This window comes from Caretta caretta, chromosome 3 (assembly GCF_965140235.1).
Source record: "Caretta caretta isolate rCarCar2 chromosome 3, rCarCar1.hap1, whole genome shotgun sequence".
Taxonomy (NCBI): Eukaryota; Metazoa; Chordata; order Testudines; family Cheloniidae; genus Caretta; species Caretta caretta.
Window position 1 is genome coordinate 163,401,446 of NC_134208.1, and position 60,948 is coordinate 163,462,393.

Below are 60,948 nucleotides of genomic sequence, written 5' to 3' on the forward strand. Positions count from 1 at the left end.
ACACAGAACATAAATCCACCACGCAAAATGTAAACGTAGAAACTAAAGAATCATAATAAATTGTCCTGTTGTATTACTGTAGCCCAGGGTAATATCACACCTATAGGACTAATTTTCAGGCTTGCTGAATACCCTGTTGATGTCAAAGAGAGGTGCAGGTATACAACACCTTTGAAAAATGTGTTTAAATGATAGATTTATCATTCTTCAGGGTGGTCTCTATTGGTGGAAATAGCTGAAACCATCTATACTTTGAAGTAGCCAGCTGGATCCTGTTATCTGATCAGTAGTATTGCACTTTTTTCTGTTTTTCCCATTTCCAGCAGTGTGTTGGCGGAAGGGTTACTGCCAACAGCTTATAAAGCCAAAGGATCTGATAAAAAATGAGAGTCTGTGAATATTTTTATGAAGAAAATCCAAATTACAAGTTAATACTTACATATAACACAACTCATTGTTTTTTACTCAAATATTAATAAGCTAAGATTGATGGAGAGCAAGAAAAGAGAAGTCAGAATACGTATTATGTAAAAAGGTCAGACTGGGTGAATTAAAAGGCAATGTATATTAAAGATTCAGAGGCATTAACTTCCCACATATTCATCCCAGGACAGAATTTTTCCTTCCATATTCTTCTAGAGGAATATTATGCATTGCTTTTTAAGATCAGTCTCTGAAGTTCAAGAACATTTCTGGAACTAAACAAAAGTCTAAATGTCTAAATGTCGTCTTGGGCTCTTTAGTCAAAGAGTGAGAGAGAGAGAGAGAGAGAGAGAGAGAGAGAGAGAGAAATATTCCTGTGCTGTTTCCCATCTTGGGGTACTCTTGATTTCGTCCAAAACCAATATCAGGGTGTTCTCAGTACAGGGCCCTTGCCTTTGGAATGTACTTGCTCTGATAATTCACTAAAACCCATAACAGGTGCTGGAAGGTGTGGTTCTGCTCTGAAAAGTGACTGTAAATATGGCATTGTGGGGTACCACTTTATTGTTATTGGTTCCGTATAAAGTTTTCAACATTTACATTAAAATGATATTTTCTTTATATGCCAGCTCCGCAAACACAGCCTAGGCTTAAAAATCAAGCTGGATTCTTTTCTTCTCTTGCATCAACATCAATAGAGATTTTTATAGGCCAGACTATTCCCTCATTTACAAATAGTGCAACTTCATTGTCTTCAAATAAAAGCTTCAGCTAAACCTTTGAAACATCTATGGAAGACTACTGAATGTAAATCACATATACAATTTATATATAGTCTGGTGACTATAAACATCACTATTGAAAAAAATGGAAAAGTATAAAAGGCCTTATCGCACACTTAACTAGTACTGACTGATGATTATAATGATCTGGCTAATTTGGGAAATATTGTTCCAAATGAATGATGGGGTACATATATTTAGGAATACAGGGCCTAACTTATGTCTATTTCAGTGAAGGTACAATAGGGATAAATTTATCTTATTTTGCTTGATTTCTTAGAGATAGTCGAATGTTGGACAATAAATTGTATAATTAGTAATAAGCCATATGGTAAAATATGACATATGTAGCAGATAGTTTATAGATGGCTATATTTCCAGTAAACCCTCTCCTCTTTCCTCACTTGTTTCCCTCTGTCTTCCTTTTTGAACAAAAATATAAACTAAAAAAGGAAAAAATATCTTCCTTCAATGGATCAGAATGATTTTCTGAGCCCAATCCAATTCCTACTGAAGTCAATGGAAGTCTGTCATAGCAGTCATTCTATCAAGCCCCTCCTTGCTAGTTAGTGAAAGGCAACACACTCAGTGATCATAAAAGATGTGCGGTTCTCACCTGACAGTCCACAAAGACCCAAAATGAGGCCAAGTAGTACATTGTTATCAAAACAACAGCAGCTAATATCTTGTTAATGCTGGCATAGCAACAAGAATACTTAGACTGATTTTCTTTTTTGAGGGGCAAGGCAGAAAAAAAGATTACTTTTAATGGAGATGGGCCAAAACTGGAGTCGTTTATCTAGAAATGGACCGTAAGCTGAACACTCCCAACATTTGGGGAAATTTGCATTGGGATCTGAACTTCTGTGGCTCAGGTCTCTCTCTGCTTTTGCCAAATTCTCTCTCTGTACTTTACAGAAGATCAGATCCTGATCTGAACTTTGTGGACTAGATTCCACCCCCTGCCCTGCCCCAACAAGCTCCTTTGTGCCACTCAGGTGGTGTAAAAGAGGACAGAATATAGCCATAGTTGGCCACCTTCATAAAGCTAGTTTATCTAGCTCCTGTGACCACTGCCTCCCACCTCATTTAGGGGGCATGTCAGGGACAGAGAACAGTGCACTTCTCCTATTCTTGTCTGGCTTGTAGCCCTTTGGGAACCATAGCCAGCTGGTAAACTACTGCTGTAACTTGCATTGGGCCTGGACCAGCACAGAGGAGCTGTATCTGACATGCTAACAACACCCCACTCCCCCCCCCTACATTTTGGATCTTGGTGGAGCAGCAGTTCAGGAGCATTCTGGCTTTGTTTTGTTCAGAAGAAATTGAACTGGGATCAGAACAGCCGCTGTTTTGGGGTTTGTAAATCTACAACTTGACCAAAGAGGTTTTGCACAACTAAAACCCAGTTTTCTCAGGCCATCTCCAATGCACGGCAATGGAAAGTAATAAATACTGCATAATACGTCAGACAACCAGATAGTGTCTAATGGGCATGTTGTAAGTCAATAGCATGCATCACACAATATTCCTAACTCATTTGTCTACCATTACACAGGTTTCTGACACAGATCATTTTCCTTTGAAATGATGGTTTTGTTTTCAGGAATGTTGTACACAACATATTTTGGATGTTTTTCTCTCTCTCTTTTTTAAACAGTTTATCCCTTCAGTCACACTTCCATTTCTTTTGTATGTCTGTATATGATTTTTCCACCTCGTATGAACACAGTACAAAATTTCTTCTGCTTTCTGTGTTTAGTTGAAAGAAGCAGGCCATTAACACTAAACCATGAAACCTTTAGCTAGTGACCTTCAGATGTAAAATCTGGTGAGTGTTGTTGTTTTTCTGAATACAGGAAATGTTTCTAACTGTGTCTGGCATGAGGAGCTTTTATTCATATGTAACCTTTATTTTCCCCTTTGCTTCATAAGTAACTTGTTTGTTCATAAATGAAGCTGCTATTTTGTTTTCTTTGAGGAAGTTCATAAAATGTTCAATAATGGGTAAAACATCAGGAATAATTGAGAGAGGAAAACGTATTGTCCTATGGAAATAGTGCCTCTCGTAAGACATTGATTTTAAAATCTAAAGTACTAACTCAATGCTGAGATTAGGACACTGTTATGGAATAAGTTTGCTGCTATTATTACAATGCATGACTAATAATTAGCCAAAAATGTAACTAGTAGTTCATGTCTCCTTTTGTATTAAGAGTAAATGCAATTCCAACGATTTTGTTCTGGATTTTTTGCTTGCTTAAGCATGAGGTAAGGCTTCTTCCACTGGAAAATCCCCTATTATCTGATTTATCTGAGCTATGTAATATTGCCCATGGTTTGGATTTTTTTTTCTCCTAATGACTTGGGTCTGTGGTGAATTTATTTTATAAGCATTTCATTTTGTGACTCCAGTGGTAACTCAGAAGGCGGCACCTCACCTCACTTCTAATATAGGGCTCAATCCTGTAATGTGTTGCCAGCCCCAATAAAATGTCCATGCTCATTCTTTTGTATCTGCCAGCAGGTTTTGACACACTGATCATGAGGGTCTGTTGACTCATCTGTAGACAGTAGCATGGGCAAGTCAATGTTCTTTTGAGTGGCTCCATTTTCATCATACTGGGAGAACTCAAATGGAAGCTATGGATAGGGTTGCCAATTTGGTTGGACATATTCCTGCAGTTTTTATCACATGACACAATCTTTAATTAAGGATTAATCTTTAATTCCTGGAGACTCCGTGACAGTCCTGAAGAGTTGGCAACCCTAGCAGCTGTGGACAACTATTCATCTTTCCAAGAGTCCTTTCGTGCAAGGTACCACAAAAGTGTACACACTCACTCCTTCTGTTCAGTATACATATTACAAAGGAAGCCATTGGGAGGGTTGGCCTGTGATGTATTCAGTATCCCAATGACATTAAGTTCACTAAGCTCATTAAGCTCACTCATGTCTAACATGGTTGGAGGAGTGAGACAAATATCCCAGCTGTAAGAGGTTGGAAGTATTCATCTGAAACACCCTAGTCTTTTAGTGGGTGTTGATCCTGCTGGAAAGGGTGAAGTGGGTCTTATTGACTAATTGAGGAAGGTGATTAGGTATCTCAGCTGGACATAGGAGAGGTGGGGTTGGCTTTTTAAGGACACAGGATCTAGGATGTAGGCTGAGCAGTCTTGAAGTTAGGACCCTGAGAGTAGCAAAGCTTGGGATGAACTTCATGTTATTGCTAATGTCTTTGTTAATAAAATCAAACCTCATGCAGAGGAGGAGTTTTGACTCTATACAGTGTTTTAGTGCATTGTGGGAAGAGCACCTGTTTAAACCAATGTCTATATGAACTTGGGTCTTGTAGGATGATTAGCTGGCAGTGTCTCAATCTTGGCAAGAGAGGGATAATAGTGGTGGGCTGGAGGAAGCAGCCAAAAGAGTTGGCAGAACATAAATGGATGCCACTGACTGAGGAAGTGCAACCATCACTTGTAACTTCGGCGTGTTATTACATCCTGGGTTGTCCCCTTGAGGCTAGCCTGTTGTAATGCTCCTGGATGATTAGATAGCAGCTGTGGCCAAGGTCACTTTTTTCCAGTTGCACCTGGTAAGAAGACTGTGGCTTTTCTCTCTCTCTCTTTCTGCCACATTATCCATGCCTTTGTCCCCTTGAGTCTAGACTGTTGTAATGTGATTTACCTGGAACTACACCATGAGACCACTTGGAAACTGAACCTAGTATAGAATGCCACAATCTGGTAATTAAATGGAGTTGGGAGCTTATAAAGTCAGTCCTCCAGAATCCATGCTCCCTACCAATAGGTTTCCAGGTGGCATTTGAGGTCAAAGAGTTAGCCTATTGTGGAGCTGAAAACACAGAGCCCTGGGTCCTCCAGGGCCCAGAGAGCACCGTCATATGTTATAGGAGGAGTTTGATAAAGTGGGAGACTTCTAGATAAGAGGTTGCATATGAAGACCTAAAGCATTTGGGACCTGGTTACTTGAGAGTCCACCTCTCCTTCTGCCCACGTTGCTGCTGTTGTGATCAGTGGTGGTACTTGCACTGGAGCTCCCAGTTTGCAAATGGGTGGGGGCTGCAGCCAGAGCTTTAGGAGTGGGGGAGGGCTAACAGTTGGTGGGATCCGGGTTTACTTCATTTTCCTCATATTTTCTGGTGCCCATCAGAAGGCACAGTCCCTGCCCCAAAGAGCTCACAGGCTAAGAAGACTCCATACATGCACAAGAAAACCCATACCAAAACAAACAGCAAAGCCCCCTCAACAATCCCCAAGCCCAGGTGAATGTGGGTGGAAAGGGGTATAACGCAGAAGTAAAGTGATTAGGGAGATGATGGGCACATTCTACTGGCCCCATTTCACCTTCTTCTTTATGTATGTAAATGATGGAGGGTGATTTGGGTAAGGAAATGGGAAAGAAGGAGAGGACAAAGGAGAGGGACATTGAGAGGGAGGGAGGAAGGGAAAGAAGCAGGGGTGAAATATGGAGCAGAGTAGGGAGGACAGGCTGGAGAGGAGCAGTGGGGGAAGGGAGAATGAGGCTAGCAGTGGAGAGACTATTTCAATTTTTTGTTGAAAAAACAAAAACTGAAAATGTTTTGGTTTTCATTAGTTTTCAGCTAAAAAAAATTCATTTTTAGTTTTTCCACAAAAGTGAAAATATTCTGCTGAAAAGAACCCGTTTGTTTGACCAGCTCTAGTTACAGTTAGGAATAATGGAAGGCAAGGACCCTGAATGATTCCTCTCTCTTTCCCTGGGATATGCCTTGCCGCATTTGGCAGGGCAGCCTTTTCAAAAACAGGCAGCATTTGGCATAACCAGCTAGCAAAGAAATTGATGCCAGTGTGACATTATCTAATTAAAATATAACTATATAGATCGCTGTTGCAACCACTGGTATATATTTGCAGCAAATATTGTATAAAGGTTGTTGAGTGAGGTGTCTATGAAAAGGTTATGTTTTGCTGGTTATGATTATGCTATCTGTATGCATGTATCATTTTTGTATGTGAAGTTATAAGTATTGACTCTGTACTTGGATTTCAAATGTTTGCTTCTGGGGTAATGGCCACAAGGTAGCTAGCCAGCACATCTTGGAGGAACTGTTCAAATTAAGTGGTTCATCAAGAAACACTTGGTTGAAAATGGACCATGGGAGACGCCTATCTACACTGAGTGGACTGTCATGTAAAGGTGCTGTCTGGACTGTACATAATGGCTTCTTGCAATGACTGAGGGAAATTGGGCATGAACATGTGACTTGCCCATGTGACTCCAAACTCCATCTTGTTGCTGTAATTTTCCACAGTAAGAACAATGGGTTGCCCTACACATGGCAAAAGCTATAAAAGGCCCTGAAAACACCTCCATTTTGTCTTCAGTCCTGCTTCTTACCTCTGGAGGAACTTTGCTACAAACTGAAGCTCTGAACAAAGGACTGAATGACCCATCCAAGCTGTGGATGTACTCCAGAGACTTGACATAAGCCAGTCATTTATTCCATCACTGCTACAAGCCTGAACCAAAAACTTTGCTATTACTGTATGTATTTGATTCCTTTAACCAATTTTAACTCTCTTTCTTTCTTTCTTTCTTTCTTTCTTTCTTTCTTTCTTTCTTTCTTTCTTTCTTTCTTTCTTTCTTTCTTTCTTTCACCTTTAGATTTTAGATACTAAGGGAATGGCATCAGTGTGATTTTTGGGTAAGATCTAAGTTATATATTGACCTGGGTGTGTGGCTAGTCCTTTGGGATCAGAAGAACCTATTATTTTATGAGACTGGCTGTAAAGAACCACTCAACTCTGAACCCAGTGTTTTTGGTGGTGATATAAGAACTGGAATGCCTGAGGAAACTGCCTTTATGTTTTCTTGTTAGTCAGTGTAGTGAAACCGTAGTTTACTTTTGTGGATAGTTTGGTATATCTTATAAAAGAATAGCCACCAGTTTGGGGTTATGTTTGCCCTATTTCTCAGCAGTTCATCCTGAATTTGGCATCCTTAGTTGTGACCCACTAAGACACGGTTACAGCCAGAGATTCAGAACTATGAGCAGTGGGGACACCAGAAGAAGTTTTGGAGCCCCAAGAATCAGGATCAGGATAACTTTAAATGGTTTTCATGGTGTGGGAGAGAGAGAAGATGGATTATTTTCTGTCAGAGATTTTGTTTTCCTCTCTATAATCTACCATACCCCTGTGCAGTTCTCCATTGCAGCAGTTGTCTTACTGTGTCCTAGTGATGGTCTGTTGAAAAAGAAATCAATAGAAAGTCAGAACATACAGTACCTCTAGTCAGAACAAGTGCAGACATCCTTGGCATGTTAGACAACAGGTTATTGTTGCCAGGAACATTTTTTTAAATTTAATTATTTTATTTATAAAAAGCAATTATTTTTCATGCTTCAAGGGCTCATAAAAATTCATAGCTCATTGATAGTAACTGAATAGACTTTACCCCCCAAGATAGCCCCATGTCCTTACTACAGTCACCCCAGCAAAACTTCACTGCAAATGGCCGAGTGAATAGGGGCCTGATCCAAAGCCCATTGAAGTCAAAGAGTCTTTCAATTTACTTCAGTGGGCTTTGGATTAAGCCCTAGATAAGGCTCACATAGGTGGAGATTGAAGCTTTGTCATGAGCCCTAATGGAAAGGACAGCACATTGTTGGACTGCCCCAGGAGCAGATCAGGGATCAGATTGTGACTCAGCCCTTAAACAGATGCCAGATCACTTATGCCCATCATGTTGTGGGAGTGTCTGCCACTCCCTGCCCACCTATGCAGGAGGAGTTGCCCTATGGAGATTGCTCTCCCACCCACACCATGACCTGCAAAATGGGTAGCTCACACAGGGCAGTAAGGAGGTATCATACAGACACATCCAGGTGGAGGAATAAGACAGGACACCAATATGTTCATAGTTAGGGATAACTTGTGGCTCTTCCTGCACAAGTGTGTTGGTATGTAACTGAGATAAACTGGCACAGACGCCTCTTCCCCATACCTGCCACCACCACCCTGGCCCATACCCAGCCATGCAGGACTTACACAGTGTGCTTTCTTAATGCTCTTTGAGCACAAGCAATGGGCAGCTAGTGCGGCCATCGGCACTCTATGCACTGAGCAGGGATTGTCAAATGGAGTCAGTGTCCCACGCTGCTGCATGCCTCTTAGCATCTAGCAGCAGGTGTGCAGGAAAATGCATGTGGGGGCTTTTTTGAATGAGCTGTGATGAGCACTAAGGATTAATCTGCATCTCCAGCTGTTATTCCCAGCCTCCCGCCTTCATGGCTTTCTGCTTGTGTCGCAATTGTACCGAGTTCAGGTTACCTCTGCTCAGCCATCACAGCTGCTCACCCCAGCGCTAAGGAGGCCTATGGGCCCAGTTTGCCCCTTAACTTACTCTCTGGCCTGATTGTGATATCTCACTCGATTGCAGTATTAGCTGATTGTCATTTATTAACAGTGGTAACTGTTGTATCCTATACCCTTACTCCCAAATACCGAACACTTCTCCTAAGAATCACGGGTGCCCCAGCCATGCAATAAGAGGAATTTTCTTCCTTTTCTGTGGGAAACAGGAGTGTTTGGTCCCTGTCAAAGGACATATTTACTTCATCTGCATCGCAAGAGGCAACTCATGGGCCAAGTGATTTTTTTTTTATTGGGCATCAGTGGGAAGCCCTGGATCCTGTGTGAAATACATAAGCAGGGAAAATGTGCTTTGTGTACCGAAGCTGCCTGTCGCTTTCAAAGATATGGTCCCTGGGGGTAAAGCTGAGGCCATTTAACTGACTTCATGTGAGACTGCAGGAGAGCTAAGAGGAGAGAGTGTAATGGGTTCTTTGAATCATTCTAGCCCCACCTCTTTTGTTTAGAAAAATAAATTAGGCTGTGCAAATACTTTGCTGATCACAAAATCTACTGGCAAAATTATTGTGTTCTTCATTTTGTACAAAAGGGAAAACAAGAGCTGGCAAGAGTCGCAGTTGTGGAGGTTTATGTCAAATCCAATAAAAAGAAAAACATGAGCACCAGTCAGCATCTGAACTGATATGAATATCACAAACCATTTTTGTTAAACTCAACTGACAAAATCTAGAATATTTCTCAGTCATTCCTTTCAAACATACGTGGGTAACGAGTTCAGCTTATGGAGCAGAGGACTGTTTTATGTGGTTGATAACCTTGCTCTCTGATTTCTCCTTATCTCAGGATTGTAAAAGGGAAGTGTATATAAAAATACAATAAAGAGAATGAACAAGAGTTATTTTAACAGAAAAAGAGGAGGGCATTGGGGGGAGGAGGAGTATAATGCCAAAATAGAAAGGAGACGGAGAAGAGGAGGAGAAAAATGAAAGGAGAATAAGGAAAGGGAAGAGAGAGGGGAAAAGGAAGAGCAAATGGAAAGGAAGTGAAACACAGAAAAGAGGGGAGAAAGAAACAGGAAGACACAATGGAGCGGGAACCAGGAAAAGGAGAATCGGAAGCAGTAAGGAGGTCAGAAGAAGAAGAGGTGAAGACACACAAGGGACACTCAGCTGAGGAAGGGTTTCTTGCACACGGTACAATGTTTCCTGCTATGAAAGCCATTATAAATGGGGCACTGTGGGTGTCACCAGAGGTCCATTTTTATATTAAATGATTGCCATCTTCCAGGTGGGATCCACAACCACCTTCAGTTGCTCCTGTTTCAAGAGAAGTTCCAGTTCATTCCTACATGAAATTCTAGGCTTGATGGGAAATAAGGAGAACAAAGAGTGTTTAAGTCTGGAGATAGCCCCAGGAGAAGACTGAAAGCAGAATTATATTCAATCCCACCCAGAAGCCAGAGGAGAGAAAATATTGAGGGCCTGATCCAAAGCCCACTGGAGTCAACTGAAAGACTCCCATTGTCTTCAATGAGCTTTGGATCACACACTAGTTGTGGAGGGAATCAGCTTCAACAAGATTATTTCACTGCTGACCTCCTCCAGCAATAAATAAATGGTCAATACCTCTGGGGCAGACATTATGCAGCTCTTGAATTTGCAAAAAGTGTCTCATTGATATTAGGATTTGTAATAGACACAACCACATGCATTATCACCTAAGGCAGGGGATGCTAATGGACATAAAGTAGCTTTGTTTTTAAAGAGTAAATGATGGAGTGAAAAATCCACATAGCTACCCAGAGTGCCAGCTGTTTCCAGCCCACTTTAATTTCTGCAACTTCAGCAACCCCAGCTGAAAAAAAAAAAAGGAGTGGAATATTCTTTGTTTGCTTTTTTGAGCAAGGAACAGCTTTGCTTCATATATTTTGACCCATTTTGAGGTTTGACTGTAGCCCTCAGGGAGGTAGTGGAGAGTTTGCAATATGTGTGTAGGCAAAAGGGCCTTTTGTAAATGACAAAAATGTGGGATATGCTCATGTGTGTGATACCCTTTTCTGTGAACTGCAATGGAAAAAGTTTATTCAAAAGTTTTGCCTTGAGTGCTCAAGTCTGAACTTCTCACTGGAATTACTGATTTGACTTAGAATGTTATGGGCCAAATCCTGCCCTGTGTTTAATGGATTCAGTAGATGCCATCATACTATCAAAAATGCAAGGTTCACACATGTATGATGTATAAAGTATGCAACAGTGTCTTTTAACTAGGCATGATCCTTTCATGTTTCTTACATTAAACTTAGATTAATTGTTTGTTCCATGTATTTCCTCATCCAGACATGATCCACGTACTTTAGGGGCAAAGACAGCACATGGATCCTTCCCATCCCATTGTGCAATAGGAGGGTCAGATTGATAAACCCATCTACTGGCTGTCAGAACACCATGGTCATGAGGTGATTTGGTCTGCTGGCTAAAGGGCATGGCCAGGCCATCAGCTGGCACTATCAGTTGGGAAAAGGAATTAGCCAGTGTTGCACGCAACACCTTTGCAGAGCATCAGCATGTTGTTTCAGGCACACCCGAGCAATTCTGTCCTGCATTGGCAATATGGCTTTTGGTCCCTATGCTTGGCCAAATGTTCACTCCACTTCCTCAGTCCAAGGATCACATCAGTAAGGGCAGGATTTCACTTTCTATCTTCAGGTGGGAGGTGCTAATCAATATGCTGAGGTTAGGTTCCCATCACAATTGTTTTTGGATGGTGCATTGTGGAAGATGTAACCCAGCCAGGGAGCCCAGTCTCTAAGGGAGAATAGGATCATTAGGCTCTGAACTACAACTCCCATGAGGCACCACAGCAGCTCAGGTGGACATAAATTAATGTCAGACTGACCCCAAGTGAGGCGTTTAGATTTGGTTTGACAAACTGAAATGTTTTCATTTGGCTTGACATGAAATAAAATATTTCAATTTGATTTTCCAGATTTAAAATTTCAGTTTTGTGTAACTATATTTGCCCAACAAGCTCTTGTTACCTCTCTATTTATATAAAGACAGATAGCTAGAGGTATATAATAAATTGGATACATTTGTGCTAGCTTAGCTGGTTTTGGTGGGACAGGAAGTTCTTCTATTCCTAATTCTTAGCTCAGGTTTCCCTTGTGTAGAAACATTTTTTTAAATACATTGATAAATAAATAAATTGGGGGAAATACCCAAGGGTTTAAATCACAGGGAAGAAACCTTCTGAACCTTGAGTCCAGGCTGAATTGAATTGGTTCCAGAGCCAATACAAATGTGTTTCTCAGTGCCCTGGTGAGCAGCTCCACTTTAAGAGCGGGGAAGGAGAGGCAGTTGTCTGCCATGTTACCAATCTTCATCTCAGAGACCCCTGAGGTCACTTCAGAACATGAGCGTCCTACAGTACATGGTCATAAATTGAGGGGATTCCCATTTGGGATCTGCTTCGGGACATTTTATTTGTTGATTCATGGCTATGTGACTCAATTTGCTATTTATTTAAACATTCCATTCACCAATACACAGCCACATAAAATATGGACTCACATTCTTGTGAGAGTCCTAGAGGCCTGTAGGTCATTGACACATGCCAAAATTTGCTTGGGTCAAAGCCAAGTGTTCAGTTCACATATACACTGAATGACAGAATGCAGTTTGTAAATTACTGTACAAACTCATAAACTGTAAGACGTCAATTTATACCTCATGGAATAATGCCAGATTTATTTTTCTGCTATTGGGTAATCACCGCTGCATTTAAGATGCTGTCAGGTGAGGGTTAAGTATCTGTGGTGCCAAAAGTCTGAATTCCTATCCAATACATAGGGCTTGCTTCATTTTAAAGTCATGGATGATTTTGTTTTGGATGATGTCCATCAATGTGTGGCCACACTCACGAGTCTTTGCTACATTCAGACCATGCGTGCATTTCAGGCTTCTTGGAAGAGGCAGGCAAAATGTCCTGCCTTTAGGGGACTTCATTACATTCAGCCACACCTTGAGTTTAGTCTGCTGACTGAGTCATTACAGCTTGGTTAGGGGGTTTAATGATGTAGAGACTGCCTCTGCTATTAGCCAAACCTCCCTCCCAGACACTATCTTTTGATTCCTCACCCCTGGGAGAATAACATGGGGGGAAAGGCGTCCAGGAGAGCTGGCTGTATTTTAATGCATCCTTATTGAGGTTGCAGGAACAAACCAAACCATCAATGTGTAGAAAGAATAGTAAATATGGCAGGCGACCAGCTTGGCTTAACAGTGAAATCCTTGCTGAGCTTAAACACAAAAAAGAAGCTTACAAGAAGTGGAAGTTTGGACAAGTGACCAGGGAGGAGTATAAAAGTATTGCTCAGGCATGCAGGAGTGAAATCAGGAAGACCAAATCACAATTGGAGTTGCAACTAGCAAGGGATGTTAAGAGTAACAAGAAGGGTTTCTACAGGTATCTTAGCAACAAGAAGAAGGTCAGGGAAAGTGTGGGCCCCTTACTGAATGTGGGAGGCAACCTAGTGACAGAGGATATGGAAAAGGCTAATGTACTCAATGCTTTTTTTTGCCTCTGTCTGACGAACTGCACTGGGCAGCACAGTGTGAGGAGGAGGTGACTAGCCCTCTGTGGAGAAAGAAGTGGTTCAGGACTATTTAGAAAAGCTGTACAAGCACAAGTCCATGAGGTTGGATGCACTGCATCTGAGGGTGCTAAAGGAGTAGGCGGATGTGATTGCAGAGTCATTGTCCATTATCTTTGCAAACTCATGGTGATCAGGGGAGGTCCCTGATAACTGGAAAAAGGCTAATGTAGTGCCCATCTTTAAAAAACGGAAGAAGGAGGATCCAGGGAACTACAGGCCAGTCAGCCTCACCTCAGTCCCTGGAAAAATTATGGAGCAGGTCCTCAAGGAATCAATTTTGAAGCACTTTGAGGAGAGGAAAGCGATCAGGAACAGTCAGCATGGATTCACCAAGGGCAAGTCATGCCTGACTAACCTAATTGCCTTCTGTGATGAGATAACTGGCTCTGTGGATGAGGGGAAAGCAGTGGATATGTTATTCCTTGACTTTAACAAAGCTTTTGATACGGTCTCCCACAGTATTCTTGCCAGCAAGTTAAAGAAGTATGGGCTGGATGAATGGACTATAAGCGGGATAGAAAGCTGTCTAGATCATCAGGCTCAACAGGTAGTGATCAATGGCTCCATGTCTAGTTGGCAGCCGGTATCAAGTGGAGTGCCCCAAGAGTCGGTTCTGGGGCCAGTTTTGTTCAATATCTTCATTAATGATCTGGAGGATGGCGTGGATTGAACCCTCAGCAAGTTTACAGATGACATTAAACTGGGGGGAGTGGTAGATATGCTGGAGGGTAGGGATAGGATACAGAGGGACCTAGACAAATTAGAGGATTGGTCCAAAAGAAATCTGATGAAGTTCAACAAGGACAAGTGCAGAGTCCTGCACTTAGGATGGAAGAATCCCATGCACTGCTACAGACTAGGGAACAAGTGGGTAGGCAGCAGTTCTTCAGAAAAGGACCTAGGGGTTACAGTGGATGAGAAGCTGGATATGAGACAACAGTGTGCCCTTGTTGCCAAGAAGGTTAACAGCATTTTGGGCTGTGTAAGTAGGAGCATTGCCAGCAGATCGAGGGACGTGATCATTCCTTTCTATTTGGCATTGGTGAGGCCTCATCCGGAGTACTGTATACAGATTTGGGCCCCACACTACAAGAAGGATGTGGAAAAATTGGAAAGAGTCCAGTGGAGGGCAACAAAAATGATTAGGGAACTGGTGCACATGATTTATGGCTGAGGGAACTGGTATCATTTAGTCTGCAGAAGAGAAGAATGAGGGGGGATTTGATAGCTCCTTTCAACTACCTGAAAGGGGGTTCCAAAGAGGATGGGTCTAAGCTGTTCTCGGTTGTAACAGATGACAGAACAAGGAGTAATGGTCTCAAGTGGACGTGCAGGAGGTTTAGGTTGGATATTAGGAAAAACATTTTCACTAGGAGCGTGGTGAAGCACTGGAATGTGTTACCTAGGGAGATGGAGTGGATTACCTAGGGAGGTGGTGGAATCTCCTTCCTTAGAGGTTTTTAAGGTCAGGCTTGACAAAGCCCTGGCTGGGATGATTTAGTTGGGGATTGGTCCTGCTTTGAGCAGGGGGTTGGACTAAATGACCCCCTGAGGTTCCTTCCAACCCTGACATTCTATGATTCTGAGCCGCAGCTGCACTCTGATATCAGAGAGGGGCTTCCTGAACTGTTGCCTCTCTTCTTGGGAAGATTTTCTTGACCCTGTACGATGGCACAAAGAGCAGAGGGTATACCTTCATGCAAGTACCTCCTCAACTTCACCTTTCCAGGATGTTACACCTGGGATGGTCTGCCTTCATGCACTTTCCCTTAGCCTCCTGGTAGGGTTCTTAATTAGTCAGTAGTGATAATTTCTCAAGCTTCATACTGAGTATCCTGACAGTACAGTGGCAAGCACATTGCATATTAGAAAGAAGAGACAGCACTTCTTTATACTTAGAATAAGAGATAGTTGTGGTACCTCAGATGCCACTGTATCATATCATCCCATCCACTGTTAATCAGATTTCTCTATTAACTCCACTGGGGAGTTCTACTTCGGAAAGAATGGAACAATCATGGCCACTCTAGGTATGTGAGAGAAGAGGAAATGTATATATTCATTCCAAATTTCCGTGAAACAAAATTAGACCTAATTCACTTGGAAAAGAAACTATGGCTCTCCTTTGAAGTGTATTTTATCAGAAATATAAACATGTATTTCATTTATTGTCTCTTGCAATGGAACTATTAATGTTTTAATGGATGACAGGAAAGTTCCTGTTCTAACTTTGTCACGAACATGACATGATTTTCCTATTGGTGTCCCTGATCACGTATAAAATATTTTCTGTTGGAATAATGATTTCAGATCAATAGTCTATTGGCTCTCACCCTTACTCCAGAGGTTATGTCAATAGAAAATTCCAGAAAGTAATGTCGCTGAGACATGACATTAATTTTGTGTGTCTTACTAGTTTTGCCAAAACAGCAGCCAGGACTTAAAAGAGTTTCGTGAGCATGCAACAACCTTCTGTGAATGGAAAGTTTAATTTTTCTCTCAGGACTCTCACTTTTTATTATTCAGTCTGCTCAAACTAGTGAAGGCTCTCAAACCAGTATGGTTCTGTGGTATTTGATGCCCAGGTCAGTTACTCTGTTCCCATGCACAATTCTGCCACTTGTCTGCCTCCCTTTACTGTGTGAATAACAATTTACTGCATTTTATGAGGGGAAGAGAGGAGAGATTGAAATATGCAGTAACAAAGCAGGGAGTTGGGACTGAGATTAAGGGAATGCTTTTGGAGAAAGCTTTAATGTACCTGAATGTAATTGGCCAGCTTCTCTAGTCAGGATTGGTTGATTGGTTTGTTTTGCACCATTCAGAAGACATAAAGGCAACACAAGCTGAATACAGATTCCCAACATAGAGTTCCCTTGGTGTAGAGTAACGCTTTGCTGGGAGTACCTGTGCCTAATGTGGGTCTTTGCCTCTTCCTCCTCACTCTGGCTCAGGGGGATAGAAGAGACACACTGGGGTCAGGAAAGTGGTATGACATAGTTCTGTTTACCACATCAGTTCTCACTATCGCAGGGTCCATGAAGGATCCTATGTCACGGATGCAATTGAGAGTTGCCCAACAGCAGCTCTTACTGGTGCTGGGATCAGCCTCAGAATCCGCGAGCTGTCACCAACTCCCTGATGCCCACCCCAACTCACAGGCAAAATGGTACACTGGTGTGGGCGAGAATCCACCCCAAAAGGTTTTAAGGGATTTCCTGGGGAGAGAGATGAACCATTTAAAGTCCAAGTTCTGTTTAAGCTCTGTCCCTTGAGACATGGTTGGGGAGAAAAAGAGGAGCTGAAGTGTGAGTGACAATAATGGTAAGTTTCAGAGTAGCAGCTGTGTTAGTCTGTATTCGCAAAAAGAAAAGGAGTACTAGTGGTTAGTCCATAATGGTAAGAACACCACAGTATAGACAGTATAGACAGTTGAGCAGTGTACGATAGCACGGCTGAGAAGCAAAGCTAGAACTATAAATAACAACTAGGGGGTCTGTGGCTGAGGAAGGCGTGGTGGGAAGGTAGGGAGGAAAGAAAATAGTGAGGAATAGAGGGCACTGCAAAGAGAATGTGGAGCTTTGACAAGAGAAGGAGTTGGTAATTCTAGGGGGGAAGGACACGGAGAGGACTTAGAAATAAAGAGGAATCATTTAACACAATGAAAGAAAGAGAAAGGAGCTGACCTGGCAGCAGATAGGGCAGGTCAGACTGCTCAGAGAGAGAGTAATAGAAACTAGAGTAGAAAACCTGCTAGGTTATCTAGCAAAATCCATCCCCTACCAGTGCAGGGTTATTTCCTACAGTACATTTTCCAGTGAGTGAAAGACAGAAAGCAAAGAGCATAAGGCAGCAAGAGATTCTTGCAATCCTGCAGGCAGAGTGGCAGGAAGAGAAAGAGCACAGCAGCAGAAAAAGCAGAGAATCATGGCAGCTAATGGCAGGTATGTTAGGTTCCACCCAGTAATGTCTCTTGTGCAATCATCTGCTAGGGCTTCTCTTTTCTACGATCCTAGGCCCTTTCATTTTCTCCTGCTTTCCTTCCAGCTTTGCCTGCATCTCTCTATGAACTTTAGAGCTGAGCAAAACCCTTGTGGTGAATAATTTACATTATGCATCTAGCCCCTTACGCTGCTCTGGGGATGTCCATGAGCACATGGCAATTTATCCAAGTGTATTTTTTATTCTAGTTGATGCTGAAAATGTTTTTTCCCCCAAAAGTTTTTTACTCTACAAGTCGGTCTAAAGAAGTTAACTGGGAGCACTAACTTCTAGTTATTTGATATTTGAACTGTGTTGAGTTGTGATGAGTCAGATACATGGCACGGGCACTTTTTCTGTTCGCTGACTAGATGAGAGTAAGTCCTGTAATCAGGACAGGGTTTGGAGAAACCACCAGAACTTTAACACTCGCAGCGACATATAGCGGGTAGGTTAACAATCTTCATAAGACCTTTGTATCTTTGGCAACTGCAACACTGGAATTCGTTGTGCAGGAGAAATAAATAGATCACTTCAATGTGCCTTGAATCCCTTTTATTATCACTGACAGCCTCCAGCCACTGCAATCCTTTCATTTAAAAGAAAGAAAGCCTGGTTCTAATCCGTGCTGACTGCCTGCCAGTCTCATTGGCCAGTGACCAGCCCCTCTCAGGATCAGGCCAAATTATCAGGATGCAGGTTGAAACCACTGAAGGTTTCCAACTAATTCATACAATCTTTTTTTCCTGTTACTGTTATCTTTGTCATTTTCTCCCCCCAAATCTCATGTTGCGACTCTCAAACCCAGCTGTCAAATCATGTCACTCTTAGAGTTGGGTGAAAAACAGGTCAGAATTCCTGTGAAGATATTGCCCTGTTTTCTTCATTGCAATTTCATTTTTTTCAGCCTGTTCTACTCTGTGTTCCTATAAGGGATAGTGATCTTGAGATGGGATCACAAAGAAATGCTTCCTAAAGTGCCAGGTGGGAATCACACACTTAGGGATATCATGGGGAATTTGTGCCTTCTTCTGAAGTGTTTGGCACTGGCTACTTTTGGAGATTGGAGGATGTGGGCCAAGGGCCAGACATGATACACAGCAATCCTTACATTTGGATTTATAAGGCAGTTCTCCTGCATTTTGTTTTATAGGTAGCACAGGTATTTAACTAGATGTATTTGACGAAACACTTTCATTGTTGTGGTTTTATATCAATAGTAAACAATATTTCTCAGGAGCCAAAAGTTGAATGGTGTAATTTTTTTCTTTATATGGAAACTTTATAAAAAACACAAACAAAACCAAAAAAACCAAAAAACCAAAGCCACTACTGTAAAGATCAAGTGTGTCTCTCTGAGAGATCACTACTTTCCTTTTTCAGGAGCCAGGGCTTAACAATGCTGTAGGAAAAAAAATCTATATGACAAATCGTGTAGTACAAGTTTATGTGGTTAACCGAGAAACATGCTATGAGTCAAGCCTTTGGAAAGAGTTTAGTAATTAAAGACAAATGCTATGACATAATCATTTACACGCAGCAGAAAGATTTTTAGATTAAATCTGGCCTGACCCATTGCTCAGCAAGTGTTATCTGGGATTCTAGAGAGTCATTCATTTATTTACGTTCTAATTTGGCCCACATGTTTTATTAAAAACAAAAGCCTACATTTCTCATAGGAACTAGCTCCAGTCCAATTCTGGTTAATGAGTTTGGTTGAGTTCCGGAATGGATCAGCTCCAATAGGTGTCATATGGAGATACCCATAAAACAGAGAACTTTCCAGCTCTAAAATGACACTCTTGGAAAATTCAGAACTTTTCAAATAAAATTTCCTTTTGTGTGTGTGTGTGTGTGTGTGTGTGTGTGTGATTAAAGTGAATATAGTTCGTGTGAAAGGCTCCTGATTGACAACACTGGAGACTGAGCTCTTGTCCTTAATACAGCATAGACAATGCAAGCTTCAGTTGCACTAGTAAAGGATGAAATTCACCCTACTGCAGGGAACTTGTGCCAGCTCCATTGGATACCCTGGGACAGGAAGTAAGGTGGCATAGGAGTCAGCTATGCAGAATTTATGGCAGCTGGGGACTCCCCCACACCAGATGAAATCCAGCTGCTTTCCAGACCCTTATAGTTTAGGAAATGGTCCCTTGTTCTGTACCTCTACAAACACAGATATTTACTGGGGGTGTACCTGAAGGAGCTGCTAGATGCTCCTAAACTGCTGGACAAGTCTCTTTCCTACCTTAGAGGGGACAGCATTCATACTTAACCTTCCAGCTGAAGTGCACTGGTCAGGGCTCCACTCACTCTCTCTCGTCTAGTCTCTGATTAAGCACAACAAGCCAAATCCAAATTTGCTATCTATTCAGCAAGGCTTCTGCTGGGAATGGTGTGAGAAGGGCAAGGATCTCCATCTGGAAGGGGGCAGGGATTGAGGCTAGGGAGTAACTGCTCATGGGGGCAGTAATGCAGTGAGGAGAGGAGAGGATAAATAGAATCTATTAGGACTGAAGGAAAGCAGGAGTGAACTGTGGCCACGAGAAGATTCCCTGCACAAAGCTTGGTAATGCAGCAGAGTTAGTCAAAAAATGGGGGTGGGGGGGGCGGGGGGAAAGAGGGATTACAAAGTGAGTTTTTCACTTATTCAATTTTTTTGGCCAAATTTTTATAGAAATTGTTATAGAAATGTCTATAAAAATTTTATAGAAATTTATAAATTTTATAAAATTATATGATATATATAATTATAATTTTATAAAAGTATATAATATATAAAATATGTAATATTTTATAAAATTGTATAGAAATTTTAATTTTTTTTTTTAGAAAATGTTTATAGAAATTGGGAGGTCGGGGTGGGGGGAGGGAGAATGTCCACTTTGAAAAAGATTACTTTTTGGTGAAAAAGATTTCATTTGAAAACTTTCAATCAGCACTGCTAGTGGGGGTCCTCATGCTGGGGCGGGGAATTTGAGGACTACACACAAATTCTCATTCTATCTGAGTCACTTTTCAGCGTACTGACCCAAGGTGCTGCGTGTCTGGTATCGCTAAAGATTTCAGTCAGAAATCTCCATTTCCCCAAATCTCTGGGTCATCCGCTACTAAAGTAGAATATATTATTTCCTTTGTAACATAGCTGAATCTGGTAGAATGCCGTAGGCAGCTTTTGGGAGGGAAAGGGGTGGGGCTTTATTTTAAATGAATATTTACCCATAAAAGAAAAGTTCTGATTGACCTATCCAGCTTCATGGCTCCAGTGAGGCCCTAATCCTGCAAAGTGAAGTACATAGACTTCAACATGCCTCTGCATGAGCGGAGGGATGCACCTGCATGCATCTCTTGGGAAGACATGACCTTGGTGAATAGGATGTGGGGAGGGGGAATATCACCGGTGACTCTACAGTGTGTAGAACAGAGCAGGTTTTCCCCAGAATATGTGAAGATGGAAATAACGTGGAAAAGAAGGGAATAAATTTATTATTATCTGAAGGTAGAGATGAGGTTATGGCTGGGATTTTCAGGGGCCTAAGAGAGCCTGGCACCCAACTCCTATTGGAAGTGAATTGGAATTGAGGTCTGGATTCAAACAGGTACAGTGGGAGTTAGAAGTTTAATAACCTTTGTGAATCTGTGCCTGGGTACCTATGTTCTTTGGTGACCTTTGAAAATCCCAGCCATTTTGCTAACATATACAAGGTTAAATCAGTAGTCCTGTTTGGGTCGAAGAAAGAATGTCCTCCAAAATGGAGCCTTGTTATTTTTAATCTAGAGCACTGAGAGATGGTCACCCCTTTTGTTCATTTGTCTATGGCAATATTGGGCTTCTACTATAAATTACATGGGATTGAGCTGAGAATGCTTCTGGCTTTACCCTAGGGAAAATGATTACTCAGGACTTGATCCTCTCTGACCCCAATCAGGGCAGACCCTGGTACTTGCATGCAGCTCTATTGATAGCAGTAGGCTCCCTGCAATATCTGCCTGCAAAAAGCTACTTGCAGAACCAAAACCCATCCGCGTAATGCTCGCTGAAGCCTACAGAAGCCTTGCCTGCTGAGGATCATATGCTCAAGACCTAAGTATTAAAAACTATAACAATGATTAAAATATAAACATCTTCCAGCCTTTGTTTCTCACTTGGTCATGTGTTTGCAGAGAAAATAGAGCTGCTTTCTTGGTTTGCCTTTTTTTAAATTATTATTTATTTGCTTAGGAGAGCTGAAGTAGGATTCAAAGATGTATTTGCCATTAGTAACTGTTTGGCACTGGTATTTAAAACAGTTCCATTCTATCCATGGCAGCTTTTACCTTTTCCTAAGCCTCACAAAACCAAGATTTACAAGCTAATGAATGCTAACTGACAATATGTAGATGATATCCTGTACTCTGACTTTTTGGTGGTAGATAGCTAATGCTCACAAGTTTACTCTCAAACTGAATAAGACTGGTTATCTGCTGAGATACTTTATCCTTTTATGAGGGTGAATCCAAAGTGCATTAAGTAATGCATAATAAAATTAGCTTGGGAAAAAAAAGAGAGAAAAAAGTTAAGCACAGTAAAATAAGTTCAAATGACTTCACTGTTAAGTAATGACTCCTACCAAATTACTGCATTGTAGTTTTATCTTTCCAACCAAGATTGTGTTAATGCTCTAAAATTAAATCTCTTGTGAAAGTTATCTGGAATTTCTCAACAAGTTTTAAAGGGGTTTATTTTTTCATCAGAGGTCATGCCTCAAGAATTTGTAGGAATTCCGCCTGGAAAGTAATAATCAGTGGAAACTGGCAGTCAAAGCTAATTTATATTACTCTTCCAGATAAAAATTCCTTCCGTCTTAGACCTGCATTTCAAAAAAGATTATTATCACTCTTGAGAGAATACATCAGTGAAAAAAGAGAAGGAATGACTTAAGAGAAGTCTCTCCTGCATATGTAGATTTGGGTTTTATGGTGGGTTTTGTGTTTTATAATTCTTCCTTCTGGAATGCCTGAAGGATGGAGGCATAAAGACAGGAAAGGGGGAAGGAGAGGTGTGTATGAGGAGGAACCAAAGCAAACTTTAAAAATTCAGTTACCAAGTAATTTTCCAGGGATTTTGGAGGTAAGTGGAGTAGGATGACGCATTTCCTAAATACAGTAGTTATAGCCTTTTCTCCTGTTTCTATTCTATTCACACAGCATGCCCATCACTTGGGTATCGGTCTTCCTGTCAGGATTTATTTTAATGGGCTGATTGTTGCAAAAGAAAAATGCAGTCAGACCTTTCCCAAGTTCAGTTCATATTTAAACAAATGTCCTCATATGCCTCTTCAGGGCCAGCTGGAGCTAAACATTAAGCCACACTAGGCATCCTTCGCCTGAAAACTATCTGGGGCCAAGGCTGGAAAGGCTGAGCTGGAGCTGCATTTGTGCAGTGGCCCCTGACCCTAGCTGCAGTTGTGTGGGGGACTGGAAGGGCTTAAAAGGGAAGACCCCCACATAAGCTATGCAGGGGAGAAAAATAAGCTGGATATATACCCCTGAAAAATCAACTCCCTAGGTTGGGACAGTCAATTTTTTTCAAGGTCCAAATTTCTTGGTCAATATATAGTCAAGGTCCAGACTACACATCGCAATAACAATAGTAAGTAAATAAAAAGATTTCGTGGTCTGTTCAAAAGCATCTGATGGTCTGGATTTGGCCCATGGTCCATCTATTGACTACCCCTGCCATAGGTGGTTGTTAGAGTGGTCTATACCTAAGGCTAACCCTGCTGGGGCCAAATTCTGCTTGCCTTGCTGTCTGCAAATTCCCAGTTGGAGGCTGACAAAAGTGAGGCAAGTGAGATTTGGCCTTTGGTGATATAGTCTTCTAGTTCAGTAGGATTGGTCGTCAGAAGGACTCTGTGTGTGGGTGTGGTGGGCAAACAGACAGTGCTTTTGTTCATGTCATCATCATAATTGCAATCAATAGTCAAAAGTACCCACTTGTAGAAAACCATATTACAACAACCACACTCAAAGCCTGAGTAAAGTTTGTTTATTAATTGGATCTCAGTTTGAGATGCTGCCAAACAGTGTGAAAGTTATACACTCATTACAAAACAGCATGTTTTGCTGTCCTGTAGAGTCATGCTAGATTAGGTAATCTCACTTTCAAGCACAAAGCAGACCATTTGTGAATATGGGAAGCTTTCCATTTACTAGGAATTCAATCACTTTTCATTTTAATGTTTCTACAGTTTGGTTTTTTTTTTTAACTTAAATCTGTCAGTGTCATACATACACACGCAAACGTGTGTGTGTGTTTTCCACAGGATTCCAAATCGTATTTTTGGTGCAAAGCCATCGATAATCCTGTGAGCTTTCAGAGAGTAGGTAATTCTTTAGGAGTGGAAACAGAAGAGAGGTTTGCTTCCAATTGTGAGCTCATTCCTAGGTCACCAGGAAAGCAGAAAGAGAAATAGGCTCCAAAATAAACAATAGTTTGACCTTGAAAGCATTTTTCTCTTAGGGTGCCCAACTTTGCATGAAGAAATTCCTAAATATTCCCCTCAACCATTCAAAGGGCTGTTTTACTTTCCACGGTCATTAGTGGACATTTTCAGTGAGCGCATCGTGACAACATACTGACTCCATGGTACTTTTCATGGAGGAAGGTTCAAGGAACACACATAACCAAAGGGTCATAGCTTTAGCTACTCTGGAGGGAAAACAACAGTTTATAAATGATGTGTAGTAACAAATTTGTTAACTTAGTGGGCCAGACAAACTTGTATTAGTGCCAGAGAGTTTAATTTTGTTGTAACATATGATTTTTCAGAAAATATTAACTAATGGATGCACTATGCACAGATTTCCTTACTTAGGCTACCTGAATCCTTTCTTTCTTTTTTTGTTTGTTTGTTTGTTTAATTGTTAGTCTAAGCTAGGCTGTATGAAAGTGATTAATAAAGACTGAAAAGCTGTTAGCAGCAGGTTTAGTTTCATTCAGTGCTATTAGTTGTACAGAATGTGTCTTTTCCTCCCCCTCTATTTGAACTTACACTGTATTTGTTTTCTGATTTACTGTATACTTCTTTTGTAGAAGTCATAGGCAGAGTGTTTAAAAGCGGGTGGCAATGGGGGGAAGGTAGACAATGCATTATATTGAATCCAACAGATCTCAGCATCCTAAGCATACCAATCATTAGCTGCCAAAACTGTTCTTCATGCTTTCATGTCTTGGTACTGATGTGACTGCCAGACACTAGAGTGGGTGTAGCTCCTTAGTGGAGTCCTTTATCTGTGTTTGTGGGTTGCACCTTACCATGACAGACTCGATTAGCGACCGTTGTGGTCCTTATTTCATATATTTTATTATTTGGACTTTCACAAACTACAATAAAAGAGCACCCATCCAATGATCAGGCTGCCTTTGACAGTTTTTAAAATACACTGTTAAATAAACAGATCTTTCACCTTTTAAATCCAAATTAGATCAAAAACCCCCAGCATCAACATATATATAGCAAGCCTCCCTACAGAACTCCCGCCTGACTCTTATGCCATTGCTACCCGGCCCTACTCAACACCCATCTGCTAATGTGCAAGGGAGCAAAAGTGGACTTTGCAGCACTCTCTAAAATCTAACAAACTCAAGCTATTACAGATCTGGAGAGGAAGCAAGTTCCAAACATCCATAGGCACTAGATCTATTGGGTGAGCCAAAAAGTAGTCTCCCCTGGCCAAAGCCATAGGAGCTAAGCTTCTCTCAGCTAGAAGTTTGCATACCTGGCAGCATTAGGTATTATAATGTAATCAGAGGCATTAAAGAGAGAAGAGGACTGTAAGATCATCCAGTCTGCCTTCCTGCAAATGCAGATTTTTTATGTAATTGCTTGGCTCAAGATTTGTCTTTCAGATTGTTCCAAAATTCAAAGTATCCAAAATATGGTGGCTCATCTTTTCATCCATTCACAGGAAGCAGGAACTCATCATCTTGATCCTTGAAATTCTTCACTGGCCTCCTCTCCATTTCTTGAACTAGTGCCATCATTCTCCATCTTCAAGATTCTCCTTGGACTTGCACGCTTCTCACTTCTGTAACTTTGTCACCTTGTTCTTCATCCTTTCTTCACATTTCTTGTTTTTCCCAAGCCTCACTCTTTGAGAGAAGTGAGCCTCCATATATGGGATAAAAAGAAAAGGAGGACTTAGGCACCTTAGAGACTAACAAATTTATTTGAGCATAAGCTTTTGTAAGCTACTGCTCACTTCATCAGATGTAAACAAGAGCTCTTGCCTTTCACCTTGACAGGACTAGGCCTTTTAGGGCTTCCATGTGGCTTTTGATCTCAGGTGCAGAACTAATTGAAAGGACATCTGTTTTCCACTGAAAGACTGCTGAAATGGTTTGCAGGATGCTTCTTAACCTGTTATGAAGCCTCGGGGATTCACCCCCTCCCAAAGGTGTTTGCTGAGTCCACCAGGGCTGAATCTATCTTAGACAGCTGCAGGACAGCCACCTAGCCTTCAGTGCACATATTTTCCCACCATTTTGCTCTTGTGCCTGCTACCAGAACTGATGCGCTTTTGGTGATTTTTTTTTACCATCTGTACTGAATCCACCTCCTCAGCAACCTCCTGCATAATTGAGGTACCACTCCTGACATGGAGCACCACAGGGACACTACGCGAAGAAGAAGAGGTGATTTACCTTGTATAGTAATTGGAGTTCTTTGAGATGTGTCTCCCGATGGGTGCACCACTACCTGCCCTCCTTTCCTTGCTGCCTCTGAGTCCCTTCGCTGAACTTCCAACAGTGAGAAGAAACTAAAATGGCAGCTGGTCGACCTCCCCCTTCCCCGATATGCCTCCTCACCAGAGCATGAGGCTATCTAGTGCACACGTGAGGACACTAGTGATGAAAATCTCCAATTTAGAGCATACAGGTGCATTCACATCCTGATATGGAGCACCAACAGGGATGCAATCTTGAAGAACTTGAGTTACTAAACAAGGTAAGTAACCTCTCCTTATAATCAGCTAAGAAGCATTTAGTGATAGTTTAAAAAAAACCCACCTCTGATCATAACAAAAATTGTAATTAGACTGGGGTGATACAGTTTTGATAAAGTGAAAGCTTCCCCTCCTCAACCTTCATCCCTTTTAGAACTGAACTGAAACTGAATTTCTGAAACCTGGGGATAAGTTTTCACTTCTGGGTCAGGACCAAAAATACCATAATTTCATGAGAAAAGCTGTTTGGGAAAAGCTATTTCTGGTCATGGTCAGCAGGAGAACTTTCAAAATACCACAAGAAGGGATGATGATGTGATCCTTCTGGCCCAACCAGAAGAAGGAAGTACCAGAAATCTCATAAGAGATCCTGATTGTCAGGGTCTGGGCCTGGCAGCTGAAGTGAGCCCCAACACAATAGGTAAATAGTAGGTGCCATGGTGCTCAGTTGATGGCTTCTAGCACAGACTCTAGGAAGAGCAGATGAAACCCCCTCAAAACCTGACCTGAAGGAAGGGGTGGGGGCAGACACCGTGGCTAGTTAGTGTGCATGGTATACACTGCAGCTGAATAGGATAGGACTCGGGGTGCAAAAACGGAGTTTTGTGAAACCCTGGTCCAATGTTTTGTGCGCTTAAGTGAACTCAACAAAACGATGATATTTCTGTGTTTCAACTTAGTTACTGTGGCCTGAGGAAATTAACCATGTTTTGGTTTTTACAGCAAAAAAGTGGGACAACAGTAACCCTGGGCCCCAAAGAGAAATCTTGGCCCAAAATAAGGCACGATGCACTTGGTGTCAATTTTTTATTCATGATTTTATATAGAAGTAAAAATAAACGATTACCAGGACACTTGAAACAAGTTTCTAGAATACTTTTTTCTGAAAGGCACAGTATTATCATTTGACCTGAGAAATATGTCAAACAGGTATCCTGGTTAGAGTATGAGGCTAAAACTAGACTCCCCTGGGTTCTGTTCCATTCCCAGTTCTTCTACCAATTCACAGTGTTATCATGGAGAAGTCCTGTAGCCTCTCTATTCCTCTCTTTGCTCAGGAAAGTTTGCAAAAATGTCCCCTGGTGCTAGCAACGCTGGAAGCCAAATCTGCAATATTTTCCTAGAGTAGACAAAGTGTTTATAATATTTTCCTCATGAGTGAAATATGGATAATACCTATCTCAAAAAGGTGTTGTGAAGCTTAACTAATTAATGTTGGAAAGACACATTGAATGCATAGATGAAAGGCTCTATATACTTATTTGGATTAACATTCATGTAGAGATGCCTATCAGAACTGAGGTGTTAAATACTGTACAAACAAAGTAAAAGATGGCACGCGTCCTAGAGAGTTTATAATGTAGTTAAATATATCAATACTGCACTGCTGGACAAACAGAACTTGGACCTATGAATCTAGACCTATAGTTTTCCTGACAAACCAGACTCATGCTCAGGCAATTAATAAATGCACATGTACACGTTAACAGAAACTGACAACAGAAAGAAAGAGACCTCAATGGGCAAACTTTTTGGATGACTGACTGCACTCTTTTGAAGTTCCTTTCCATTAGATTCACCAGTTACTTTAAAAATATCCCACAGCAAAAAGAGATTAAAAATTAGACTTTCAGGGGCAATACATTCCAGCCCGCAATCCAATCCTGCTCCTGACTATGGTAATTCATTCAGATACTTACGTAGGTGCTGAATCCTTGCAAATTCTACACTCCGCTTCTGTAATTGTGTTGGAGACAACATGTGCAGGTCTCAGATTTTTACATCAAGAATTCATTTTGGTAATTCACTAAACCCATTCTGGCTAAACCTTGACCCACCAATAAAAGGATTCCTCTGGGTCACTGCCCTTAGGAAGCGCATCTGCAACAGAGAGAACAGGGTAAGCCAAAGAAAATAATGGCTAACTGTTGCTAACAGATACTTGCTTTTTTCTTTTTAAAGATAAAATTAATAATGTTTTAATACCATGATCAGTCTCAGCCTTTACATTTTGAGGTGATTCAGAGGCTGGATATACGTAATACTGAAGTGGAGTTTTTGCTTTTAAATGGAATATTTAGGAAGGATCCATCCATTTTGGAATTAAACTCCTGCCAAGGCCATCATGGCTACATGAAAAAGTGATGTGGATTTTTAACCAGCCTTTGAGACAACTGCAGCAGCAGCATGTGTGTTTGCAGCCTTAGGAACATTTCTGCAGCAGAAAGGGTGGTTCCTGCCAAAGGCATTTGGGTGCAATACTTTGTTAGGGCCATAAGCTGACAGGGTGGCAAGCGTCCAGATTTTCTGGTGAGGTGGAAAAATTAATATTATTTATTGAAGTGAATTTAATGTCACTAATGGGAGCCTGATTTATACACAGATGCCTCTAGTTGTAGCAACAAAGGGTCAGATTCAAAGGTATTTAAGCATCTAAAGATGCAGACAGGCCCCTGGTGGAATTTTCCAAGGCACCTAGGTGTCTAATTTCCATTGAAATCCAAAGGAGTTAGGTGCGTAGCGCCTTCTGAAAATCCCACTAGGTGCCTATCTGTATCTTTATAGAATCACAGAAGTGGAAGGGACCTCGAGAGATCATCTAGTCCAGTCCCCTGCACTCATGGCAGAACTAAGTATTATCTAGACCATTCTTGACAGGTGTTTGTCTGACCTGCTCTTAAAAATCTCCAATGATGGAGATTCCACAACCTCCCTAGGCAATTTATTCCAGTGCTTAACCACTCTGACAGTTAGGAAGTTTTTCCTCATGTCCAACCTAATCCTCCCTTGCTGAAATTTAAGCCCATTGCTTCTTGTCCTATCCTCAGAGGTTAAGAAGAACAATTTTTCTTCCTCCTCCTTGTAACAACCTTTTACATACTTGAAAACTGTTAGCATGTCCCCTCTTGGTCTCTCTTTTGCAGACTAAGCAAACCCAATTTTTTCAATCTTCCCTCATAGGTCATGTTTTCTAGACCTTTACTCATTTTTGTTGCTCTTCTCTGGACTCTCTCCAATTTGTCCACATCCTTCCTGAAATGTGGCACCCTGAACTGGACACAATACTCCAGTTGAGGCCTGTCAAGGTTCCTTCCCCACTCTGAACGCTAGGGTACAGATGTGGGGACCTGGATGAAAAACCTCCTAAACTTATCTTTACCAGCTTAGGTCAAAACTTCCCCAAGGTACAAAATATTCCACCCTTTGTCCTTGGATTGGCCGCTACCACCACCAAACAAACACTGGTTACTGGGGAAGAGCTGTTTGGAAACGTCTTTCCCCCCAAAATACTTCCCAAAACCTTGCACCCCACTTCCTGGACAAGGTTTGGTAAAAAGCCTCACCAATTTGCCTAGGTGACTACAGACCCAGACCCTTGGACCTTAAGAACAATGAACAATCCTCCCAACACTTGCACCCCCCCTTTCCTGGGAAATGTTGGATAAAAAGCCTCACCAATTTGCATAGGTGACCACAGACCCAAACCCTTGGATCTGAGAACAATGAAAAAGCATTCAGTTTTCTTACAAGAAGACTTTTAATAGAAATAGAAGTAAATAGAAGTAAAGAAATCACCTCTGTAAAATCAGGATGGTAGATACCTTACAGGGTAATTAGATTCAAAACATAGAGAATCCCTCTAGGCAAAAACTTAAGTTACAAAAAAGATACACAGACAGAAACAGTTATTCTATTCAGCACAATTCTTTTCTCAACCATTTAAAGAAATCATAATCTAACACGTACCTAGCTAGATTACTTACTAAAAGTTCTAAGACTCCATTCCTGGTCTATCCCCGGCAGAAACAGCATATAGACAGACTGAGACCCTTTGTTTCTCTCCCTCCTCCCAGCTTTTGAAAGTATCTTGTCTCCTCATTGGTCATTTTGGTCAGGTGCCAGCAAGGTTACCTTTAGCTTCTTAACCCTTTACAGGTGAGAGGAGTTTTTCCTCTGGCCAGGAGGGATTTCAAAGGGGTTTACCCTTCCCTTTATATTTATGACAAGGCCTAATCAGAGTAGAGTGGAAGAATTACGTCTTGTGTCTTCAAAAAGAAAAGGAGTACTTATGGCACCTTAGAGACTAACAAATTTATTTGACCATAAGCTTTCTTGAGCTACAGCTCACTTCATCGGATGCATGCAGTAGAAAATACAGTGGGGAGATTTTATACACCAAGAGAACATGAAACAATGGGTGTTACCATACACACTGTAATGAGAGTGATCAGGTAAGGTGAGCTATTACCAGCAGGAGAGGAAAAAACAAAACAAAAACCTTTTTTAGTGATAATCAAGGTGGGCCATTTTCAGCAGTTGACAAGAACGTGTGAGGAACAGTCGGGGGGAGGGAGGAAATAAACATGGGGAAATAAGTTTACTTTGTGTAATGACACATCCACTCCCAGTTTTTATTCAAGCCTAAGTTAATTGTGTCCAGTTTGCAAATTAATTCCAATTCAGCAGTCTCTTGTTGGAGTCTATTTTTGAAGTTTTTTTGTTGAAGAATTGCCACTTTTAGGTCTGTAATCGAGTGACCAAAGAGACTGAAGTGTTCTCTGACTGGTTTTTGAATGTTATAATTCTTGACATCTGATTTGTGTCCATTTATTCTTTTACATAGAGACTGTCCAGTTTGGCCAATGTACATGGCAGAGGGGCATTGCTGGCACATGATGGCATATATCACATTGGTAGATGCGCAGGTGAATGAGCCGCTGATAATGTGGCTGATGTGATTAGGCCCTATGATGGTGTCCTCTGAATAGATATGTGGACACAATTGGCAACGGGCTTTGTTGCAAGGATAGGTTCCTGGGTTAGTGTTTTTGTTGTGTGGTGTGTAGTTGCTCGTGAGTATTTGCTTCAGGTTGGGGGGGCTGTCTGTAAGCAAGGACTGGCCTGTCAGGTTGGGGGGGGGGGCTGTCTGTAAGCAAGGACTGGCCTGTCTCCCAAGATCTGTGAGAGTGATGGGTTGTCCTTCAGGATGGGTTGTAGATCCTTGATGATGCGTTGGAGAGGTTTTAGTTGGGGGCTGAAGGTGATGGCTAGTGGCGTTCTGTTATTTTCTTTGTTGGGCCTGTCCTGTAGTAGGTAACTTCTGGGTAATAGCTCACCTTACCTGATCACTCTCATTACAGTGTGTATGGTAACACCCATTGTTTCATGTTCTCTGTTTATATAAAATTTCCTCACTGTATTTTCTACCGCATGCATCTGATGAAGTGAGCTGTAGCTCACGAAAGCTTATGCTCAAATGAATTTGTTAGTCTCTAAGGTGCCACAAGTACTCCTTTACTTTTTGAGGATACAGACTAACACGGCTGCTACTCTGAAACCTGTTCTTGTGTCTTGCTTACAACACTCCTGCTAATGCATCCCAGAACGATGTTCGCTTTTTTTGCAACAGCGTTAGACTGTTGACTCATATTTAGCTTGTGATCTACTATGACCTCCAGATCCCTTTCCGCAGTACTTCTTCCTAGACAGTCATTTCCCATTTTGTATGTGTGCAACTGATTGTTCCTTCCTAAATGGAGTACTTTGCATTTGTCCTTATTGAATTTCATCCTGTTTAGACCATTTCTCCAGTTTGTCCAGATCATTTTGAATTTTAATACAGTAACTGTTCACTTAACGTTGTAGCTATGTTCCTGAAAAATGTGACTTTAAGCGAAACGATGTTAAGCGACTCCAATTTCCCCATAAGAATTAATGTAAATGGGGGGGGGGGTGTTAGAATCCAGGGAAATTTTTTTTAAAATCTCTCTCTATAAAATATTTTGTCTGGAGAAAAAAATTTCCCTGGAACCTAACCCCCCCACCCATTTACATTATATATACACATACACACACAGAGAGTATAAGTTTTAAACAATTTAATACTGTTACACAGCAATGATGATTGTGAAGCTTCGTTGAGGTGGTAAACTCAGAGGGTGGGATATTTCCCAGGGGATGCCTTACTGAAAAATGATGAACTAGCAATTGGCTGAGCCCTCAAGTGCTAACTCGATGTTAATGTAGCCTCACACTCTACAAGGCAGCATGAATGGAGGGAGGGGAGACAGCATGACAGACAGAGACACACACCCTGTGTGGGAGAGAGAGAGAGAGATGCGCATTGCCCCTTTAAGAACACTGACCCCACTCTAAGTACACTGCCTTTTTAAGTTAATCAGCAAACTGAGATGGCAGCTGCTGCCAGGAAGCTCCCTCCGTCCTGAGCCCTGTCATGTCATCTCTATGGAAGATGGGGTAAGCGGGGTGCAGGAGCAGGGTGGAGGCGGACACCCTGGCATTAGCCCCTCTTTTTTCCCCTCTCCCCGCACAGGAAGCAAGAGGCTCCGGGGAGCAGCTCCAAGGCAGAGGGCAGGAGCAGCACATAGCAGTGGGGGGAGGGACAGCTGAACTGCCAGCAATTGATAGCCTGCTGGGCGGCTGCTGCACAGGGAATATAGGGGAGCGGGGAGCTGATAGGGGGGCTGCCGGTCCACCCTGGTTCCAAGCCCCCACCTAGCTCCAACGGGCTGCTCTTCCTGCAAGCAGTGGACAAAGCAGGTGGCTGCCAAACGACGTTATAAGGGAGCATTGCACAACTTTAAACGAACATGTTCCCTAATTGATCAGCAACGTAACAACAAAACAACGTTAACCGGGACAACTTTAAGTGAGGAATTACTGTACTATCCTCCAAAAAGAAAAGGAGTACTTGTGGCACCTTAGAGACTAACAAATTTATTTGAGCATGAGCTTTCGTGAGCTACAACTTGCAACCCCTCCCTCCTTGGTATCATCCTCAAAGTTTATAAGTGTACTCTCTATGACATTATCCAAATCATTGATGAAGATATTAAACGGAACCAGACCCAGAAATGATCCCTGCGGGACCCCACTTGTTATGCCCTTCCAGCAGGACTGTGAACCACTGATAACTACTTTCTGGGAACGGTTTTCCAACCAGTTTTTCACCCATCTTATAGTAGCTCCATCTAGGTTGCATTTCTCTAGTTTGTTTATCTTTAAATACCTTAAAATCTGGCCTTTAGAAGCCTAAAAGTGGACCTGTTCTGACACTATTTTCCATCAATAGTCCAAAAACTTTATTTTGGGACAAAAAGTTGAAATTTGCTATAGAAACCAGTTTTGACAGAAGAATTTTGACCAGACTTACCCTAAAAGTCCCTTTGACTTTCACTGAGATTTAGGGTACATCTATGCTTTGAGCTGGAAGGTGCAAATTCCAGCTCCAGGAGACATAGCCATACTAGCTCTGATTGAGCAACCATGCTAAAGGTAGAATGTAACACCAAGACTTTCTACTGCACATTATTGGAAAAATGTGACTTCTACTATGGAACTCAGGTATGATAAACTATTGACTGTCTTAATGGAAGCTTTCACACCAAGTACTTACATACGAGGTGTGCAAAAAGAGGGTAAGTATTTAGAAATCTGGTCATTGTTTTTAGCGTACGCGGAGGAATAGGGCTTCCCAGGTAGCAAGCCACAATGATTAGCCACATTCTTTGAATATTATCTTGATCATTCCTCAGCAATAATATGCACTGTAGTTTAAAAAAATATACAGCTGCATCAGCCTGAGTATATACCTAGCTTCTTTGCGGGTCTAGGCCTAAGTCAGTTTGGAAAACGGGACTTAGGTGCTATTTGAAATTTTTACCCTAGATCAGTTAATAAAACATAGTCCCTCAGTACAGGGACTCATTAGCCTTTTACACCCATGAAGGTCCCCATACTGTATCCTCTCAATATGAACTATTTATTGAATTATTTATTAGAGGAAACAAGAAAAAAAAGAGAGAGAGAGAACACCAAAGTAATGTCTCCGTGAGAGAACATAATGTGTGTGTGTCTCCTCCATAACAAGCTACTGTAACTCTACTTCTCAAAATGGCTTCTTGTCTCTCCAGGCAACAGAGATGTAAAGCTGCAGTACACAGAAAAAGTCAGTAGCAATTACATCACTAAATACATCACAGGACTACATCAGCTTTTTGTCTTACGCTGGGCACACTGTCAGCACTTAAGAAATAATTTATAATAATTAATAGTCACGAGTATGATTAACAAGCAAGAAAAGCTGCATAGTGTGCGCTGAGCAGGTCCAGGCTTGTGCTCTGTAGGCTTGCTAGAGCAAGAACACTACCACCACTCTCGGAAAGCTGAACTCTGAGCCCCGACAGACCACACAACAGAGCACCAATGGAGAGAGAAGTTCTCTTTATTGATTTGATTGAAGTTTATTCACAGAACAGGTATACCAAAGGCAGAGATGCCCCTCTAGTATGCTTCAGCACTCCCTTGCAAGAACCACAGCTCTATAGGTGAGAGGTTAGTCCACAAATCCATTCAATCCTTGGCTTCAGGCAAAACTGCCATATCAGATGAATTAGTCTTAAATATAGGCAGCATGTTTAAAACAAACAAAAGGAAGCATTTCTTCACACAATGCACGGTCAATCTTGCCAGAGGATGTTGTGAAGGCCAAGACTGTAACAGGGTTAAAAAAAAAAAACTGGAGAAGTTCATGGAGGATAGGTCTATCAATGGCTATTAGCCTTGATGGGCAGGGATGATGTCCCTAGCCTCTGTTTGCCAGAAGCTGGAAATGGGTGACAGGGGATGGATCACTTGATGATTACGTGTTCTGTTCATTCCCTCTGGGGCACTTGGCATTGGCCACTGTTGGAAGGCAGGATACTGGGCTAGATGGACCTTCAGTCTGACCCACTATGGCCGTTCTTATGTACAGAGCTGGTTTTATGATGCTGACACTTGTCCAAAGAGAACTGTATTGAGACCACAAGACTTACTCATGTAGACCACCAGAAGGAAATGATTTTCAGTCATTAACAACCAAACCTGGATTTGAACTGTCAACATGAGGGTTGAAAATGTCTATTGCATACTGGAGTGGAATGAAACCAACTATATTTTTCCACTTAAGGTCAACTCAGGATCTGAAATCAAGTTCTCAGGTAAAAGGCTAATTACATTCTTCTGCTGAACAACTTTTTCCTCTCTCATGTCACCATAGAATCATAGAATATTAGCATTGGAAGGGACCTCAGGAGGTCACATAGTCCAACCCCTGCTCAAAGCAGGACCAATCCCCAACTAAATCATCCCAGCCAGGGCTTTGTCAAGCCTGAGCTTAAAAACCTCGAAGGAAGAAGATTCCACCACCTCCCTAGGTAACACATTCCAGTGCTTCATCACGTTCCTAGTGAAAAAGTTTTTCCTAATATCCAACCTAAACCTCCCCCACTGCAACATGAGACCATTACTCCTTGTTCTGTCATCTGCTACCACTGAGAACAGTCTAAATCCATCCTCTTTGGAACCCCCTTTCAGGTAGTTGAAAGCAGCTGTCAAATCCCCCCTCATTCTTCTCTTCTGCAGACTAAATAATACCAGTTCCCTCAGCCACAAATCATGTGCACCAGCCCCCTAATCATTTTTGTTGCCCTCCGCTGGACTCTTTCCAACTTTTCCACATCCTTCTTGTAGTGTGGGGCCCAAAACTGGACACAGTACTCCAGATGAGGCCTCACCAATGCCGAATAGAGGGGAATGATCACGTCCCTCGATCTGCTGGCAATGCTCCTACTTACACAGCCCAAAATGCTGTTAACCTTCTTGGCAACAAGGGCACACTGTTGTCTCATATCCAGCTTCTCGTCCACTGTAACCCCTAGGTCCTTTTCTGAAGAACTGCTGCCTACCCACTCAGTCCCTAGTCTGTAGCAGTAGATGGGATTCTTCTGTCCTAAGTGCAGGACTCTGCACTTGTCCTTCTTGAACCTCATCAGATTTCTTTTGGACCAATCCTCTAATTTGTCTAGGTCCCTCTGTATCCTACGTCTACCCTCCAGCATATCTACCACTTCTCCCAGTTAAGATTTCTTTTGGACCAATCCTCTAATTTGTCTAGGTCCCTCTGTATCCTACGTCTACCCTCCAGCATATCTACCACTTCTCCCAGTTAAGTGTCATCTGTAAACTTGCTGAGGGTTCAATCCACGCCATCCTCCAGATCATTAATGAAGATATTGAACAAAACTGGCCCCAGAACCGACTCTTGGGGTACTCCGCTTGATACCGGCTGCCAGCTAGACATGGAGCCATTGATCATTACCTGTAGAGCCTGATGATCTAGACAGCTTTCTATCCACCTTATAGTCCATTCATCCAGCCCATACTTCTTTACCTTGCTAGCAAGAATACTGTGGGAGACTGTATCAAAAGCTTTGCTAAAATCAAGGAATAACACATCCACTGCTTTCCCCTCATCCACGGAGCCAGTTATCTCATCATAGAAGGCAATCAGGTTAGTCAGGCAATGACTTGCCCTTGGTGAATCCATGCTGACTGTTCCTGATCGCTTTCCTCTCCTTGAAGTGCTTCAAAATTGATTCCTTGAGGACCTGCTCCATGATTTTTCCAGGGACTGAGGAGAGGCTGACTGGCCTATAGTTTTCCGGATCCTCCTTCTTCCCTTTTTTAAGGATGGGCACTACAATAGCCTTTCTCCAGTCATCCAGGACCTCCCCTGATCACCATGAGTTTTCAAAGATAATGAACAATAGCTCTGCAGTCACATCCTCCAACTGCTTTAGCACCCTCGGATGAAGAGCATCCGGCCCCATGGACTTGTGCTCGTCTAGCTTTTCTATATAGTCCTCAACCACTTCTTTTTCCACAGAGGGCTGGTCACCTCCTCCCCATGCTGAGCTGCCCAGTGCAGTAGTCTGGGAGCTGACCTTGTACATGAAGACAGAGGCAAAACATTGAGTACATTAGCTTTTTCCACATCCTCTGTCACTAGATTGCCTCCCCCATTCAGTATGGGGCCCACATTTTCCCTGACCTCCTTCTTGTTGCTAACATATCTGAAGAAACCCTTCTTGTTACTCTTAACATCCATTGTTAGCTGCAACTCCAAGTGTGATTTGGCCTTCCTCATTTTACTCCTGCATGCCTGAGCAGTATTTTTATACTCCTCTCTGGTCATTTGTCCAGTCATCCACTTCTTGTAAGCTTCTTTTTTGTGTTTAAGATCAGCAAGGATTTCACTGTTAAGCCAAGCTGGTCGCCTGCCATATTTACTATTCTTTCTACACATCAGGATGGTTTGTTCCTGCAACCTCAATAAGGATGCATTAAAATACAGCCAGCTCTCCTGGACTCCTTTCCCCCTCATATTATTCTCCCAGGTGCTCTTGTCCATCAGTTCCCTGAAGGAGTCAAAATCTGCTTTTCTGAATCCAGGGTCCATATTCTGCTGCTTTCCTTTTTTCCTTGTGTCAGGATCCTGAACTCGACTACCTCATGGTCACTGCCTCCCAGGTTCCCATCCACTTTTGCTTCCCCTGGTAATTCTTCCTGGTCTGTGAGCAGCAGGTCGAGAAGAGCTCTGCCCCTACTTGGTTCCTCCAGCACTTGCACCAGGAAATTGTCCCCTACACTTTCCAAAAACTTCCTGGATTGTCTGTGCACTGCTGTATTGCTCTCCCAGCAGATATCAGGGTGACTGAAGTCCCCCATGAGAACCAGGGCCTACTAATTTCTGTTAGTTGCCTGAAGAAAGCCGCATCCACCTCATCCCCCTGGTCCAGTGGTCTATAGCAGATTCCCACCACGACCTCACCCTTGTTGCTCACACTTCTAAACTTAATCCAGAGACTCTCAGGTTTTTCTGCAGTTTCATACTGGAGCTCTGAGCAGTCATACTGCTCTCTTACATACAATGCAACTCCCCCTCCTTTTCTTTCCTGCCTGTCCTTCCTGAACAGTTCATACCCATCCATGACAGTACTCCAGTTATGTGAGTTATCCCACCAAGTCTCTCTTATTCCAAGCACATCATAATTCCTTGACTGTGCCAGGACTTCCATCAGCAGGAGCTGGCAGAATTCTGGTGATGAAAAATTTCAGACAAGACAGCTTCTGGGTACTGTATCATGGCTAATGGGCTTGCCAGAGGAAGGAGAAAGAAAAGAGTGGAAAAGAGGGAGCGAGAGAAATCACCCATGCAATTTTACTAGTAATTTTTAAATAAAAGGTTATCTTACTCCCCAGTTTAAATGTTTTGCAATCAAAAACAGTGGAATGCACTAAATCAAGGCACATGAAACTTGCATATGAAGACACAAAGTTAGTTAAGAAAGTTACACTGGCTCATCTTCCCTTCCTATTATGACACTGTTGTGGCTTTGCTCTCTACACAACATTAATAATATGAAGAAAGCACAGCCTCAGTTGGGTTCCAAAGAATCGTGCTTCTAACCATATACAAACATGCGAGGCCTAGCTACATATATACAGTTACTCTGTTAGGAATTGGTGGCTTCTGCAATGGATGGGGGGAGGCATGAGAGGGCTCCCAAACTGTTTAAAGAGCTACCAGCCCATTCCCATACACTGAAGGCACTAAAGGGTAAAAAGGGGACCCTGGCAGAGATGAGCCTGTCCATCAGCCTCTAAAAACCCCAAGCAGATTTTCATCTCTTGATTGTTTGCATCTTGAGTCCTGCTTGGTGCAGGGTGAGATGCATCAGGGAGCCAATTTCTCGCTCACTGATTCTGTACTGGCCCAGTGATCCTAGTGCAAGGTACCAAAGAGACCACAGGTCTTAGATTCATAGATTATAAGGCTCGAAGGGACCACTGTGATCATCTCGTCTGAACAAACTTTGCCTCTGTTCCCGAGAAGCTGATGGATAGTTTCTCTCAAGATTTGTTTGGGGGTCTGGTCTAGAAATTAATCGTATACTGTTTGCTATGGAATGATCTGCTTAGAAATTAACTAGAACATTTCCAGTTAAGATTACTTGGTACAGGATGTGTGCTAGAATTAACCAATGTGCTCTCACTAGACTAAATAAATATCTTCATGTGTAGTAATAAATGACTTGTTAACATGCTTTTGATAACAGTGAAAAGAAATAAGAGCAGCTTGTTCAAAACAATGATTTTTCTGTCTGGTTTCTTAACACACAGGAACACAGGTTTTACAAATCTCTTGAGTCAATGTATGGGTCAGCCTTGAAAATGGATATATAAAGGAGTGCTCCTTCTGCCCAGTGATTATTACTAAATGGAAATTTTAAACCTCTCTCTTTGTCCTCATCTGCTATACCCTCACGCTCACCTCCTGCAAGTCCCTCCTTGAAGCTGACTTGCAAAAAGGTGGGAAACATGGGCTTTTATTTTGCTTCTTTATGATCTATAAAGGACTAGTAAAAGATTTTTTTTTAATTTTCCCCTTCGCTTCTTCCCCCTGCTTGATTATTAGAAACTTAGGTCTATTCTAAACTGGAAAACTCTTCAATAACTAGAAAACTAATGTAATACTGAAATCATAAGTGAAAATTTAGCTTTTGCCCACGGAAAGGATTTCGAGTCTGATCAACTAAAATGCATTTGTTGTCAATGGCTAATTAATATTTTCAATAGAGGAAGCCTTTGTTAAAGATTCAACACCTTCACCTTTTCAACTGTGATGTTAAATACCTGCAATAAACTCCCCTATTACTTCCATTGGTCACCCAAGGATGCTAGGAAAGTGCAGACTTTCCTTACTTTATAATTCTCAGATTTTTAAGAAGAAAAAAATACCAAACAGCACAACAACCCCCTTTGTGTCTACATTAGAAACAAGCACTGAAGGACATATTCCCAATTTTAAAAAAATCCTTAGCAGGTTACCTTTAAAATGTACGTCTTCCCATAGGGCAACACAACCTAGCTGGGCCTGCCACAGACAAATCCTGACACTAACAAGATGCACATTCAAACACATCCCTTCTTGCCATATTTCCCCATCTTTTGTCTTTACAAGATCTGTTTAGACTGCAACATCTTCCAGGCCAGGATTTTGTCTTCATACCAGTCAGTAAAACACATCTCATGCTATTAGTTCTATGCTAATGAATAAAATAAAGAATGTTAATAATGTGAAAGAACAAATTGGTCCTTCACAGTTACAGTGTGAACTTCACCTCTGACCCCTACCAGTCTCTGAGTACATCCCACTAGGTCTCAGGCCTTGGACGGCCACCTCTCTCATGATGGAATCACATGATTCTTCCACTCTCATACCAAGGGCTGGGATGCAGTCCCCTGTGTTTCAATCATAATGCAGGTCTGACTTATGAATGCACCCTGCATTTTGTTGGCCCGCACTCCAGGCAATGACGGTGGTAATTAGTGATCAAACAACCTCCTGAAAGTATTATTTGATTAGAACAAAAGTATGTCAGAGAAAAACATATTTTAAAAGCAATACAGTAGCCTGTCACTGTAAGCATATCTAGTTTTTTCCCTAAGGCTTACCATTCCCTGGATCTGGGAAGGCCCAACTACTTTAGACTCCCTTCCAGAGTCTCTCTTTTCTATTTCAGAGTAACAGCCGCGTTAGTCTGTATTCGCAAAAAGAAAAGGAGTACTTGTGGCACCTTAGAGACTAACCAATTTATTTGAGCATAAGCTTTCGTGAGCTACAGCTCACTGTCTCCGTGGACAGCTTTTGAAAGTCTTTCCCCCTCAGAAAGACTTAATTCTTCAGTCTTCTTTTGGACTCTAGCCTCTTAGCCTAACAAAACAAGGTTTCAGAGGAACAGCCGTGTTAGTCTGTATTCGCAAAAAGAAAAGGAGTACTTGTGGCACCTTAGAGACTAACCAATTTATTTGAGCATGAGCTTTCGTGAGCTGTAGCTCACGAAAGCTCATGCTCAAATAAATTGGTTAGTCTCTAAGGTGCCACAAGTACTCCTTTTCTTAAAACAAGGTTTGAAACTCACTGGAGACAAGATCCTTAAAGCTAACAGCCTGACCTATCTCCCTTAAGTGTGTAGCTAGATGCTTTTATCTGGGAAGGTGTTGTGTTGCTTCCCTGTTTGTTCTCCCCACAACCCCTATTCAAGGCAACCATTCTGCCATATAATAAACATTCCACTATCCCAATGTAAGTTATACAATCTCACGCAATAAACTGGGTGACTTTTCAGTATTCTTACATATCAGCTCCTATAGAATTCATAACCTTATTACGTATGAGCTTCACTTCTAGCACAGGCCCTTCTTAGGCTATTGGCATGAGAAGAAAGTATGTTTACTGCTGTAAAATGGGTTGGCCCCAGCTTCGAAATCTATAAGTGTGGCGCTTTAATACCAGCTGAGAGAGCTGAGGTCCATTGCAGTTTTCAGCCCATAGTTCCCTAGAGTAGCAGGGGTCTGAGAGTTTGATAGTCCACTTGCTGAGCTATGGGTGTAGATGCTGTCTAGCTGTAAGGGGTCTATGTGAATTCAAGTTACAGTTCTGGTAGGAGCTGAGGTAATTAGACTGACCTTCGATTGCGGTAACTGAAAGCAGGGCTAAATACCTGCAACTATTTTCCCCAAACACCCTCAGTGGGGCTGGCTTAGCTCATGGTGGTTTTCCACTAGGCATCAATTTAGTCTTAACTAAATACATCACAATGTAAATCATAGCTCTCATGATTCAGGCAGAAGAAAGTCTGAATCGTTTGCTTATAAGGGATAAATTCTGCTCTAGTGAACTCATTTCAAAAGGGTTATTATAAAAGCATGAGTGTGCCTTAATTTGAAAAATATTCACAATGGTGCAATTATTTAGCATGTTTATTGCAGTAATGCCTAACAGTCAACCAAGAGTGGGGGACCCCATTGTGCTAGGCAAAAGTAGTAGATGGTTCCAGCCCCACAGAGCTTATAATCTAAATAGACAGGTCAGACAGAGGGTTTGGCAGGACCCTGGAGAAAGACAGCTGCTTCTGGGGACAGAGCAGAGGTGCCTGACCTGAGGTTTCTGCAAGAGGGAACTGCCTGTGTACTGTTTCTTACAACCCCTGTTCAAAGGAATTGAACTTGTGTACATCTGGTGTACCAAATAGGACACTAACCTGCAAAGCCCCAAATTCTGCTTTTGCTCAGCAAAATGGAAACAATACAGTAGATTGATTTTCTTTTGAAAGGTCAACTTGATAGGATGAATGAGGAGGGCTACGTTTTGTCTGGGATTTTCTGATGGAACATTTTTCGATCAGAAAATGCTGATTTCTTGAAACCACCTTCTGCAGGAACGTTTCAACGTTCCGCAGGTAGGTGCCGTGGAGGCAGCCCCCCCCCCCCCCGTACTACTGGGCTCCCAAACCAGAATGAATTTTTTGCAGAAATGTGAAATTTCCCATGGGAAGAAATTCCAGTTCTCCGCTCAGCTGTATCGAGGCCATAATTATCATTGTTTTATTGTGGTAGCTGCAAAATGCCTCAGTCCAGCTTGGCAGCCATCTTTTGCTAGGAAGTGTATAAACACTCAAGACATAAGCTTTGTCCTGAAGTGTTTATAATCAAATCTGAAACAAGACTCAAGTGAGATAACTGTGAAAAGATAATGCAGTTACCTGACTGCCGCTCATCACCGTAGCCATCATTGGCTGGCTGAATTCTTTTGGCATCACAGCAGAAGTGGGTCTTGAGGATTTCAAAGATGAGAGGATGGTAAGGAGAAGAGGACTGGAAGGGCTAAAAAAATTCAAAATGGGATTTTCAAAAGCACTTTGCACTGGCTGAATGCTGCTTCTCAATCCCATATTCTGTTTTTCTGAGTTGTACCATTGATGATAGTAAATGTACTAGGATTTTAAAATACTGCTGGATATTAATGAGGCCTGGGCTACATCCAGTTTTTGTATTGGTAAAAATATGTTGGTTAGGGATGTGATTTTTTTTAACCAGTTAACGTAGTTAAAAACTCCATTAGTGTGGACACAACTGTACCAGTATAAGTGTGTTTATATCCGCATAGCTTATTTCCCCTTTCCATACAGGAATGGCTGTGCTGCTATAGACACTTTCATACCGGTAGAGTTACAGTGGCACAACTTGGGTGTGTAGACAAGGCCTTAGAATGTGTGGAAGCTTGCACTGCTTTTGCTGTAGCTCTTCAGTGGCAAACTAGAGGACTTACTGTCTGAAGTAGTCCATCTGACACTTTTCACAAACACTGCTTTCACTTTAAATTAAACCCAGTTTCAGTGCCGAGAGTGAGGACGCAGTAAAAGTTCAGAGGCACACATGATGATTGCAGTTTGATGCAGTGCCCTGGGTGCAGTGCCCTGCAGCAAGCTATCATGTTACTAGGATAATAGCCAGGGCTGGGGAGCCTGTTGGTTTTTCGGCGGAAGTCTTCATCATTTATCTAAATGTAGATCAGCACGTACATGGTATTTTTTAAAAGTGAGAAATCTATCTGCCATATGACAGTGGAACAGCGCTAGATTCCCTATCTTCCATGCAACTCAACCCCAGCTGAATATAAAATCAATCTTATTTGTCATTCTTTATTTACCCTACAGTCCTAAGAGATCATATAGCTACATTTTAGCAAATCTGGGCATGTATATTTTTTGGGCTCCCAGGATACCAAGCTGAAACACATGCATTAGCTCTATAGCGACCTTTCCTAGCTCTCTCCTGTTAGAGTTGTTTTTTGGTCAATTTACCCTTAGGTTAACGGGAACCCAGACAATGGAAGCTATTGTGTAGTTTGCACTCCTTACTTGTAAATCTGTTTTAGAAACAGGAGTCATTAGCAAATGCAGAAGCTTATTTCCTTTACCACTCTATTTTAATTCAGAATAATGCTGAGTGTGCTACTGACTGTCAGAACAAGCAGAGCATAATTTAACAGATGTGAGATTATTATGCACTCATTTCCTGAAGCCGTGAGTTAGAATCTTTTTTTCCTTGTCACACCAAATAGCCACAGAAATACTGTAAGATACAATGGCAAGTCTAATTAATGTTTTCAAAAAAGCGTGTGTGCAATTGAAAGATAAAACTCTGAAGGGGCAGGAAAATTGTGTGTGCAATCAACTACTTCCAAGGGCAAAACAAGTTTATTTTGTCTACAGCATATTGCTGATAATTCAGAAAAATGACATGGGAATTCTACTACCCATCCAACAAAGGGGTTCACACATAGTTTGCTGACTCCACAGGTTGAGATCTTCCAAAAGAAAATTCTTAAATCTCATTTTTGACGTTCCACTAAAGGATGCAAATCAACAGCTTTTCAGTCGGAATTGGGAAGCCAAATGTTTGAGAACAAGAAACCATTCAGTACCAACTATTTAGACATTTATGTGCCAAAACAGGGTAAGAGGTAAGGGAGCGAAGTCCTACAAAATATTACGAGAACATTTCAACCAACAATCAGATAGCAGGTACATCAGTCTCCCGTCAGCTCCTCTTGCATTGTAGAAATCCCTCAGGGATCTGTCTTTGTCCCTGTCCTGTTGTTTCCTTGTTCTCTAGTCCTGGGTGACTTGTACTCTCAGGACTTCAACTGCCATGTCTGCCAATGACCACAAAAATGTACCTTTCTACCCTGCTTTCGTTCCTGTCTTTGCAACATCTCATCTTGGATTTCTTAGCACTAGCTCATACTCAACATGGCAAAAAACCAGTTCCTAACCTTTGCTCCCCAATTCCCTCCCTTATCTCTGGGGTGCTGCTGATAATTCTGCTATCTTCTCCCTCCTGCAGGTGCTTAGCCTTTGTGTCATAATCAATTCTTATTTCTCCTTCTTTTCCTCTACATTCTTTCCTCTACATTTTTACCAAATGCTGGCAAAATATTCAAAATCTGTCTTTCCTCTTCATCTTTGTCATCATGAATTTTATTGGCGTCCTGGTCAATTCACATGTTGACTACCGCCATTGCCTTCCTTTAGTGCCTTCATCATTATTACTGTATTATTATTATTACTGTTATTGATTTGCATTGCGGTACTATCCTGGGGCCCCAGTCAGCGGTTGGGTCCCCTGTTGTGCTAGCCACTTTATGCACAGATAACAAACAGACCGCCCTGGCCCCAAAGAGCTCACAGTACAAGTATATGACAAGAAACAATAGCTGGATACAAGAAACAGATGGGGGAAGCATGAAGTAGCAATGAGTTGGTCGGATTATAACTACAAAGTAAGAAGCAGCAGTCTTAACATACCAGCTGCCTAGATACAGTCAACTGTGTTGTAAGCATCATGAGTTAAGGAGGCATTTGACGGAGGATATTACAGTGGTTTTGTGGATGTTTATGGGGAACTCCATAAGGAGAGGTACTGGAGAAAGTGTGAAGGTGTTTTTGGGACAATTGGACTGATTGGCGATGAAGACTGATATCATTGGCACTGCTGAGGTGAGGTTCAGTGACTTAACAGCATGTAAGAGAGGATAGATAGGATGACTTAAAGTGAAGATAAGTAGTTTGTGTTTGAGGAGGGATCACTGAATTTTAGCAGGATTAAAAAAGGGATTATGCACTTACATGGATGACGACAGCAACCACAATTACATAAAAAACAGGGGATCTAAACTCTCATGCTTCGAGGCAGATGCCAAACACTAATGTCATGGGGGCAGGAAGAAACTTCGCTATGGACAGGTTATTTTATATTTGTCCATTAAAGGGAATCTTGCAACTTATTTATTTCTTTGTATTACCATATCGCCAGGAGCTCCAGCCACAGACTAGGATGCCATTGTGGTAGGCACTGTAAAAACACAGAACAAAAAGATGATTCTTCTAAAGTTTCTTGTACTGGGTGGTGCCAGCATTTCACTAGCAATCAATATAATCACAGGTAAATTGTGCTAAAGTCCTGCCCTTCAAAACTTTCAACCGAAAGGCAACAACTACCCTATATTTTACAAATCCCTTGAGAAATTTACACTCTCCCAACAGCATCTTAAGCTGTCAACAGATCCCCAACAAATACACATCAATCACATAAGCACCACCTTTATATATATTTCCCTTTGCTGTCTGGGGAAAAAGTGATATCACAATGAAGTTCCCCATCATGAATGAAGTATATTGAAATAGCCCCACATCAACTTACATGTGCTGGCAGTTCCACATGACATCATGGGATAGATACAAGATGGATTTCATGTTGATGCAAACCACTGTTTAATTTCAGTAGTATAGATATCAAACAACTCAGCCTTGCTTCATGGCCATTAAAAAAATGTTTACCTTTTCCAGGCAATTACTTAACTTTCCCAATTATCAAGGAAAATGACCTCATTGTAGGGAGTAAATGTGCTTTAGGTGATCTACATGGAGGTTACAAAAATACAGGGATTTTTTTTTAAAAAAAGAAGAAATGGGACAGGATTGAAATACTTGACCTGGTGGTTATGACCAAAATGCAGTATTATTAATCTGACCTTCTATAGTGCATTTCATCCAAATGGCTCAAAGCACATTTACAACCAAGTAACTCTGTCTCACAACGCCCTGGTGTAATAAGCACAACACTATCCACTTTACTGATGGGTAAACCAGTGGCAACGAGCAGTTAAGGGATTTGATTGAGGTTCCATACAGAGTGAGTGAGAAGTGGACCCTTTGGGTATGTCTACACAGCATTTTGGAGCTGTGAACAACCATTTCATATGGATGTTATATGACGTGGGGCCTGGAAAGTCAAGGGTGATCAACAGAGCCAAGGTCCAGCAAGATGACCGGGGGTGTAATTACTTTGTCTCTGGCCATATGCTGATCTATCAGAGCAGTAAGTGCTGTCCCAAAGGCTGGGTGAATCTTCTGGGTTTGCAGGGAGCAACAGCCAATCTGTGGAGTGTCTTCCCTGGCCAGTGCGGGAGTCTAAATGTTATTTCTAGGGTGATGGGTATGTCTTTTCTGATTCATGGAGTGAAATCCAGATGAGCAAGTACCTGGGAGGGATCAGAACTGGGACCAAGCCATGAGGTCCGGGAGTTAGATAGTAGGTGTAGCCAAATAGTAATCTGGTTCTTGCCTGCTCCCCTCCACCTTCCACCCAGATGTCTTCCCCCTGTTAATGGTTCTAGAAAGTTGAATTTCTGCAATTAGGAAACAAAATGAAAACAGTTCGAGACAAGTATGGTGAGGCTGAAAGGATACAGTAAATGCCACATCTGAATGAATGAAACACACACATGAATTTTCCTTTGTGTTTCCCTTCCCCTCCTCCTAGAATTACAATCTATAACACCTCTCCTGAAAATATTAAAAGGACAGAGAAAAATGGCTCCAAAAGAATGTTATGTTTGGCTTTTAGAGAGAATTGATTAATATGCTAAATTGTCCTAAAAAATTGTTAAATACATTTGCATTGAATTCATAAATCACATTTCCAGTGAATTCATAAATCAATGTGTGTAAGGCACTGAAATCATAACTGGCACTACTGTTTTGGCTCAGTTTCCAGTTTTACATCAGGGACTTATTTTCCAGTTTTTTCCTCTAAGTTGCTGTAATCATGTGCTGCAGTAGAATCTAAACTGAACGACATGCACAATAAATGTGCTCCCTGACTGAGACCATACACACACTATAAAATGTAAAATGTTTATACAACCAAGAAGAGAAAAACAACTCAACTGGTCAGCTTTATCTGCTCCTTATTGGCTTAACAACAAAGAGTATGTATGTGTGTCTTAGGAAGAAGTTTGTGAAGTTTTGCCTATCTGAGAGGCAAAAATTAACTTATCCCCCTCCATCTCCCAAACACCCAGATCTTAAAGATTTCTAGCTTTCTGCATCTAAAGTAATGTGAAACTAATGCAAGAGGAGCCACTGGAGTGAGTGGACACTGCACCCTGACCTATGTGCCTTAGGCCAGGAAATAAAGTTCAGTCTCTTACCAGCACTCATGTGTTTTACACGTTTATCACAGCTTGGGCCTTCTGTAACATAAACCGAGAAATCTTCAAAAACAAAAAGCTCAGCATGCAGCTATTGCCAGAAGAGAGCTTGTTGAAACAGCAGAGCGGGGTTCCATATTATTTATTGTCTCTCATATTTCCATATCAAATACACGTAGTTAAAAGTCAAAAGTTGATCTTTCAAAGTTTCACCACTGGGATCTGAATATGCTCATGAGAATTTAACTGGATTTTAATGGTGATGAACAAAGAGCAAGGGAATCCAGAACTGAAGCTGGATTGGTGCTAACAGTAAATATTTTTTAAAAAATCACCGAAGTAACAACAGGGAGCTAACATACTGAAAAGGACAAACAAAGTTTAAGGCACTAGTCTGCCACTAGACTTCCTGTGTGGCCTTTGGCATGTCACTGAATCTTTGTGTCTGTTTCACATCTCTGACACAGGCATAATAGGAACGCTCTCTCTATTTGCTTTCGGTATTTAGATGATAAGTTTCTCAGAGCAGGAACTCTCTCTTTTTGTGTGTGTTTGTACAGTGCCCAGCACAATGGGACCTGATCTTGGTTGGGTACTCTTGGGACTAATATAATGCACATAATAAATAATAATATTAACGATCCAGTTCTGCCTATTCCCTTTCATCTACCATTGCATTTTAGCTGAAGTAAACAGAGGGCTCCTCAAAAATAAAAAGCAGTTTTAAGTACTATTTTACTCTCCCTCCACCCCATACTTTAGAACACATTTAAGCATTAGAATTTTTTCTGATATACCCAACAAACACTAAATTCAGAGCATTTGATTTTATAATCCAATGTTTTATACAATGAGTGACTGAAAACTTGGGAAACATGAAGCAATACATCATTTGATTTGGAAAATTTGACTACTTTGAAACTTTAGATGCACATTAAGAAATGCATACTATTGAGTAGTGTTCTTTTTGCTTTGCTATGAAAATAGAGCTTTCTCCATTAATATCCTATGCTTTTGAAAAAGAGATGTCTGACTTCTGTTTTTAACTGTATTGGGCTTTGGTTGTGCGTGTGTGTGTGTTTTGTTTTTAAACATTTCTCATAGGATTTCTCTGCAAATGAAACAGATGTCTCAATAGAAGAGTCTTAATTGCATTTTCCATATAGCGAGGAAAATAAACCATTATAAAATGAGTAACTGGGACCTTGTTTGGTCACCTGAGACACTTGCTTTTCTGCTGTTAAACAGATTTTAAACATTTCAACTCGTTTTTAAATGTTCCATGTTTATGGTAATTCTAGTAAAATAAACATATTCTCTTGGTCGTGCGGTGAGGATGCTAACCCGGGACTCAGGAGACTGGGTTCAATTCTCTGCTTTGCCACAGAGTTACTGAATGACCGTAGGCAAGTCACTTAGTCTGTGCCTCAGTTTCCAATCTATAAATCAGTGGTTCTCAAACTTTTTTACTTGTGACCCCTTTCACAAAGCAGGCCTCTGAGTGTGATCCCCCTTATAAATTAAAAATACTTTTTTTTATATTTAACACCATTATCAATGCTGGAGGCAAAGTGGGGTTTGGGGTGGAGGTTGACAGCTCGCAACCCCCCATGTAATATCCTCATGACCCCCAGTTTGAGAACCCCTACTATAAATTGAGGATAACACTTCCCTACTGCACAGGGGGTATTGAAGATAAATGCATTCAATTTTTTAAGATACTCAGATGCTGTTATAATGGGGGCCGTATAAATACCATAGATAGACAGATATTGATTTCCACTGTTTATGAAGAAATCCATAAAGCACACAATTTGAAGGAGCATATTTTCAGGAGGGTCTCCCTAAGTGTGCCTGCACGAGCATCTATTTGCAAGCACAAAGGATGAAATCCACCACTATGCCAAGGAACAGCTCAAGCCTATGGACCTCTTTAATCTCAGTGAAGTCCTATTTTGAGGGCTGGAGTGAAAATTATATTGTGCATACATCTTGCGCTGGTCCTCTGCATAAGTATGAAATTCCACCCAGGACTACATATCGCATACACTATGTTGTAGTTCCCAACATGCAGGTGAGTCCACTCCCGATTGCAGTGGGCACAGACAGGAAGACTCCATAAGATGTTTGAAGCCAACATTTCATATACATCTTACATGTATTAGCTGTAACAAAAACAAAACGTGCCAGATGCGTAATAGTTTTGGCAGGTGAAAAAATATTTTTATCACGGTAAGAATTAGACGATTAGATCTGGTGCCCAGGCTGGCTAATTGTCATAAGAGTTTTGGAAATTTTTAATAAAAAGTTAGAGGTTTTTTAACAGTTGATCAAAGGAAAGATACTTTGGACTTGTCATTTACTGGGGATTTTAATAAAATTAGCTCAGTCGTCAAAAGCCAGATTCTGCTACCCTTAATCACAAAGAGAAGCAACTTCCTCTGAAACTAACCCCCATTGACTTGAGTAGGACTGCTACTCATGGAGGAAGCTGTTACTCAATAAAGATATGGGCAGCAGAATTTACTATCAACTACAGAATTTTAACAGCTAGGAAAACACAAACCCATAGTTCTCTTTTACCCAAGCCAGGAAACACCTTAGATGTGGACGTGGTTGTGTAAATAATAAAACTCTTCAACTTCAGAGGATTTTAGAAATGGTTTAAATCACTTCTCTGCCTTGTTTTCCCAAGAGGGAGCCTGTGTCAGAGCTGGGATGAGCAACTGAGGAGATACTGCCCCGCAGGCTGGGGCTCAATCTGCTGGAGAATGCTCGCTCTCTCTCCCCCCCCCCCGCCCCTCTTTTTGGTTCCATCACTTATGTGAGGAACATAATAGGCCAACTGAATGGTATTGCAAATTGTGCCTGAAGGAGTAAAGCAGCTAAATAGATCATTTGCAATTAAGTCACTTACAGAATGGCTATACACAACCCACATGTTGAACTTTGGCTTCCTGCCGCCTGCCCCAGTACGAAAAATGACTCCAGGAACACTTCTAGAACAAACCTTGTCCTCTTGCCGACTTCTGTGTAGCCTTTGCTCTTACATTCATTTCAAAGTGAAATTACTCCTGGTTGGAATCCAGTTGCACAAAACAAGACAGTCCATTTAATCACATTGCTACGCTATTTCTTCTGACTTGGGAAAGGAAAATCAGCATTACCGAGAAGTGCTCCCTCTTAAAGCTAACACTGTGGTCTCTTGTGAAAGTGCCTGGCTGGTATAGAAGTGTGGGATGGAGTTTGGAAGAATGCTTAAATTCTGGAGCACAATGCAATTGCATCCTTTGCCATTTTATGGGTTTCAAAAGTCACACAATGGAGTGAGCTCTGGACTTATTTAGTGTAGATTTCTCTCATGTTTAGTAACCTCTCCCTGATACGTATTACGTTTCCTTTCCCTTAGGCTAACAATGGTTTGTCTGAGCATCTCCTTCGGGAAATCTATTGACTGAACAAGACTAACTGCCTAGTCTATAGGAAGAAGTCCAATGGCAACATAGCAAGTCAGGAAACACTGGACACATCCAGCAGAAGTTACTGGGGGGAAAATTAAATGCCTGTAAGGAAAGTGTTGTAATTTAGTTTTATTCTAGGTCTAAAACTGGAAAAACTTAAAACTCAGTTGCTCACTGCATTACAGCGGCGCTGTTCAGGGTCTGCCAACATTTCCATTATGAACTGCAATTTTTAGGGGTTTATAACACCGCCAGAAAACCGCTTTGGGATGAAACTTGAAATAAAAGCTCTCTGCCTGAAAACTAATCCCCCCCCCCCCCACATACACACCCCGGCAAAAACTGTTGCTGTTGGTTTTTTGCAAGGGAAAGGGGGTACGCGGGAAAATTAAATTGGCTTATTTTTAAGCCAAGTACGTGAAAAATAATAAGTGAGGATCTAGTGCCTGATATTGGTTTAGCAAAGCTTTTTAAAGCAACCTACGTCAGTTTTCTGTGTCCTTTTTACTACTACATTTAATGGCTTACCTGAGAGACTGCTACTCCCTCTCCCCTCCATCCCCTCCCCAAACACCGTTACAGGTCTGGTCAACAGAAATACTAATGCTAGACCCCACCCCTTAATATAACAGCGGGGATAGTGGGCAGGACATTCTCCCCATAAGGGGAACAGGTTTCTAGAACACCCTACTGTCTCTTTCAGGGCAAGCTGCAGGGCTGATTTGTTTCACTGGGGCTATGTCTACATTACAGCTTATGTTGGCAGCCTTAGCCTCAGCCTTTGAAGAGACAGGGAGGAGTTGAAGTATAAGATGATGAGAGGAGATGGTTCAGGCATGAGCTGACTGAACTGTGTACTTGGTTTGGTAATTTTATTATTTGTATTATTGTAGTGCCTAGGAGCCCCGGTGATGGACGAACCCCATTGTGCAAGATTCTGTACAAACACAGAACAAAGAGACCCCCCAAAGAGCTTACAAGTTAACTATAAAAGAGACAACAGGTGGATACAGACAGATATATGAAGTACAAGGAAACGGAGACAATATTGGTCAGCATGGTAGACAGGAGGTTAGTGACGGTGTACATTTTATTATTATAAATCAAAAGAAAAAATATATAAAAAGTAGGAGAACCAAGAGCCAGATTTACTAAGCTTCACTAGCTCTGCGTCACTGACAACACAGAGACGTAAAACCAGCTTAACGGTTTAAGCAGAGATTGCATCACCAAAGAAGCACACAGTAGCTGAAGGTTACCAATAAATCTGGCCCCAAGTGTTCTCCTGGTAGAGGTCTAAAATCTATTTTTCCCTTACCATTCCTACTGCTAAAACCCGTGTCCGTGGCCTTTGGCCAATTCTCATTTTGACTAGCTTAACCTCTTTCTGACCTCATTGTCAAGACCTTCCAAAAAGCTGGAAAAAAAATTCATCTGCTGCTTGGATCGTGTCACTCCGCTCGTCGAATCCCTTCACTGGCTTCCTCTGTTTATGCATTAAGTTCTAGACATTTGGCCCAACCTGTTTCCAAATGCATGAATAAGAGCTTCTCTTACCCAAAAAACATCATACGCTCACTAAGCCTGATCTTTTGATTTCATCTGGTTACAGTACCTGGTGCATGGTTCTCTTGAAGTTGGATAGTCATTTTGCTGTAAACACCAACGCTGGTTTTAAAAGAACCGCTGCGCTTAAGTTCCAAGCACTGGAACAAATTGTGAGACTCTTTGAGTAGTACCCGAGTTCCCCAGCAGTCCCACTGACGTCAATGGAACCACGGTGGAGTAAAGTGCCACTCCATGAGAGTTAAGATAACAATCCACAAAGGGATCAGAGTTTGTTAAAAATGAAAGAATTTTTGCAGTCTAATTTACATTTCCAGAAGGGTTCAAAAATCATGAGTCAGCCCCACAAAATCTTGAGACTGCCTTTAAAATCCGGGAGATTTTTTTTTTTTTTTAAAGAGACTGCATTTTGGGTTTTCTATTTGCTCCTGGTTTTTGAGCCTTTAAATCTGGACTGAGGTCATATTTTCAAGCTTTTCTCCACAGTCACGATGGCTAGTAGTTTTTTTTTTTTTATAAATGAAAGCTGAGATTCTTACGTATTCATGTGATGTCAGGAACTAGGGCTTTAAGAAACACATTAAATATTGCTAGACTTGCATTAAAATTATGAGAGCTGTTAACAAGGCTGTCATAGTTCAGGGCAACTGCACCTGCATTCCCCCTCCATGCTGCAGCAAGGGCATCCCCACTCTTATGCTTCTGGTCCCCAGTCATGGCCTCTCTTTGGTGGAGATGCATCTCTCTCCCTTCTGACCAGGGTATTTCCAGTCTGCACTGTTCCCTGACTGAACTGTGATATCCCCAGCAAAAGACAAGCAAAAGACCTAAGCAAGCTTCTTTTACCTTCTCTTCAGAGATGGTACACAGTGTAATTGCCTCAGTTATAAATTACCACATAGCTCTTTCTAAGCAAGCCTATTTTATTCTTTGGTAGCAGAAAACATTCCAAAAACAACAAAAGAATCTGCACACATGCTAATAAGCCTACGAGAGATCACATCAACTCCTACCTACATGGGCTCTGGCCAGTAAGCAGTCCTTTAAAACCCCACACAGGTGTTTTCATGTGGCTTCAAGTTCATAACACCCTTTGCCCAGAACAAAAAACATTATGACTCTGAGTCACTCATTTATCCAGTTAAGGCCTTTGAAGAGACCAGGAATAGGTAACCAGCCAGAAAATGGTTTTCTGCTCAAGGCTCAGCTTTAAAAGAATGGATTCAGAGATGGGTCATTTGCATTCCCCTTCCCACAAGTATTTCCTAAAAAATCCCCTTCACATGTATTCTCCCAAGAAGTCCTTTGAAGTACCTAACACTTCCTAGATCGCATTAATTGTGTCTTCCTCCTAAGAAAGTTCTATACAATCCCACAACAGTACATAAACATTTCCATTACTAATACAATTGATTCCTAAAGCACTTAATTTAGTAAATTTTAACTTAATTTCGTAAGGGTTGGCCACAATATTGTCATATTTGTCACAACTGCATTACACCATTTATGTTGTTTGCTTACCTTTTTCTATTTCACTCAGCATGCACTGTAAAACATGACTGACCATCTTTTCTTCCCCCTTTCCCTCCCGCTATGGGTAGTTCCATTGATTTCAATAAGACTACTCACGAAAATGAGGTTAAGTGTCTGTATATGTATTTGCAGGACCAGGGACTATATTAGTATTATTTGTGTTTCACACGTAATGCTGTCTGAGGTTACTTTACCCTACAAAAATGTTTGGTTAAAGACTGCTGAATGTCATCTTCCCCTCATTCCTTCCTGCCAAGGGAAAAGAGCAACCTGTCAGAGCTGGTTGAAAATAGAGTATTTTCTGTAAACATTTTTGTAAAAAGTGAATTTTGTGTGTATTTGATGTAAGAAAAAAAATCCCCCCCTTCCTCCGCTTACAGTGGCAAAATGGAAAAAAGGAAGTTTAAAGGAGAAGGGACAGGGGGAGGGAGAGAAATAAAAAAAAAAATCTGATTTTGGTTTTCAAAAACAAGGACAAAGTGTTTTTTTCTGAGGAAAAACTACAATTGTGATAAAAACCAAATATTCTCTGGCAAAATTTCCATTTTGTCAAAAAGCTATTTTTTCATTGAAATATTGTTTTGATTAAACAAATTTCATCCAACTCTACTTGTCACATTTCAAAACCTCATGCAATAAGGGCAGCGAGCCTGAAAGCCTGGAATGGAATTCAGCACATCTTAGTGGAGGATTTCAATGAAGCCACAAGGGGAAAACATTTAAAGATCCATATGTCTGTTTGGCATGAAACCAAGTTACATTAAATGCTACCGTTATTCAGCAACACAAATTTACTCACATTGTGTTCACATGAGGACTAATTGCTTTGCTAGGAATATTGCTGATGTTTATATAAGTTTATTCTAATGAAAACAATACTTTACAAACTATGAACAAATGCATACCGATAGCTTTACAGTGGCTTAACCAAAGTACTGGTAGTGCTTCAAAATGGGAATTTATACAATATCCATGCTCCCCAATGCTGCAGATGCTAAGTGTAGTAAGAAGCACCACTAATTCTCTTATAACACAAGTAGATTGTACCTAATCTCTACGTTGGCCATGAAAAGTTCTTGGGGTCAGGGGGACTACAAACAATTATAACCTTGGGAGCCTGCTAGGTCTGAAAATGCTTTTTAAGAAACTCTAATGTGTGTTCTCTTGTGCACTGGACCGTGATGTGAAACTGCCTCATCTATCACGATACTCTACAGAAATCATAGAATCATAGAATATCAGGGTTGGAAGGGACCTCAGGAGGTCATCTAGTCCAACCCCCTGCTCAAAGCAGGACCAATCCCCAACTAAATCATCCCAGCCAGGGCTTTGTCAAGCCTGACCTTAAAAATATCTAAGGAAGGAGATTCCACCACCTTCCTAGGTAACACATTCCAGTGCTTCATCACGTTCCTAGTGAAAAAGTTTTTCCTAATATCCAACCTAAACCTCCCCCACTGCAACTTGAGACCATTACTCCTTGTTCTGTCATCTGCTACCACTGAGAACAGTCTAGATCCATCCTCTTTGGAACCCCCTCTCAGGTAGTTGAAAGCAGCTATCAAATCCCCCCTCATTCTTCTCTTCCGCAGACTAAACAATCCCAGTTCCCTCAGCCTCTCCTCATAACTCATGTGTTCCAGTCCCCTAATCATTTTTGTTGCCCTCTGCTGGACTCTTTCCAATTTTTCCACATCCTTCTTGTAGTGTGGGGCCCAAAACTGGACACAGTACTCCAGATGAGGCCTCACCAATGTCGAATAGAGGGGAACGATCATGTCCCTCAATCTGCTGGCAATGCCCCTACCTATACATCCCAAAATGCCATTGGCCTTCTTTGCAACAAGGGCACACTGTTGACTCATATCCAGCTTCTCGTCCACTGTAACCTCTAGGTCCTTTTCTGAAGAACTGCTGCCGAGCCATTTGGTCCCTAGTCTGTAGTGGTGCATGGGATTCTTCCATCCTAAGTGCAGGACTCTGCACTTGTCCTTGTTGAACCTCAGATTTCTTTTGGACCAATCCTCTAATTTGTCTAGGGCCCTCTGTATTCTATCCCTACCCTCCAGCGTATCTACCTCTCCTCCCAGTTTAGTGTCATCTGCAAATTTGCTGAGGGTGCAATCCACGCCATCCTCCAGATCATTTATGAAGATATTGAACAAAACCAGCCCGAGGACTGACCCCTGGGGCACTCCACTTGATACCGGCTGCCAACTAGAGATGGAACCATTGATCACTACCCGTTGAGCCCGACAATCTAGTCAACTTTCTATCCACCTTATAGTCCATTCATCCAGCCCATACTTCTTTAACTTGCTGGTAAGAATACTGTGGAAGACCGTGTCAAAAGCTTTGCTAAAGTCAAGGAACAACACGTCCACCGCTTTCCCCTCATCCACAGAGCCAGTTATCTCGTCAGAGAAGGCAATTAGATTAGTCAGGCATGACTTGCCCTTGGTGAATCCATGCTGACTGTTCCTGATCACTTTCCTCTCCTCTAAGTGCTTCAGAATTGTTTCCTTGAGGACCTGCTCCATGATTTTTCCAGGGACTGAGGTGAGGCTGACTGGCCTGTAGTTCCCCGGATCCTCCTCCTTCCCTTTTTTAAAGATGGGCACTACATTAGCCTTTTTCCAGTCATCCGGGACTTCCCCAGATCGCCATGAGTTTTCAAAGATAATGGCCAATGGCTCTGCAACCAACTGCTTTAGCACTCTCGGATGCAGCGCATCTGGCCCCATGGACTTGTGCTCGTCCAGCTTTTCTAAATAGTTCCAGACCACTTCTTTCTCCACAGAGGGCTGGTCACCTCCTCCCCATGCTGTGCTGCCCAGTGCAGCAGTCTGGGAGCTGACCTTGTTCGTGAAGACAGATGCAAAAAAAGCATTGAGTACATTAGCTTTTTCCACATCCTCTGTCACTAGGTTGCCTCCCTCATTCAGTAAGGGGCCCACACTTTCCTTGACTTTCTTCTTGTTGCTAACATACCTGAAGAATCCCTTCTTGTTACTCTTAACACCTCTTGCTAGCTGCAACTCCAGGTGTGATTTGGTCTTCCTGATTTCACTCCTGCATCCCCGAGCAATATTTTTATACTCTTCCCTGGTCATTTGTCCAATCTTCAACTTCTTGTAAGCTTCTTTTTTGTGTTCAAGATCAGCAAGGATTTCACTGTTAAGCCAAGTTGGTCGCCTGCCATATTTACTATTCTTTCTACACATCGGGATGGTTTGTCCCTGTACCTCAATAAGGATTCTTTAAAATAAAGCCAGCTCTCCTGGACTCCTTTCCCCCTCATGTTATTCTCCCAGGGGATCCTGCCCATCAGTTCCCTGAGGGAGTCAAAGTCTGCTTTTCTGAAGTCCAGGGTCCATATTCTGCTGCTCTCCTTTCTTCCCTGTGTCAGGATCCTGAACTCGACCATCTCACGGTCACTGCCTCCCAGGTTCCCATCCACTTTTGCTTCCCCTACTAATTCTTCCCGGTTTGTGAGCAGCAGGTCAAGAAGAGCTCTGCCTCTAGTTGGTTCCTCCAGCACTTGCACCACGAAATTGTCCCCTACACTTTCCAAAAACTTCCTGGATTGTCTGTGCACCGCTGTATTGCTCTCCCAGCAGATATCAGGGTGATTGAAGTCTCCCATGAGAACAAGGGCCTGCGATCTAGTAACTTCCGTGAGTTGCCGGAAGAAAGCCTCGTCCACCTCATCCCCCTGGTCCGGTGGTCTATAGCAGACTCCCACCACGACATCACCCTTGTTGCTCACACTTCTAAACTTAATCCAGAGACTCTCAGGTTTTTCTGCAGTTTCATACTTGAGCTCTGAGCAGTCATACTGCTCCCTTACATACAGTGCAACTCCCCCACCTTTTCTGCCCTGCCTGTCCTTCCTGAACAGTTTATATCCATCCATGACAGTACTCCAGTATGTGAGTTATCGCACCAAGTCTCTGTTATTCCAATCACATCATAATTCCTTGACTGTGCCAGGACTTCCAGTTCTCCCTGCTTGTTTCCCAGGCTTCTTGCATTTGTGTATAGGCACTTGAGATAACTCGCTGATCGTCCCTCTTTCTCAGTATGAGGCAGGACCCCTGCCCTCTTGCGCGCTCCTGCTCATGCTTCCTACCAGTATCCTACTTCCCCACTTACCTCAGGGCTTTGGTCTTCTTCCCCCGGTGAACCTAGTTGAAAGCCCTCCTCACTAGGTTAGCCAGCCTGCTTGCGAAGATGCTCTTCCCTCTTTTGGTTAGGTGGAGCCCGTCTCTGCCTAGCACTCCTCCTTCTTGGAACACCATTCCATGGTCAAAGAATCCAAAGCCTTCTCTCCGACACCACTTGCGTAGCCATTTGTTGACTTCCACAATCATGTAGTCAGTCACTCACTGCCGGTATGGACTAAACATCAACACACCAAATTTCAGATGTGGAAGTTAAGGGCATTTATATAATCCAGAAAGACACATGTCACAACCTATCTTGCCAATAAGGCTGCCAAATACTTTCACATATACAAATAAATTAGTGATTGAATTGTACTATAAAAACAATAGCACATCTTACGGATTTTACTTGCTAATTCCACATGGTCTGGTATTAATCAGACGCCTTCAAAAACTGTATTTTCTTCATGGGGAAAGTGCTGTTCTTCCAAGAAAGTCACCTTCAGTGTTTCAGATGTGTACATTTTTCCTTACAGAAGCATCTTTTTAAAAACACATTTGAGAAAGAGCCAAAGATGATTTAATGATGCACTTACTCAGACCTCTGCAAATTGTCTGTTTTTTGGGTCAGACTTCTGCATACAAATGTGTTTTGGCATTTGTAACTGTGGTATTATCAGTCTTTTCTTTTCAACAAGACAGTTCTGACTTCTGGTTGTGAGTCACACTAACTTATAAGGACAAATGGAATCAGAGAATCCATCATTTCCAAAGAAATGTATGTCAGCACCATATTTTAAAAGATACTGGCAGCCTCTTGCTTTTCCTTCGATCAGGTCAACTCTTACTGAAGTAATTTGAAGTAAGCGGGTAGTGTGGCTACCCGCGTTGTCACTGAATGTATCACACATAGGTTGATCCTTATTGGCCTTATAGGGTATAGCTACACTGCAGTAAAACACCTGTGGCTGACCCATGTCAGCTAACTCAGGCTTGTGGGGCTCAGGCTGCAGGGCTGTTAAATTGTAATGTAGACATTCAGGCTTGGGCTGGAGCCTGGGCCTGAACGTCTAAGCTTCAATTTTATAGCCTTGCAACCCAAGCCTTGCGAGCCCAAAGTCAGCTGACATGGGCCAGCCACAGGTGTTTTATTGCAGTGAAGATATACCCATAGTGTCTCACAACACGGCAAAGCCACTGCAGTTCCAAAGCACAGATGAAAAGGGGTGGATGCCAGGAGCCTATGCCGAGGGGTGGTTTGTGCTATGTAGACTGCAGAGTATGGCTACATATCATCAGCAAGTGTGACTGGGCCCCATAGCTTTTTTCAGGGTCTGGTTAGTATGGACGATCTGCTTCTAAATGAGGCCTCCAAACCTTTCCTTTCTCCCCCAACATGCAGGAAACCAGGAGAGCCAGAGAGGTACTTCCAGCCCCCCAAGATAGAGTAGGGGCTGTGAAATGCTCTGGTCCCATTGCACACCCTGGGAGAGAACAATTCTGCCTCACTTCACACCCCACTGTGTTACGCAATACTCAGATGAGTGAGGGTTTGATCCTGCTTCCGTACAAGTCAATGGAAAATTTCCTATTAACTTTAATGGTGAAGGATCAAGCCTCTATTGAGACTGGGTGGTGGGGGCAGGATTTGGAGCAGTAGGGGCTTGATTTATATAGTTATATATTAGGAATAAGGCTACAATTTTGGTCACTGAATCCGTGACTTCCAGAGACCTCCATGACTTGAGCCTGCAGTGCTTAGGAGCTGCAGGGTCCCCCGCACCACCTGGGAACTGTGGGGGCCCCGAGCTCCCAGCCGCAGCGGGCTACAGGTGCCCCGCAGGTCCTGGCTGCTTTGAGTGCCCAGAGCTCCACACCAGGGCCCCTGCGGGTGGTGTAGTGACCCTGCATCTCCCCATTTTGTCATGCATATTTTTAGTTAAAGTCACAGAAGCCCATGATCTTCTTTATTGCCCGTGACCTGTCCATGACTTGCTAAAAATAGCCTTAGTTAGGAACAATTCTATCAAAGTCAACAAAGTCATATCAATGAGAGAAAAGGAAGCGGGCTCAGTGTCAGCCTATGGACAACACAACTCAAGTTATATTCATCATTCATTGATCATTTTGGCATTCAGTTAATAAAGGACAAAGTTCTCTCAGAAAGTGATCTGAAGGTGGGCATTGGTGTTTTTGTTGTTGTTTTTTAATATAAACGAGGTTTGTTCCTGAACTATATTAACCAGCAAATGAATGATTTAACTTAAATT

General features: G+C 41.9%; 1 long non-coding RNA gene across 2 annotated transcripts; it reads right to left on the minus strand.

The window, feature by feature from the left end:
• Positions 1–24,530: 24,530 nt before the first annotated feature.
• Positions 24,531–50,738, minus strand: LOC125633643 (uncharacterized). Of its 2 annotated transcripts, none has more exons than XR_007355679.2 (4): positions 47,002–50,738; positions 42,659–45,812; positions 27,908–28,088; positions 24,531–25,370 (listed from the first exon to the last, which is right to left on the minus strand). It is a non-coding gene; the product is annotated as an uncharacterized LOC125633643 (long non-coding RNA). The 2 variants fall into 2 exon arrangements; XR_012667756.1 differs by lacking the exon at positions 24,531–25,370 and adding an exon at positions 27,007–27,327.
• Positions 50,739–60,948: the final 10,210 nt, after the last annotated feature.